Raw genomic sequence first — 65,788 nt, 5'->3', positions numbered from 1 at the left:
TGTGCAGATGGATAAAAAAAATATTTGAATGCTTTGATATCTATGCATTGCACAATCCAATGGCTGATACCACGAAAGAAGATGAGCTCATGGTATACATATACGTGAGAGGTTCGGTTGTATCTAAATAACTGCTTTAAATCTATGCAGATTGATAAAAAAAATATTTGAATGCTTTGATATCTGTGCATTGTGCAATCCAATGGCTAATATCACGAATGGAAGTGAATCCTTTTTTTTTTCATGCAAAAGATACAATTCAAATCTATATGTGAGTGGCCATGAAGTATGAAGCGGTTGAGTCGTGGCCCTCTCCAAGGAGAACATACTTTTGGCCTCTAGCTCCTAAAAAAATTATACCATATACCTGATGCACCATAGTAATCAGATTTCTCGTTTCTACGGTCTTTCATTTATCGTGTAGCTCATCTCAGACTGTTGCCTCTCTATTTTATCTTGAATTATTTCTATAGTACGCTGCCGACATGGTGCATCTGATGTGCAAAGACATGGTTCACACAAGTAAGAAATGAATCTTGAGGTGCTTCCGTGACACTTACATATATGTTGCGTTGATCTCGCTTACACGGTCTCAACGATAAAAGGTGCTTTGTTCCTTCATAATCTCAGTCGGTTATGCTGCGTCGATTTCTATTTTGCTTTTGTCTTAAGTGTGGAGCTTCTTCGAAAAGTGGCAAGTTCACACTATTTTGGCAGGCAAATAACGGCAACCCAGCCAACAAAAGATTTCGTTGCATATGGAAAATGAGTGATACTGGATTCTCGCGGCTATGGGGCCAGGTGGAGAGCGTCTTATGCTAGGTCTAGTAGAGCTCATGGCATACGTATGTGTGAGGGGTTCGGTTGTATCTGAATAGCTGCTTTAAAATCTGTACATATAGATTAAAAAAAAAGATTGGAATGCTTCGATATTTGTGCATTGTACAATGGCTGATATCAAGAAAGAAGGTGAGCTCATCGTATACGTATGCGTGAGGAGCTCGGTTGTATATGAATAGCTGCTTTAAAATATGTGCAGATAGGTTAAAAAAATATTAGAATGCTTTGATATCTGTGCATTGTACAATCCAATGGCTAGTATCACGAAACAAAGAAGGTGAGCTCATGTTATACGTATGCATGAGGGGTTCGGTTGTATCTGAATAGCTGCTTTAAAATATGTGCAGATAGATTAAAAAAATAGTGGAATGCTTTGATATCTATCCGATGTACAATTCAATGGCTGATATCGCGAAAGACAATGTATCTTTTTTTTTTCATGCAAAAGATACAATCTGAACCTATATGTGAGTAGGCCATGAAGTATGAAGCGGTTGAGTCGTAGCCCTCTTCAAGGAGCACATACTTTTTACCTGTAACTCCTAGAAAAATTATACCATACACCTAATGCACCATAGTAATCAGATTTCTCGTTTCTACAGTCTTTCATTTATCGTGTAGCTCATCTCAGATTGTCGCCTCTCTATTTTATCTTGTATTATTTCTGCGGTAGACATGGCGCACCTGATGCAGAGAAACATGGTTCACACATGAAAGAAATGAATCTTGACGTGTTCTCATGTCACTTACTTATGTTAAGCTGATCTCGCTTACACGGTCTCAAAACATATGTTAACGATTTCTATTTTACTTTCTCAAGTGGCAAGTTCACTGAATTTTGGCAGGCAATATCAGCAACCCAGTTAACAAAAGATTTCGTTCATATGGAAAATGAGTGATACTGGATTATAAAGGCTATGGAGCTAGGTGGAGAGCGTCTTTTGGTGGGGTGTTGACATCTGAGGACTAAGGCCCCATTTATGCTCTTTATCTTGTCTCCTTGTTGTTTAATTAAGTACGAAAGGCTGCCACCTAAATGGTTGAAGCAGCTTGACTTGGATGGTTAACGGCGCTCATTAATTGAGTCCAATTCCACCGGTTTGGTTGGGAAGTCCTGGAACCAGATTAGCTTGTTTTATTAGACCACATTTATGCTAAAAGAGGTGGTTGTAATTTGATTTGACCCAGATACTTAGACATGGATCCAAAACACTGTTAATCCGGTTTAGTCTTTACTCCATAGTCTAGCTCCAGCAAGTATCACTGATTTGTTATTTGGAGTCCAAGTGAGTTGGCTCATGATATATATGGCTCAACTCTTTTGTCCATGACTATTCACACAGTAGATATATGTGAAAAAGGAAAAAGGATGTACATATGTACATATAAATTTGACCTCCATTCTCGATCATGAAATTTTCCTCGAATCGTCATTTATTAGAATAGATATATTTAACCACCAAGCGCTTAATGATATAAACATGCGGCAGAGAAAGATTCACAAGGCTGAACCTAAAAAGAGTTATGTGATGTATGAGGCTTGATAGTTATGGTTATAATTGAGGCTCAGCTTATTAACAATGAGATAGTTGTCTCACTTACCTGGAAAAAGACTTGAAACTAATATAATTAAACAAACATATACTGTGCCTTATATCTTTAATCAAAGTTTAAACCATCTTTTAAAACTAAAGCAGACGGCCGGGGGAAAGGGAAGAGCAGGTTAAACTAAGTAGATGATGCAAAAATATAAAGCTATGCTTATAACTAAAATGGCACATCATGTTTCTATATCATTTTTTTTGATGAAAGGATGGATCACAAGTAGAGAAAAGAGTACAAAAGACTGGGTAGGACACATACTTCCATCCAAGAAAGGATGCTGAGATTCAAAACGTAAAATTCAAAAACACCTCCCATGCAAATGATAAATCTCATTTAAATTTTAAAAATAAAAATTTAAATTCTAGACTGCAATATGCGCCGCTGCTAGAAGTTTCACTAGAAGCAGTGCATGGATAAGCATGCAGATTAAGTCGTGGAAAAATATAGAGAAAGCATGCACGTAAAAGGCCATTGCGCTCGCCATTTGTTCGTTCATAAATGCGTCCAACACTCGACGATATACGTTACAATCAATCAATGGCTTTACATATTATAAACGATGCGTGGCTGCTGATAGCTGTCCATCTTATAATAAAGTTCTGGGGGTCTCTTTTTGGTTACCTGTCCATTAGTGATTGCCAACGAGCGATAAAGACCACAGGCTAACATCTCATGATACAATGTGGCCCTTCTTGAGCCATATATTGATGGAAATCTAATTCTGGAAAGGCTCTCGAAGGATGCAAGCCACGATCCCAAGAATTTTTAAAATAGAATAGATCCTAAACTTTTTCTTTGAAAGAAAATGGAAAAATTCCTGGTTAGCTGGAGTAGAAGTTCAGTTAAAAGTCCAACATCAGGACTCCAGAAGTTACACGAGTCGTCTCTTGTAGAACACTCCATGGTAGGGTTCGTATGATCATGTTCTTCCAGTATTCCTTATTCTATCAGTTTAAAATTAGTTTATATGCTCCTCTTTTTTCTTACTATTTTGTCTCATTTAATCCCAAATATTTTCTTACTATTCTTTTCTCTCTCTTGTATTTATCTTCTTTAAGAGAAACTTTATCGTGTATCAGCTTGGGTTCGACCTTTTAGTTGTTAAGCGAGGCGGATATATCAAACTCAGGTAACTCAGCTGGTGTGAGGTCTTTTTCAGTGTCAATAAGCAGGCAGACTATATTGACATGAGGAGATCACTCTAGCTAGTACGTTTAGCCATTTGATCTCAATATAGAACTGCTCCAAAAATATGAGATCCTATATTTCTTTTGGAAGGTGATTTATATTATAACATCCCGGCAAACCTGTCTCCATCCGGAGTAGTCCTAAGCCTTCCATGTGGAATTGATTTAATATGCCTTTTTTCTGTCCATTTAACATCACATAGCTATTTGCAGCTTTCATAAAGAGTAGTTGTGAATGTAGGTGAGGGCTGTTAAAGGCAAGAGAAAGAGATGAGAAGTTGTCCTCTACATTGCATGCATTACGTGGCCATGGGCGTAGCCAATTACAGCTGAGCCGCTCATTTTATAAGCATCATTCATCAAGTGCTCATCTCAATAAGCTGTTACAAGAATGAGCGGCTGTGATTGTCTGAATATACGGATATATAGTGCATGCAGTGTACGGAATAATTTCTTCTTTCTTTCTCTCTCCAAAAAGAGAGGGGGCAAGATAGTGCCCCCATAAATATAAGCCAACTTTGCTCATCTCCTTTTTCTCAAAAAAAAAAAACTTTGCCAATCTCCTTCCTGAGGCACAATGAATATGTGGTGCTGATTCGGGATACATGTCCATGTTTCCGAGCTGGACGAGCTCACATATTGCACTTCTGGTGGTAAACCCTATCGTCCATAGCAAATAACAATGACGAAACTCGTTTGTGAAGTCCATCTTCCTGAAATGTGACATGAAATTAGACCAAAGAGTCAATGCTCTGTAGAAATGCGAGACCAACAGCCAAGTAGAGTTAGAAGCTTGTGAAGTGAGGTCTGCCTTTAGAAATTGGGTTTTTTTTCCTTTTAATTCAAAAATAATGCAAAGCAAGCTGTGCCAAAAATGCTTCGATCCAAAAAAAAAAAAAATTAAACAACCAAGTTTCAGAATGATAGATATTCTTTCGCGATGTCAACGACCATTGGAATGTCTTCTATACAGATTTCAAAGCACTCCAAGCTTCTTTATTTATTCATCTGCGCAAATTTCAAAGCAGCTATTGTACGATCCAAAGTGGATTCATGCCAAAAAAGTGAATTCTTCTTTCACATGAAAGATACAAACCCTTTTTGGGACTACTAAGGTATTTTCTTTCAAATGTGAATTTATTCGATTCGGAATAAAATAGCTTCTATCAGTATCTCATGCTTACATTTTAGGACTCGTTTGGTGTAGTTTGTCACGATATGTAAGGCTGCAAGCCACTTAGGGCTCGTTTGGTTCGCGGGAAAAGAAGGGGAGAAAGTGTGGTCAACGGGAAAGTAATAAGATGCCTCTTGTTTGGTTGGAGTTTTCAAAGGAGAGAGAAGGAAAAGTTGAATTTCCATAGGAATATGATTCCCACATTTCATGGGAAAGTCTTTCCCATGAGAAACATGGGAAAGTTACTTTCCCATGAGGCAGGAATTACTCCATTTTTACTTTTTTCCAAAAAGTCCCTTCAGCATTAAAGAAGCATTAAAGAGACATTAAATACCTAATTTTTATTAAGGACATAATAGGAATTATACATAACTTTCCTAGGAAAGTGGATGACCAACCAAACATAGCACTTTGGAAATTTGCCATTTTTCCATGGTCAACCAAATATTCCAAAAGTACTTTCCTAGGCATCCTTTTCCTAGGAATTTGTTTCCCAGAAATCATATTTCTAGGAGGAAAAATGCTTCCCGCGAACCAAACGAGCCCTTAAGAAACAATTGAACCGTCGTGGAGCGGCCCAGACCCAGCCACGAGGACCCATCAAGTCGTAGCTTGTCAGTTGGCAGTCTACTGCGGACCTTACTCGGAGTGTGAATAGGCCGGGTTGGGTCCAGGACTGATCACGGCCCAGGATTTAAACCTCGCTTGGGCCAGGCCTTAAGGGTCTTGCCAGAAACAAATTGACGTTCCCTACGTCGCAGGTCCTTGGGCCTTAGAACTCCGGATCCAAACCGGGGACAGACCTTTCTGGAATCGGGTACTGTGGCTGGCTGCGCTCTTTTATAACCTTGTAGTCACAATGAATCCTGCGATATCTGGGCAACAGTACCTTTTGGCTCATTTCTAGCGCTTCTCGGCCCAACGATGCTTGCTGTGGCCTTTTTTTTTTTTTTTTTTTTTTCGGTACAATGGGACTCACACACTGCAGATGTAGGCCATAGGATCAGAAAAAAGAAAAAAATACAGAATGTAAAAAAAAAAAAAAAAAAGGGGGCAGAGGTGTGGTTCTTCCAAATATAACTTTCGACGTGATGGGCCGCATAAGACGCCCCCAGTCCACAGCACTATTCGTCTTCCTGTAAACGTGTGTAGTCTGATAGGAGGCGCACTCGTGCAGAATACGGCAGATGTCGTGGAGCAGCCGTGCCCTGAATCCATCCAATCATCATGGCCGAGTCTCCCTCAAGAAGAATGCATTTCACACCTAACACCTATCTCACATAGGTGAGGCCCTCGCATATCGCTCTGAGCTCTGTACCCAATACAGACTAATCAAATATCTGTCGACCTCCGATCGCCACAAATCTGACCTCCTGGTCTTGGATGACAAATCCTGCACCTCCACTGCTCTCTCCCCTGCCAACGCTGCCATTGAAGTTCACCTTAAGAAAATTAGGGAGTGGAGGCTCCTAGTAGTTGGTGTGCCCCTTGGTGGTAAGGAATGTAGGCAACCAAAATTTTACAATTAAACTTAGACTCTTTCTCTGTTCTCTTTTCCTGACTCTTGGCTTTAGGTTCCCTTTGAGAAGGCAATTTTGGGTGATTTTCTTCCCTAGATCTATTTTTAGTTTATATTCAAAGCGAAAGTTAGAGAGAATCCAAGCTATGGAGATTGATGCTTCTTATCGAGATACATGGTATGCCCTACCGGTTGAAATCGGGTGGTACAGAGTATACCGTATCATACCAATTCAGTACTAGTACTCGATACGGATAGCGTACAGACATTCGGTATACCAAAAAATTACATACTGTACCGTACCAATACTATGCTAGTATGGCACCGATACGAGATCCCGTACCGATATGGCAAATCTTATCAGGATGTGTTTAAAATTGAAAAATGCCTTGTGGCAACAATTCTGCATGCACAAGGAGTTTCATCTTACCTTGCTATTTAAATTTTGTAATCAAATAATCATCGTTTATAACAACAAATTTTGCAAACTGCACCCTTTTTTTTTTGGAAAGATAATTATTATTGTGCATATAACAGGTGCCGTATAGCATCTTTGTTTTTTTTTATATTTTTTTTAGACTGGATGAATAAATTTTAGGAAGTTTTGAGAAAAAACAATATGACTCCACCCAACTTCGAATGCCTGCAAATCATAGAAAGCTTGTTCAATCCAACATTTCATATTGAAGGAAGGATGGAATGATAGTGCAATGAATATAACTATATCTATATAGCAAAGAGGATTTTCTTTGGATATATTTGTCGGGTGCTGCATCTTAGTTTAAGAAATCACATGTCAATTATTTTAGTCATAACAATAAAACTAACTACATAACTCATTAACATTAGAGACTCGTTTGGTTCGCGGAAAGCATTGGTCTTCGGACCAAGTCGAAGAGGAAGCATTTTTCCTTCTAAAAATATGATTTTTGAGAAGCAAATTTATAGAAAGAGAATACCTGAAAAAATACTTTTGGTGTATTTGGTTGACAATGAGAAAGTGACAGATTTTTAAAGTGCTTATATTTGGTTGACCATCTACTTTTCTGAAAAAGTTATGTGTAATTCTTATTATACCTTTAATAAAAATTAGGTCTTTAATGCATCTTTAATGTTAAAGACTTTTTTGAAAAAAATTTAAAAATGAAGTGATTTTCGATCACGGAAAAGTAAGTTTTCTAAGAAACATGAGAATTATATTTTCATGAAAATATAATTTTTTTCATCTTTTTTCTTTGAAAATTCCAACCAAATAAAAAATATTTTATTATTTTTTTGTTGACCGTACATATTTTTTTTTTTTTTTTTGCGGAGCAAACGAGCCCTAGGTGTATATCAGTTATTTTGACGGACTCTGTGGCTCACTGCCTTTCAATCACTTTTGGAGTAAGAAATCATTAGGCGGATCAGATCTCTAAGAAGAAATTAATCTATCTTATATGAAATAAATCCACATAATAATTCCGCCTCGAGGACTCACAGATCAGACGATACGGAAAACGGCAGAATTCCCGATATGATATGACGCGATACAAAAAACCGCTACATGTATATTCTCTATTTATAAAGTCCCGAAACGGGCCTTGGAAGCAACGGAGACGTCGAAAGCGGGTGCCAGAAATATTCCGACGGGAAGAGAAGCTCGGGCGGAAAAAAGGGAGCCGAGGGGAAGCGAAAGGCAAATTCCAACGGATTCTCTCCCCCAGTTTCAATAGAGGGCCAACAGGTGGCGAGATTTGGTGCGTTCTCCTCCGATTTCTCCCACCCTCTCGTCCCTTTAATCGCAAGAAACCCTCCTCCTGCTCCTCCTCTAATCTCAGGGTTTTGCCCCTGTTCGTGTCCGGATTCGATTCCCCGACCGAATCCGGCCGAAGTGGGTTGGAATACGCTTGGAATTCTTATTTTCTTGAAGATTTGTTTGCAGGAGATGTTGATATCCCTTCCTTTCTTTGTAATTCAGGTCGGAAATTTCATCTTGATATGATTCTTTTTAATGCATTATTCTGAGTTTTTAATGACCTGCAAAGTTGTACATTAGGGTTTGGCTTCCAAGAATTTTTCTTTTTAATTTATTAATTTTATTTTTTTTCGCAATCTTTATACGGCATTGGTTGACGGATTTTGGGTTTCTGGGATTTTAAAGGTACCTTTCTGTCTTTTTCTTTCATAAGATCACGATAACTCTTGTTTGATTTGGTGGGATTTGAATTTTTGATGGAGTTCTCTGATCTGGAGCTGAGAGATTGTTTGATGTCCTTCGTTGTTGGGTTGATATGGCTTTATTGATGAACGCAACGGCATTGGATTTTGATCGTTCCTCCTTTCTTACCTAATCTTTTGGCATGCTCTTGTGAATGATTTGACCTTGCTCCACAGGTGCTTGTCCCGGAAGTGGAAATGTTATCATATAATGCGGTGGTGGGTAATGATGCGATAGACTTTCCATATTTGAAGGTTTCACGCCTGAATACTTAAGGTAGGCTGGCGTGTTTCATTCATTAAAGGTTTTCATTTTACACGTTGCAAGTCGTATTATTTTGTGTTTAGACATTTGAGCAATATCATGAGAAAGGCTCTTATTTCTGTGCTATCTTGTTAATAAAGCTGTGCCCTCGAAGTATTATGATCGTGCTTACCTAATTTCTTTGAACGAATATTTAGTAAGCTGAAGTTCATCAAGAAAATGGCATGTTGTTTTTCTTAACAAAACTGCAGGTCCATCACGTTTAAGAAGTTGTGGCATAAATTAGAAATTTGGTTCTAAGCACACTAGCCTCACTATTGTAGGGTAGTAGACTACCATCCCCTCTTCAGGTAAATAGGGACTCAGCAAAGTTTATATATAATAGTATTGTCTGACAGCAGTTTGAATGTTTCATTGAGCAGCAGTTTGAATTGTCTGAAGCTTCATGTTTCATACAGTAATAACTTGATATATCTATATATATATATATATATATATATATATCTATATATATATAGATAAACTGCAGTATAAACAATTAAAAGAACTGTAACTTTTTTGCCATGTAATAAGAATATAATTAAATTTGCAGGTTGGATTAACTCCACTTGAATTGCTATTCATAGAAGAAGACCTTGATATATATATATATATATATATATATATATATATATATATATATATAAACTGCAGTATAAACAATTAAAAGAACTGTAGCTTTTTCGCCATGTAATAAGAACATAATTAAATTTGCAGGTTGGATTGACTCCACTTGAATTTGCTATTCATAGAAGAAGATCCCCCCCCCCCCCCCCCCCACCCAAAAAAAAAAGAAAAAAAAAGCATAGTTTGCTTGATGGAGTTCTTTAGAGGTGGTTCTTTCAAACTTCAAAGCATCTCTGTCTATTGTTAAGGTGAAGTGGAAGATTTATTTATTGTGGCCAGTGCTGTTATCGAGCTTTATACAGGACAAATTTGAGCTTCTCAGAAAAAGGCAGCGGAAGCATAAGGAAAGTGGCATATTGCTACTTTTCTATGCCATCTTTCATGTCATATTGCTTGGTGGATGTTGATGGCTGTTCCTCCTTTGGAGCTATTCAGTGAAGGTCAAACTGACAGACATCCTTTGCTGATGGAGCAACCAGCTAATATTAATGAACATGAGCACATAATTGATATATCAAGGGGTGGTTCCGCTTCCACATCACAATCTCATGAATATGACCAAAATGACTTGGATGAAGTGCATTTTGAAGATTGGCCTTCAACAAGCACACCAGCTCCGGTCTCCCAAACATCTGGAGTGTCACCTACAGTACCTAGTTCAAGAAATGCATCTTCGACTAGGAGAAGTGATAATTATGGTCGCCGTCATAGAAGCCCTCTGAATTCTGGTTTGTGGATTTCGATTGAGCTTGTTGTTAATGTGAGCCAAATTATAGCAGCTATTATAGTTCTCTCCTTGTCAAGACATGAGCATCCAAAAGCTCCATTGTTTGCATGGATCGTAGGTTATACAGCAGGCTGTGTTGCTACTCTTCCTCATCTTTATTGGCGCTACATTCATCGCAACAGTCAGGGCTCTGAGCAAGTTTCTGCTCATTCACTTCAGAGTTCTTCTCGGGACATCCGTCCTGAATCTAATCCTTATACATCCATTTCTGTTACTCAACCCTCAGAAGGTGAAAACAACCATAGCAATGCTCCTGTCTCACACCTAGGGCAAAGTATTCTAACTGCGAGCCCAAGGTACTTTCTTATTCTTTCTATGCAAATGTGCTCGATGATGGATTCTTATTGCAATCTTAAATTTTGTTGGAATGTTGCACCTTGTGCCTTCTAATTTTGTCTTTTTATCTCCTTCCTGTTTGGAATTTCTATTTCTCGGCGTTAAGCACTATGCATGAACCGATAAGCACTGTGTATGAAAGATAGTTGTTGTTAATTTTTTTGATTGCTGGGTCAAGTTTCTATCAATCCTTGAACACATGATATATGATATCAAATTCCTTTTCTGCCATCTACATTCTAAATTGATCAAACACTTTGTTTTCTATTGAAACCTATACTACTGAGTACGTGGTTGTTGCCTATGGATTGGGTGTCAGCAGGGGGCATTCCATGACAAGGTGGCTGGTTGCATTTGGATGTTGGCTTCAACATGTAGATTTTACCTTAAAAATGAAGTGGTTTAATTAAAGTAAATTGTGTATTTCAAACATACAGATCTCATCTCACCTTCAGTTTGCTTATGCTAGGAATGTAATGAGACAAGCTAATAAGGGCCTAGGGTGTGCTTGCCTCAATTCAGGCTTTAGTGATCTACGTAGTATGTATATGTTACATATACACCTGTTACAACAAATTGATTTGCTTATCAAGAAATAGATATTAAAGTGTAAAATGCATTGTAGTGGTAATATAGTGTTCCTGGGAGCATGTTTAAAATTCACAGAGATGTTTTTCAGGCATAATAGACAGTTGTGCCTACAGTTTAATAGCCTGTGCAGTGGGCATTAATATGAACTTTTAGTGTCTATCAGTTCCCTCTTTCCTTGATCTGGAATTTGCACTAACATGTTTCACATCATCAATCCTCTTTTTTCCAATCCTCACTAGTGCATCTATTAGATAAAATATTCCAGATTTTTTGGCATGAGAGACTTCACATGATGCAAAACTTTTAGGGCACCTATTAGATGATTCAGACCAGCAAGGCGGCAAGGGGCGTTGTTATCAGACAAGTAGGTGTGATGAACATGTAGAAATCATGAAAATGCCCTTGTAACTGCATATCTTCTGGGATTTTCATATGCCATGTAAACTAGCATAACTTATCAAAAACTTTCTTTATGGTTGAAGTAAATATCCAAAATTTTGTCTGATTCTAAAAGTTGACCAGATTTTGATCACCAAAGCAATCTCTCACCTGCCTTAGATGCCGGCCTTCTAATTTGCTATATCCTTTGAATACCCTCTCTCTCTCTCTCTCTCTCTCTCTCGGGCCATTGCATATCCTATCTAATTGTCTCAGTAGGGCTGTTCAATGAACAAACTGTTAGCAACTTGTGTTCAGCTCCTAATTTGGCTCACCTCGAAGAGTTAACAAGTTAAGCTAGTCTTGGCTCACTTGAGATCAGGTTGGCTGAGCTCAAAATAGGAGTAAAAAGCAATATATAATTACAATATCTATTATATTACTTGTGATTCACAAAAAGAATTCTTATATTAAAATTGCTGAATATTGATATAGTTCACATACAAATGAATGCATTTCAGCAGTAATATCGAGATAAAACAATGGAAATTAGTTGAAAGTATATGTGTTTGCCTCAAGAGGCCTTATACTCTCGAAAGATTTCTTAGACAAGTTGTTATCGAGCAGCTTAAGTTCGACTAAAATTTTAATGAGTTGGCTCAAATTTGGCTTGATTATAAAATAAGCTGAGCTTCATCGTAGCCTATCTCGCTTAACCTTGGCTCATTTGCACCTTTATGCATTAGTTCCTTTTGTCTGACAAGAAAGCAACCTTGATTTCTTCTTTTTGCATCATGTAGAAATGTAGTGTATAGGAATAATATATGGACTGGTGGAACCAAAATTTCTCCTTGTGGGCCAACACCATACATTCTCTGGTCATGTGGGTTGAAAAGTTAAGATATATTATCGATGTCATATATTATAATCTTCATTATGACATATTTAACCAAATTCAGTAATTTTAAATTGAGATAATCTACTACTATTAGTTTATATTTCGAAAATTTTCTTTAATATAAAGTCTGTATTTTTCATTATCCATAAACTTCTCAGTTCAGAAAAATATTAGATATTGTTATTTAATAATTAAAATTCATGTATTGTTATTGTTAATTACGAAAAAATAAACAAAACTTCAAGTTTCTTTATATTTTTTGTTAATTCAAATAAATAAGGAATTGTATTGCTAACAATCGAATATAAGAGGAAGAGAATGGCTTAAGCGTGTGAGCTAGACCAATCACCTATCTTTAAATGCTAATTTTCTTAGTTTTGCATATCACAGGGCAAATCTGGATGTTAATATATTTTTTTTCAATAAGATGAGAACAACCATGTTTTGAACTAGTTTTTCCACCAAAATGGAAGTGAAAGAAGCATCTAATGCTATGCTCCCTTCTACTTGGGGTTTCTTGAATCTTATGCAATTTGATATATGCACTTGACTGATCGCTAGTGCATTTGGCTTGTTTTTCTCTTCTGTAAAATGAAAGAATTTAAACGAAGTGGTGTATTTATTAAAGGTAGGTGATCTATAAGTGAGAGGAGATACATGGAGTCATCTATGGAGGAAGGGATTAAACCTAATAATTATTTCCTGATTATGTTTATTTAGTAGGAATTATAGAGAGGATTTAAGGAAGACATTATTGGATTGTTTAGAGAGAATGGTGCCACATGCCTTTTATTTCCCTTAATGAGAAATTATAAAGACGTATTCAGGATGGGGGTGCCTTTTTGGAGGTCCGTTTATTTCGTTCTTTTCTCCTCTTTTTCTATACCTTTTCTATGCAAGTTTGTTTCAAGATCCCTGATTTTTGGGAAGAGCTCTACACTGTCACACTAGGCCAGAATATTAGGAGGGGCTAGTTCCTTATATACCATAATTTTAGGGAGTGAAGAATCAGTACTGTACCCATTCTGTCACCTTAGTTATATGGCACAAATCGATAAGATCTGTATCATATTGGCGCATGGTACACCTTTTGGTGCCGGCACAGCAAATTAGAGGTGAAATACCATGTGTTGGTATTGCATCAGTACAGAGGGCATGATAATATTTTGTTAGTTTGATCTGTCATGGCTTGTACAAACTAGTTATTTGAGTGTTTGTATATTATGTTCCATAATCTGAAAACTTGTTTTTAAGGCATCTAAAATATACAATGTCCATTTAATTCCAAGAAAAAGGAATAGAATCAAAGTCTGCTTCTCGACTTGCGACTTTCTCTGAACTTTCGTTCTTTTGACTAATTGCCTTCCACCTTGAAATCAGAATTTTTATCCAATTGAGTGGGCAGAAAGGGGTCGTTGCTACTACGGCAATTTGTGGAAATCCTTTCTAGAGCCACATTCATGTGGTATACCAAGCTCTCTCCAAGGAATTCCATTCTTGACACTATCTAAAATACTTGTATTGAGATGTTGGTTCATGTTTTTTTTCCTTTTTTTAATCAGTGGTGGACCCAATCACTTTTGGTGTCACATTTGCTGTTGCTTTTTTCTCTTCTCTGGAATACATCTAGTCCGTGTGAACCATGTTGTAGACTGTGTTGTGGTTTGAATGAGATAGAACTCTAAACAATGGGGAGTGGTATTTGATAGGTTTTTCACCGAAGGCTATAAATCGTGAATTATGAAAAAAGCAAGGTTCGCAATCTCGGTATTGAGTATCGTATTGGTATTTTATCAATTTGGTACAATATGGTATAATATGGTATGGTCCAATACACTTCTATACTTGTCCGGACCGGTACGTATCTCGGTACGCCTCGGTACGGGCGCTACGGGGCTTGTACTGACTTGAAGGTATGTTTCATACCAGTTTTCTTCCGGTACGATGCACCTCATACCGGGCGGTATGAGGTGGTATGGCAAACCATGGGGAAGACTATGAATGGCATTTCTTTATAGGCATGCCACTGCAACTATGGAGCTCAATAAACTAATTAGAGAACTATCATTTTTCTGGGGTACCTTGCTCACCAAGGTTGTATTTAGTTGCAGACTATGTTAGCCTTAACCCAAAGTAAATGGGTCAGCTTTCTGCTAACCCACTTTACTCTGGAGTGAACTACACACTATTGAGTGGAATAGTTTATTTTGGATTATTACTACCCCCCCCCCCCCCCCCCCCCCCAACACACACACATAAAAAAAAAAAACATGTCTACTTCTCGAAACGCCTCTTTTGTCCTTAGGATAAAATGACCTTCAAGAGTGTAGTAGTTTAAGTGGAGTAAGTACAATATATTTTATTGAATTTTCAAAATTTTTATTTAGATAATTTTTAGTATGATTTAGGGTTCTATGTCAAGTGGCATTAATGTGCAAGAATCCACTTTAGGTAATGTTGGGTTGGATAAGTCATAAAGTCATCATGATTTGATTCTTAACTATTTTGTCTTTCTATGTAGGGTTATGTGGGATTCCAAAATTTTCCTTGAGGAAAGAATTTGGAAATCGACTGCTTGTTTGATAAAAGTCCTAGTTTACTTGAAAGTGATATAAAATCTATAAAAAGGCCTTATGGCTGGCCACTAGTGGCATTGCACATGACTTATTTGAAATGAATTAAAGATTTGAGACCAGTTTCGGCCCTCTGTTCCTCTCTTTCATCTCCCTTCACCCCCCATCCTATAGTTTTTTTTTCTATTATTTTATCTCTACTGATACATCTCTCTACTCAGCATGCATTGTTTTATGAATTTCTATGATACATAAACAGCAGATTCTCTCATTTAGCCTAGGATGCTTTAAATCCTTATTCCTCCTTTCTTTCTCCATCACAAAAACTGTGGGTTGGATTTATTTGACCTTTTACTTGTGTTTAATCATTATCATTGCTGTCCCGTATGCATGTTTAGGGAAGCAAGCAACCAAATTAGACCTATCCCTAATTTACCCTTTTCACTAAGTCCTTCCATTCATTGTAGGCCATCCTTGATTGGTCCTATATCAAATTTGGTATTAGAGCTGAAGGGTCCCACACTTTTCTTTATTTTCCCTCAACCGTCCTATTCTTTTCTTCTCATTTCATTCCCCTCATAGCTTGCTATTATGAATAGTTAGGTTTCAAGATTGATGCTTTTCATCAGCATGCCGAATATAAGGTGTTTGGGTAGATGTGTGATGACTTGACATGTATAAAAAATGATTTAGCATCAATTATAGCTTTCTTCAAGCATATGTACAGCCCAAGGTGTTCCACCATGCATTGTTGTAGATGAAGATCAATTTTATGATGATGAGGATGTTGCAATTGAAGATTTATTTATGGAAAACCCTACAAGCAGTGAATCTTCAAATTAAGAGACTGCAGTTGAAGATTAACCATATCTGCAGCATCCAGTTGAGAGGACTGAAAGCCCCAAAGTTGCAGTTTCTGAATGATTTCTAATTCACCAAGGCATGGATTGCTATCAATCAGCGTCTATAACTGTATCGATGCACTTTGAAGATCCATTGCTTGCTGATCTTGCAGATTCATTTATTGATGCCACAATTGGATGATAAAAACTTTTATGGTCATTGAATAAAGGGTACCAGAAGATCCAACTAATAGAGTGATTGCAAAAAAAAAATCAGGTTAGCTTCCATCGTCAAATCTTGAAGATTAAGAAGTGGAGCCTAAGGATATCAAACATTGAGATGATCTCAGGGACGAGATCCCATGCAGTGGAAGCGAATGATGGTGAATAAAAATTAGTTTGTCATATATTTTATTGTATTTTTTGTGTTTTAGCTTAAATATTTTTTTTTAAACTGTGTTTTATAGTCCTATTTCAATTGGAATCTATGTGCAAGAGTCCTACTTTAGGTATTTGTTGGGTTGGATAAATCATAAAGTTGTTAGGATTAGATTTTTAGCTATTGTTGGTGTGTTCATAAATAAGGTTACATGGGATTTTGAATTTTTCCTTTTAGCCAACATTTTGGAAATCGGCTACGTAGTTGTTAAGTGTCCTAGATTACTTGCAAATCAAGTTTATATAAAATATAAAAAAAAAAGTCATGGCAGGCCACTAGTAGCATTGTACATGAATTATCTGAAAGGAATTGAAGATTTAAGGCCAAGTTCCATTCTCTTGTTGTCTCTTTTGCTTTCTTTTTCATCTCTTTCCTGCACCCCACTTCCTATAGATATTTCTTCTATTATCTTTATGTCTGCTGATATACCGCTTGACTGAATTATTTTTTTCTGAATTTCTATTATAAAGCAACCACGGTCTTTCACTTGGCTTGGAATGCTTTAAGACCTTATTCCTCCTTTCTTTCTCCCCACAAAAGTCCTAAGGAAGATGTATCTGACCATTTTTGTCCTTAATCTCAATATTTCATCACTACTATCCCACAAGATATTGTATACTGGTACCGGGACTCGTATCGGTTGTCCGATGGTATGGCACGATACGATACTTCTACCGTGCCATTCTGGTCCATTTTGGATTTTTTTTTTATTTCCAAATTTTGATCTGAAGTCGGCATATGGTTTGCCAACTTCAATTCATAATTCAAAAATAAAAAAAATCAAAATGACAATTCGAAATAGAAAATAAATAACATTCTCCCCTGGTCCACTCTCCACTGATCCGAAGCGATGATGGCGGGAGAGAGGGGGAGAGGGAGGGGTAAAGGGAGAAAAAGAGTGAGAGAGAGAGAGAGAGAGGGGGGGGGGGCGGGAGGGAGAGGGAGAGGGAGGGTTGCCTCCGCAAATCCTAACCCTAAGCCGAAAGCGCATGCAAGAGAGAGAGAGAGGGAGAGAGAGGGAGGGAGGGAGGAAGCTACTTACTAGACCATCGTGAGTGGCCGCCGGGATCAAGGTGTGTTCGCGAGCAGGCATCTCTCAAAATCGCAAGCGGATGGGGCAGGCATTCATCGCAAGCGGGCGAGCAAGGGGGAGTGGAGTTTAATATGTGAACCGGGGCCATCTCGAAATTAATAGCTGAATCGTGTTAGTTCTTGACCGGTCTGGGTCGGTATGCCCCAAACCGGCCGGTTCGGCACTCTTTGGTCCCATAAATATTGTTTAGAGTAGCAAGCAACCAAATTAAACCTGCCCTTGATTTATTAAATTGCCTAGGCCCTTCCATGTATATCATAAGCCATCCCTAATTGGTCCTAAATTAGTATGTTAATGTGGTTTTATTATACTTTAACCCTAAACCAAATGCAGCCGAAGAATTGCATTAGCATGAATCAACTTATTAGATTGAGTAGTACATTTGTAGCCCATTTGTTTTGAACTCCTTTCCTAAATTTGTTTTTTGAAACATGCAATGCAAGCAATACCAATCCTGGTGTAGCTTTTAAGAAAACCTAGTTATCTCTGGAGCCGGTGGATGGTTTATGGTGAGATTAGAATGCCTATCATTTTCGTTGCCTTGTGGTTGCTATGTGATGAATGATGGAGAGGATTCCATTCTTAATAAGTGTTGAAGCTAGTTGGACTCTTTTAAAGTATGTATGGTTTGTTGCGAATAGAGGGCGAGCCTTGGTAAGGTTGTTTCATTATGCCCTAGAACGAATTCGAAACACGGAAATAATCTATATGCATATAAGGTAAGGCTGTATACATCTGACCCTCTTCTGGCCTTGCAATGGCGGGAGCCTTATTCATTGGGCTGTCCTTTTTATGGTTTGTTGCGAATCTAAGAATGTTATAGCTTGAGCAACGCAAGGTTGAAACCCATAGAGAAACTTGCCTTCTTTTTTTTTTTTTTTGCTGATGAGGATTGGGATATCGTCAATGGTATGTTGAGAGGGATGACATTTCTTAGTGAATTCCCTTAGTACATTAGTGTGGACTGATTTTTTTTTTCTTTTTGTGTGAAGAGATGTGTTTAGTGAATGCCTCTCCTTGGGCATTCATGAAGACCAAGTTCTTTTAATAGTATTATAAGCGGAATAAGACTTACATTGATTATGCAGGACAATTAAATATGTACTGATGGCACATGAAATTTGGTCTAATCTTTCCAGGGCCTTTGTTTGTTTTGTTACTGTCACAGAACCATGCAGGAACCTGGTGTAATTTTCTAGGCATAACTTCTTCCTTGTTATGAATTTTCCATTTAAGTTGTATGCGGTAATTTGCAGGATAAATGCTTTAGTTGACCGTTTCAAAATGGGCTTAGATTGCTTCTTTGCTGTGTGGTTTGTTGTTGGAAATGTGTGGATATTTGGTGGGCGCTCATCTTCTCATGATGCTCCTAACCTATACGGGTATGGTTGTGGTTTACATTTTTTTTCATCTCATTCATATCCTGATCTGCCACTAAAATTTATCTATTTCCTCAGGTTATGTATTGTTTTCCTTACATTCAGCTGTATTGGGTATGCTATGCCATTCATTCTTTGCGCAATGATATGCTGCTGCTTGCCTTGCATTATATCTATCATGGGCTTTAGAGAGGACATGAGCTACGGCAGAGGTGCTACCTCAGAATTAATTAATGCATTACCAACCTACAAGTTCAAATTAAAGCGACCTCAAAATGGAGACGAGAACGAAATTAACTCAGAAAATCAAGTCAATGGCGGGATCCTGGCTGCTGGTACTGACAAGGAGCGCACAATTTCTGCGGAGGATGCTGTGAGTTTTTATAAGTTTGTTTTGCATTTTGATCATCCATTTGCATTTATAGTAGTCAAGCAGTGGTAATTCAGAGTCGTGTGTCTCGTGGTTATCAAAAAATAGTGCTTGCTTTACATCATGAAGGGCCACTTTTTCACTGAATTGAGGTCCTGTCCTTTCTGGTAATTTACAATGTATTTTGGTGCTATGGCTTCTGCAGGTTTGTTGCATCTGCCTGGCAAATTATGTAAATAATGATGAGCTCCGTGAGCTTCCATGTACCCACTATTTCCACATGGAATGTGTGGATAAATGGCTAAAGATAAACGCACTGTGCCCCCTATGCAAGTCTGAAGTAGGGAGCTCCACAGGCTCTTCAGGCATGGACACTGGATATCATCACGGTGACCAGAGGGTGGGGAATAGTGCAGAGCCACAACAGGAAATGCAGTAGATGATTCTGTTTTGTGATTTCCAACTGACTGTATTGAAGTGAAAATTCTTCTCTGCAAGCCTGCATGAAATACCGATGTATGTGGGTATATGGTGAATGGATCCTGGTGATAGCCACAACATTTATCAACCATTGCTTTGAGAGTACTGGTTGTAGCTTTTACATCTATAGATGTCAGCCAATGTTTTCCACGGATCGTGAGATAGAATGAATGTTGAATCTCGTCTCCATTCATACAAGGTTGTTTTATGACCTACATTCCAAAGACCCCTTTGGTAAGGTTGACTGACATTTTCATTTTGAAATCACTAGGTATGGTTGGTTGTCGGGTTAATCCATTTGAAGACAGCTATTGTTTCCTAAGCATCAAGAAAGGGTTCAGAAATAATGATGGTGAACCAGAAATGCACGACAAATTGGTTGATTGTAAATCAGTATCACTAAGTGTCTATATAGGGCAACATGTGATGCTTCTATTGTAATTCAAAGAGCAGATGTCAGCAAGACATAGGACAATCAGCATAATTTATTCCCTAGCTTGTTACTGGAGATGCTGGTGACATTGTGCTTCAACATTTCCATCATGGAATCAGAGAGATGGTACGGGTGTGATTTGTGTGCAGCACTTTCGATTATATGGCCATTATGTTTGCTGAAGCTGTTAGAGATTTGCATTACTTGAAGAATATGTTATTGGAGCAACGGGAAGCCTTCCTCCAATTCTCAGATTGCTTTATTATTTACTGGAAACAAAGTGCACCTCAGTTTTCTTTTCTTTTCTGTTTTCGAGTTTGGAATGGACAATGACTTCCCGTTAAGGGCAATGATGTTGTTGTACGTGTTAAAAGCTTGACAATCAAAATGACAGGAAAAACTATAAGATATAATGAACAATGTGAAATTTGATTGCATCGAGTGTTTGATATTTATCAGCTCTCGGATTTCGGATGTATGCAAAAGGGTGCTGCTAAAGTTGCTAGGCTTGACCGCTGCATCCTCCAAGCAAAAGTTTCCCGCGTCATGATGGATTCCTGTCATCAGATCAGCGGCACGGGACGATGCTGGTTAAAATAGATGATATATTTTCTGAATCCCGAGAAGCTGTTGGCACCATAATTTCAGTTTCATTATCCGCCGGCCTGCTTAATTTCCTATGCATCCGATCTCTGATCATACCGGTGCAATTTGCCTTTGCTGTTTATTTCTGTTTGTTCATCCAAATGATGGATACCATGCTGATTTGTCCGTAAGGTGCAAGCAAAACTCATACTGGAACTGTTTCAGGATCAGAGTGTCTTCCCACCGTCTACCATCAGAAGTCCCAGATGGGAGCAAGAGACCCTCGATCGACAAGGCTAATCTAACTATGTACCCTTCGGTTGAGTTTAAGGGGTTCCTGATGGAGATAGATAGCAGTGGGATAAAAAGCTAGAAAGGAGACAGATTTATTACAAATTAGAAGTTCAAGTTTATTACACGACACTCAGGTGGCTCTCGCACCGTCCATGCGAAACTTCGGTGGCATCACTTCATCAACTTGTTCTCCATGCACGGACGGACGGCATAAAAGCCTCCTTCTTCCACCCCATGCATGAGACGTTACATAAAAAGAACTGCACTGCAGACCACTAGGCTAGCAACAGCAACACCACCACCCACAAAGCTCTCCAGTCTCCCTCCCCTGTTGTTAGGTGCCGTTTTAGCCCCCGACCCCCCGCCAGAAGCCGAACCCGAAGCAGAGTCAGTAGGAGTAGATGAGGAAGCACTCGTCGAGGCCGTCGCATCCCCACTCGCATCCTTAAATATCGTGGCTTCAGGTGAGCTCGGATTCAGCTTCAAAATGCCTGCCAAACCCCCATACAATGCATTAAGCGCTGGAAACAAAAGAGATGAGTTCACGCTCTTCTTAACTGTTTAGTGAAACAACGAACACACAAAAAGGAGGTTGGTATCAAGTACTGGGGCAGTTGGAGACTTTGGCGTCGCTGTTGCAGGCGGCGGGCATGTGGAGGGCTAAGGTGTGTTGATGGGGAGGGCGAGGGAGGGATCGGTGCTCTCCACGATGAGCACGCACAGGCACTTGGGCTGGCTGGCCCGCACCTTCTCCGCGTCCGCGCAGCACTCCGGCGTCGGCTTCGGCGCGCTCCCGCTCACGTACGGCACGCACGGCGCCAGGTTCTGCAGCTGGTCCGCGCACTCCTTCTCGTCCTCCTCCAGCGTCGCTTGGCATGGAGCTGGCACCGTCGCCAGGAGCGGCAACAAAAGCATCATGGAGTACTTGGCCATGGCCATCTCTCCTAGCTATATTGCTTCTTCACCTTCTTCCCTCGTTTCTTATGGATGGTGGTTCTCTCCCTGCTTCGGACCCGCTCCCGAGAGTATTTATTAACAAAGTTTGGGAGTACGTGAGGGAGCACATCATTGATTGTCCCCTTTCACTATTGTAAATTCCTTTTAAAGATTGCCTCATCCGGCAGCACTAGATTATATAAGGAGCAACAATTAAGCAACCACATATACGACGATAGTTGCTTACAACTCGGAACCGAAGAAAAGTTGATCAAAACTAACAGAATATTTGCTTTTGATGCACCTTGTTGTACTTATGCGCCTATACCTACATCGATCTCATTTTTTCCCCCCTTTGTTTTAAGTCGTTCCGTGCTTCAAATTTGGTAGATTAAACAGATCCATATCAAGTATGAAAAATGTTTTTGTGGCTTTAAGCTTGCTCCGCTTGTGTTTCTTGTATCGAGAGCAGGTTCATGTCTCCAACTTTGACAAGCGCAAACCCACGGGTGGACGGTGATCCTGGGCCTTGCGAGTGCGATGAGTATCCTCCATGTCGATGCATGGATGAGTACGATACTTGCACAGCCCCATGATCACCACGTATATTATATGGCTGTGCACCATGCCAATCGTGCTCGTTCTCTTTTTATGAGCTCTATTTCACATGCGCTTATTTCGGTGATTGACCTATGGCAGAAAGATGGGATGATTGATATGGTGTGCAGCCATGTTAGTGCATGCAGTGTCGGATCTAATTTTTTCATGATTGTTGTATCCATCTAGCGGCGCACTCGCCACAAGTGATGAGGTAAACAATTACTTGCTACTGTTACGCAAGTTCCTTACTTGCTACTGTTACTTACTGCCCTTGGTGTTTTCTCCCATTTCCACTCCTTTAGCTTCCCAAGATCTCCCTTAGAGATAAGAGAGGAAAGGACGCGCACTGGCCAAAACAGAGAGGTGCCCTTTTGGAATATCAAGTAGCTCCATGGTCAGAGATTAGTTTGCATCCGTGGACATGTCGTGGGTGATCAAATTCCATGGAAAACATGACAATTTCATGTATAGTCCTTGCATAGTTAATCATTTTATGCTTATCCTTCACATACGGCAAAATATTAGCCCTGTTTAATTTAAGCTGTTCAATTTTAACCTATCCAGGACTGGAACAGGACCCGAGAGTAAAATGGCCATCGAAATTACTATCTGAAGATGAAAACATCTATCAGCCAGAACCTAATATAAATTGACAAACAATCTATGAGTGGATCTTTGTTCATTTGAATCCCATTTGCCAGCGTGCCATTGCCTTGAGAAATGGAAAGTTCTCTTCCCAAGGCAGGATGGGCGTTAACGTCTTCCCTCGACTATCAAGGCGTAGCAAATGCTTGGGTCATGCCTTGGTATTCGACGGCCTGCTCCTTGCCTCTTGATTAATGGCCGTGGAACGCAATAAATAGGAGCATAATGTGGGTGCAGGCGCAGCCCCGAGGCCTTTTTCTGTTTTTGGTCCTTTAGACAGGACATTAATTAGCTCGGGTCCAACATCTTCTTCCTCATCCACCAAAATTTAATCAATCCGGTCCAGGTCAGAGTTGGGCATACTTACGTAATTCTTCAGCAAAAACTCGACCAGAGTATATTAACTGAATGACACTGACCATGGATTGGTCCAATTCCCTGTTCACAAGTCACAAGTTTGCGATGATGTCATGATTATGGTAATGGGCGTAGTAAGATCTAAGTATTCTTTTTTTTTTATTAGTAATAGGAAGGGCATGTAGACATTATAGAAGGTAGCTTTTCTCTTCCAAGTACTTGTAGCTCTAAGGACTCCGAAAATATTCTCTCTCGCTGGATTATTTTTTCTAGAAAAACGATGCATGGATAAACGTATGTTTGGTCGAGCAACTATTTTTAGAAAAAAATGTATAAAATATCTATTATACTCTTAATAAAAAAAAAAGATCTTACTTCATTCTATCTAAAAGTTTAAAAATATTTCTAGAAGAAAAATCACACCAATTCTCAACCGGTGGAAATTAGACTTTTTCATATTCTATATTAGTTTTTCGTTCCCATAAAATGCAGAAATCTTATTCCTATGTGAAATTCCATTTTTCTGCTTTTAAAAACCCCAAATAAATATATGGCATTTTTTTTCATTTTTTCGTCGACCATATTTTCCTTCCTCCTCTTTCCACAAACCAAACAGGTCCTAGAAAATTCTAGTAAAGATGGGATTTGATCCTGTCATTTGGTAAAACCAGTGAAGCCCTCACCAGCTTAAGGAGCCTTCTTTCAATTCCGATCATTTTCAAAGCCTTGCATCCACATGCAAGGTCGGACGTCATGGAAGCCACTGGATTGGATGGTCCATCCCCATTGACTCGGGGCATTCAAGAGAGCCTAAGAAACAGATGCACTTCGTAGATTCATAACGTTCGTCCAAGTTTGTTTGAAGTGCACGCAACTTCGTTCCACATTTGAGCTACGTGGTCAGGGTTCTTATTGACCCATTAATGTCTCTCGTAGTAAAAGATGAACAAAGAAAAATTCTACCAGAAGAGTTGGAAAGGCAAAGTATCATTCGCATTTGAAATACATAGTGAAGATCTGCTGGTGCCAAAATAAGTTAAGAGGAAAGGTAATTTTGGTACGTGGAATTAGACCATCTACATGAATATTTGTAGAAGACGTGCACAAGAGTGCAATGCACCAAAGCTTCGGCATGTAATGCTTCTTAGGAGCTTGTTAATTAGATATCAATATGGCTAGAGATGGATGGGCTTGACTCGACAACATATAAATTTTTGAATTGGTCCAACCTCAAATTTTGATTCAGATTTTGTATGCGAGGACTCATGCGGGCGTGTGTTTAGTCCTACATCGATTATTCGCTGAATAAAACTTGAATACTTATACAGAATAAAAAATTTAAATAATATTTTTTGGCTAATTTTTTTAGTCCTGAATTGTTATACAAATAAATGTGGACGAAAAGAAACGATGCTCAACAACAATTATGTGATGTGAAAAACACCTCGCCACGATTATTTTGTCGGCTAGTGTTTGGAGATGCGGGTTAGCCGGTTAGGTGGTTGGACCGGTCTACGTGCGGTGCTTGCTCAGCCACATACTGAGAGATGGCCTGGCCCATTTCTAGCCCATGATGCTCGGCCCAATTACAACTCAATGTATAAGAGTATATCACAAGCGAACCCTGGCTGCAATTGATATAGGCAAGGTCAGGAGCTTAAAAGCTTTAGAATTTGGAAACCAGAGGGGAATCGTCCCACCCATAGTATTTAATACCAGTCCTCACATTTATACGAGTCACATAAGTTTCCCAAATGTAAACCAGGTCCTTTTCAAATTTGGGCCAGACTTACATGGCTCATGAATCTCCAGTCAGGGCCTCTCTGTATACTAATTCCGGCCTCAGACCAAAATACGCACCCCAGAACGGGTCGAGTTAGTGGGCCGTGGTCTGGCCCAAGCACCGAACAGCTTATTCTACTAGAAAGCCGGCCCTCCAAGGCTCGCATATAATTCTTTCCAGAAAAGAAATCGGGACATTATCTTGAGCCCCCGCTCTCTCTTGGAGACTAGTTCCGAAAGCCTGACGACGGAGGCGCGGCCTTTTCACTCTCGCCGCCTCTCTTTCTCTTTCTTCTAGGGCTCTCTCTCTTCCCCCGGCTCCGCGACGGTTGTGAATCCGCGTCTCTTCCTTCCGACCTCGACCATTCCTTCTTGAAGGTAACACACGGTCGCAATCTCCTCTGTCTTCGATTTCATGTCTTTGCCCTAGCTTTTCTGCGATACAATTGTTCTTTTGCTTTCTTTTTTTTCTTTTTGGCTGGACGTAACCTAGGGTTTTCTGGTCTTTTCTTGTGCTCAAAAATTGTAGTTTTTCGAGACGATTTTGGAGTTATGAGGGGTTTGAATCATGCTGCGGCGAGAGAGAGAGGGAGGATCAGATATGGGGGAAGCGGAGATTGCGGATATATATATATAGATTAGTCCAAGAACTGCTTTATGATTTATTTAGGGCTTTTCGTGGTTCTGCAAGACAAATAGGGTTTTGACTGAATGGGGTTTTACGGTTCTTTCCTTATTTCTTCTTTTTGCCCCCTACCAAGATTGATTCGTTGCTGTGAAAAAAATGTTTTTTTTTTTGAGGTTGAGCCTTTCTTTTACATGTTGTACATGCTTTTTAGATGCTCCCTCTCTGCATATTCCAGGGTATTGTGTTTCTAGAGTGAGTATTTTCTTGTGTTCAAAGCAGTTGTTTTTTAGAGAAGATTGGGATGCATGATGGTTTGGTTCCATGCTATGGTGAAAAAGAGGCGAAGGATGATGGAGAAAAAGGAATTGGTGGATATAGATCTGAGAGTAGACTGGTTCAACGTCAAATAAGGTTTTGATCGTATGATTATTTATTTATTTTTCTATTTAACTGAGATTGATCAATTGCTGGAAAAGGTAATAATGTTTGGAGGTTCAGCTTTCGTATGCTTGCACGTTTTCACGTTCTCTCTCTTTATTTTATTGTACTTTTTCTTTCCATTCTTTCTGTGAGTTGGCTTTTAGTATTGTGGGATGCAAGACTGTGCTTTTGTTTTGTCAGTTGAAAGTCACCTGTGATTAAATATTGATGTAGTTTTGCGTCCCTTTTTTTTTGTTGGGTTTGAGTGTGCTTAGTGTTTGAAATTCTGGGATTTTTCTTTCCTTCCCCCTTTTTCTTCCAAGGTATTCTTGTTTGTCGTATGTTATTGGTCTGCATAGACATGTTTTGATCGAAAAGGTTGTCTCAGGTGCAATTTTGCTTATGCATAGCATTCACTTTGTTCTATGTTCATTTGCAATTGCAGGGGAACAGCAGTCTATTTGTAGGCGTTAGTTCTGTGGGGATTTATTGATTATTGTTGAGGTGGATTTTTGCATTAATCTTGTTTATTAGGAATCCATTTAAAACAAGAATTCTGACCTTACAGAATTGTTCCATGGACCATAAAATTATTTTGATGGACTAGAAAGCTTGGTCATTATTTTGCAATTTGTTTTGTTGATTTGGGTGCATGTACTGTGAGTTTCTACTTGTGTTGGTGTTTAGCATGAGTGACTAGGTGATTGAACTTGGATATCAATCAGTGGTCATGTACCATCAAAATGAGGATGAAGCCTTGAAGTTTAAAGCTATTAGTATGTCTAAATGGTTAACATTTTATTATTTGGAAGATTACTTCTAGCATATTGTCCCTATAATGGTTTGCTGATTTGTGGATCTGAAAGTTACCTTTTGTTAATGCCCAACAAAACAATATTTTGACGCCTTACTCTTCTGTTGTAAAGCAAGCTGAACAAAAGCTATTTATCCGTCTCTTTAAAAAAAAGAGAAAATAAGGAAAAAAAAAGAAAGCCTTTTGTCCCTCCCCAAAGGAGCTTCTTGTCTGTATTTTAAAGAGACAATTATGAATTGGATAATTAAACTGGTGTTGTAAATAGCACCTGATTTGGACTCTTTTGGCATGTACATGTTTTGTTCAAATCCTCTTTCTTGGTAGTGGTGGCTGTTATTTTTGCAATAAGTGTGTTTATATTCTTTGTATTTTTCAGTAGGTAGTCTGTAGTAGTGTATGAATTGGATGCGGATAAAAGATCGCAGATTCTTTGATGAACTCATAAAGAATGAAAAGGTTTCATATTTTTGATTCCGTCATCTTGAATAGGGTGCAATCGAGCCGAACCGACTTGAGTAGCTAGAGGCTCGAGCTTAACTCGATTCCAAACACTCAAGCTCGAAACTTTACTCGAGATCGATCGAGCCTTAATATCTAAGCTTGAGCACGACTTGATTAAAAAAAAGCACTTCTCGAGATCAACTCAGCTCGACTCGAATATTAGTCGAGCCATACTCGAGCTTGAGTTCAAGTCTCGTTCATAATTAAGAAAGTATGGTTAAAACAAAATATAATATCATATTATATTTTAAAATATTTAATTTATGATATATATTATAAATAAATATAATATTATTAAAAATATATATACTTGATTAGGCACATGAGCCTTCGAGTCGAGTATTTTGCTACTTGAGCTCGACTAGAAAAATTGTCCAAGCTATTTGAGCTCGGTAATAGTCAAGTTGAGTCGAGCTTGAGTAGGTCGTGAGCTTCTCGTCTCATTTACACCACTAATCTTGAACATACATCATTGCAAGAGGACCCTAAAAACCCTTCTTTATGATGTTGATCTTCCATTTTATAACATGCGAACTCAGCTATATGATTTGTTGGTTATCATCATGAGATTGTTGGCTGGATGTTTGGTTTGACATTTTCTGAATCAATTGGTTGATCAGTTACTTAATACTGATTGACATGACTGCTGGCTAACTTGTCTTCTTCTCTAGATATGAATATTGAACTTAACTATTAATATGCTCTTCGCAAATCTTTGATATATGCTGCAAAGTGGATTTCATCCTTGAACACATACATGCATGACCATATTCATATACAAGCTCTAGTTTGTTTAGACATATATGCTAGTCAAATGAGAAAAGTTTTTATTCTGGTGAGTTTTGATTATAGATAGCAAACACCAGGATAGATTATCAAATTCATCTCAAAAGAAAGAAAGAGACTCTATGAGATATTTTATTTTTCGTTGATATTAATAATTGACACAAAATCCTGGATGAAGCTATAAAACATTATCAAGGGATCCAAAACAAAATTTCGACATAAAATACTTTTGTGGTATTATTGCTAATGGAAAAATGGTTCTAGTCACATTTGATGACCAACAATTGCCAATAAGTTGATTATTTTGTTTCATCTTGGTCCTACTTGCCTAGAGTTAAATGTTGTAATTGGATATGCAATAGAATCAGAATTGGTGGGTGGTGTCAAGATGCTCTTTTAGAGTGTTGGATTCAAAACAAAATTTTGACATATAATACTTTTCTAACATGATTGCTACTGAAAATGTAGTTCTGATCACATTTGATTACCAACAAATGCATATAAGCTGACATTTTATTTCATCATCTACTTGCATAAGGATAAATGCTGTAATTGGATGTTGGAATCAGAATGGTTGGGTGGTGTCAAGATGTGCTTTTGAAGTGATGTATGGTTGTAACATGCCACTGAAACTAGAAGGTTGATTCTCTATGTGATAGTTGAGGCTAGAGATGATGTATTTGTTGAAATGTTAGGTAATAACAGAACCTGCACATGCATATGAGGTTGGATAGTTGGTAATTCTGTAGGAATAGAGTTTGAGATGAGTGCATTAATAAAACTTATTAACTTTAGCAGTAGAGGACAAATGGTTGGTTATGGGTTGTGATGGTATGGTCATGTAAAACAAAGAATACAGGAGGCTGTTGATTATTCTACGTTAGTTATAAAAGAGAAGAAAAAGTGCTTAGGAACTTGGATGGTGTTAGGTTTGAGGTAGGATGTGAAAGTCAAGATTATGGGGCTGGCTGGAAGGTTGTGGATAAACAATTTTCCTGGGGTGGTAGGTTGCCTATCAACAGAGTATCAGCATATGCCATGGCAGCTTGGGTGTTGTCAAGGACTGCTGCTTTCTTTAGGGGAGTGTGTTGGATTGGCTTAGGGTGGTAGTTATAAAATGGCTTCTGGGTTATGCTTTGTATCATACTCTGTTTGCAGCTAATTGCTTTCAGCTCTTACTGATCAACTCTATACGCTATAGGCATCACTTACCCTCTATGTTGGAAGGGGCCGGGGTTGGATCAGTTCTATCCATATACCTTAAGGTGGTATTCTCAATGCCTATTATATTAAGGGTATAAAATGGAAGTTCCTTTCAAATTGCCTGCGTACTGTTCCTTTTATTAGTTTTTTTGTTACAAACTTATAATTATCAAAAAAGAAGGTTAGGGAGAAGACTTAGTCATGTCTATGGATATGGTGGAAAGAATAAACAGAAAGGGGAAAAATTATTGTGCATTGGAAATACAAAGTATTTAATCATGCATAGATTTTTCAGCATGTGCTCTTTTGAGAAAGATGTTCAGCACGTTTTATACTTATTTTTCCCCTGCAAAACTTACACATGGTGGGAGGCTTTTGCTTTTTTACAAATCTCTGTTTAAGAATAACCCACAAAAGCCTTTATTTTCTGGTAGATTTTCTTTTTTTGCTTCGGAATGACAGGCAACTGCTGCCAGCCTCACATAAAAGTAGCTTTATTTTTGCCTTCTTGTTTTGATATTTACAAATTGATGATGGTATCTTGTCATCTCTATAAACTGGGGTGTTGAAGATGGTTGTCACCAAATTATGTTGATCTCAATACAGGGATCTTTTGTGTCATAACAGTGGCCAATTCAGCTATCTAGTAGAAATTTCTGAAGGTTTGTGAAAGCTAATGGGCACTTGACTTGACAACCATGTGTGTCGCTACCATTTCCTATCAGTTATAATAAACTCAGGCAAGTCACTCAAATGGAGCCATCAAGCAAGGGCCAGACAACCATGTCGGCTGATCTGGGATCACAACAGTTGTCCTTGACAAACGGACCCGGGTTTCAAACTGCCTTGCCTGTTAGCTGGGGGTTACAACCGCTGTCATCAGTGGACGAACAACTAACACATGCTATGGTGCAAACTTCTCTGCCTGTTAATCTTGGACCAGATCAATTATTTTCCATGAGTAAACAATCAACTCATATGGAATCATCTCAAAGATCCCAAACTCCCGTGCCTGTTTTCTTGGGGTTGGAGCAGTTGTCATCATCAAACAGGGGACTGTCAGGGACAGATCCATTGCTCAACAACCAAACGTCAATGGCCATTAATCTTGGTTCGCATTCATTATCATCAACAAATAAACGACCTAAACAGATGGCAGCATCGTCCAAGATTCAAAATGCTAGGCCTGCGAATCAGGGCTCACAGCAGTTGTCATCAAAAAACAAACGCCCAGCTCAGATGGAGCTGCCACAGAAGGTCCGATCCGAGTCATTTGAATCTGTGAGGTTGAAACTGAGGGAGTCATTGGCTGCTTCATTGTCTATGGTCTCTGGCCAGCAGAACAAAGAAGTTGCAGAAAAGAATAGTACTCTTATTGAGGTTGCAAGCACAACAAGGAAGGGAGAAGTTGCCACATCGCTAAGTGCATCGAGTTCCATAATCTCAAATGCGTCATCATATGGAACCTTGTCAGAAACATTGACTTCCAAGGAATCTGTCCAGAAGCATGATGAAGCTAGCTTAACTAATGATACCGGATCCAATGAACATACAAGCGACAGCACAAAAATAGGGAAATGCGATGTGCAAGAATTTCAATTGAAGCATGTTATTTCAGATGAAGTGCCAATTGATAATTCTGTTGTCAAAGATGAACTTTTGCAAGGTCATGGGCTCTGTTGGGCATCTGATCTTGACACTGGGAGTACTGAAGCTGTGCCAAACCATGATTCAAAAAGACTGAAAACAGCACATGACGAAGTAGCTGGAAATAAGAAAGACACAACACTTCAAAATGCAGAAAGTCTGGCATTTAGAATTGAAGCAGAGCTTTTTAGATTATTTGGTGGTGTTAATAAGAAATATAAAGAAAAGGCTAGGTCTCTCTTGTTTAATTTAAAAGATCGTAGCAACCCAGAGTTGAGAGAGCGAGTTTTGTCTGGTGACATTGCCCCTGAACGTCTATGTTCCATGACTGCTGAGGAACTTGCTTCGAAGGAACTTTCACAGTGGCGGTTAGCCAAAGCAGAAGAGTTTGCACAGATGGTTGTTTTGCCTGATTCAGAAGTTGATATCAGACGCTTGGTGAAGAAAACTCATAAAGGAGAGTTTCAGGTTGAAGTTGAACAAGCGGATGGTGTTTCGGTGGAGGTTGAACTCGGGGCTAGCATGCTCTCTAAAATTCCAGCAAAAACTCATGAAGAGTTGCAAATTCGTTCAAGAGCCAATGATAAAATAGGTCAGAATTTGTCCAAACCTAAGGAATCTAGGGCATCTGAACGTGTGCAATCTGCTGAAAAGGTTGATTCAGCTGACAAAAACCCTTCAGGCAATTTAGACACGCTTTCGCATGAGAAGACTGATCTTATGCAAGAACTCATGGTGGATGAAATAAAAGATACAGAGTTGCTTCCTCCAATAGTTTCTCTGGATGAGTTCATGATGGCTCTAGATTCTGAACCACCGTTTGAGAATTTATCAATGGAAACATTGCAAGAAAGCCCTAGTTCTGGTGAAAAGAACCTAGATAGCTTGGAGTCTGAGACAGTTCCTGCACCAGAGCGTTTGAGACCTAAGCAAAATGCTGCATCAGATAGCTTGCGGTCGAAGTCAGATTCTTCAAAAGATGGCTTGGGTTCTAAGTTGGGTCTCGCAGGCACCTCTTTAAAGGATCCCATGGAAAACTCTAACAACAGTCGTCAAGATGTGGATATTAAGCATACAAAGACTGATAATAACTCGAAATATGATTCTGTTGATGTTCAATCAGACACCTGCTCTGCTGAAATTGCATTGACAAGTGAGAATATATGGGAAGGCGTAATTCAATTGAATATTTCTTCCTTGGCGACGGTCGTTGGCTCCTTCAGAAGGTTTGTTATATTTTACTGTGTTTCCTTTCCATGGCAAATTCTTCCAGCTTTATAAATTATTATTCTACCTAAGATTTCTTTACTATGTTTATACAATTTTGTGGTCAGTAAAATCGCTATTGTAAATTTAGTATAACCTAAAATATGAGCCAGGCCTATGGTCATGATAATTTTTAAGTAAGCTCCCTATATGATTTTACTGTATGATTTAACTTTATATTCAACTTTTAAAGTTTTTGCATTCATCTGTGTTACTTGCATATTATCAATGGTTACCCTGGTATGACTGTTTGGAGTAATTCAATCCTGAAACATATGCTTTTGCGGAACATGAGACATATCTAAAATTGTATCACACTTGTACATGCATGGTTTGAGTTTAACCATGAATTTCCACAATAAATGTTTTACTTGTTACAGTATTTAGTTATAGAGACCAACAGAGGAATCACATTAATCTTTGGTTGTTTTCTCTTTTGAACCAAAACCTGACATATCTATCTGTACAAGAAAGAAGCATGGTTCTAAATGCAGTTGTTCCGACATGTAAAGATTAAGATGCATCTCTAGTTAACATCTCCTATGCATGTGTGATGCCCGGTACCTAAACTAGGTAGAAGAATCTGGGTAATATAAGCAGTCATCATTTTTCTTGTAATTTGTTACTTCGTATCTATACTTGGGGAATAAGTAAAGTAGTATTATTTGCAAGTTGATTTCTGTTTTAAAATTGTTGCGGCATGATTTGACACCAGCATTCATATCTTCTGATTCCAATATTTCATGAATGGTTGCAGAGATATTTAACTTTTGATTTTTCTAATATCAGTGCTATAAAGGCAGAGGGGTTTGTTTGTGCATAGAATGACCAGAGAAGAAGAGGCACTGACATGAGAAATTCTGGATGTTAGTTGCTAAAATAATGAAAGTTCTCATGCTAATATTAGATCTAGCCGAAGTAGAACAAATAACTGTGGACATGATGGAAAGATCTTGTGCTAAGAATGGATCTAGCTTTGTTAGAATAGATGGCTAGTCGTGTTTATTGAGCCAACCAGAATTAATGGATACAGTTTGATTTATATTTATAAATAGTCAAGAATTATGTATGTTAATGATCTTTTTAAGGTATCCTTCTGGCTTGGTCATTTTATCTTGCGTATGTTATGAACTTGATTGTTCTTGGAGTAATATGCTTATTAGTTGGGTTGCAGTATGTCGAGTTTGGCAGTTTTAATTTATTTTCTTATGAGTGTTGTTAAATTCATGTCAAAAGCTTGCTATTGCTGAATTGATTTCAATGGGATTCTACTCTTTATTTGGAATGTATTCTGGCCTTAAATAATTAATTTGGGCTGTTTAATCAGTTGTTACAAGTAAAAGTGGCCCATCTTTTAAACCTTACCCGCATTTGTGTTTTGCATACATGGTAATATGTATATGAATATTTAATAATGCTAACAGGGATGCATCAGCCATATATTCAGTTCCTCTCTCTCTTTCTCTGTATCTCTCTTATCTCCATTCTTTTCTCCACTCTTTTCTTTCTTTGATGCATTCATGTGTTCGTATAATTAATTACCTTTTTCATTTCTTTAATAATTTTCCTTTAAGGGATTGTATGCTGATTTTTACAGGACTAAGTCCCTATGAATTATGAAATGTGTTTTTGTCTTCAAGTCTGTACTGAAAAGTAGCCCTGATGGTGCCCTACTTATGGCCTTGGTGGCTTCCTTATGTGGTTAAGGCATGTCATAGTTTCCAGTTTGCTGACTAAGCCTAGGCATCCAGTAGGGTCTTGCGCCTTGCACAAAGCGTACTTCAGCAGATTTGGCGTATGCCAGTGGGTTGTTCAGGGCACTAAATGAAAACATTGGTTCTTATTTCTGTCCCTAACCATCTCGTGCTTGATTGATAAGAGAGGAGATGAGAGGTGGAGAAGTCAGAAAAGTGGGTGGTTTTCAAGTCTTTCCTTTTGATGGTGTCATAATTCTTCCTTTGGTGCGTTGGCTCACTTCCTTGTATTGCTGCTCTTTTTTGCTACTGCTGCCACTGTTCTCAGCTGCTAGTGCATGCTGCAGTACCTCTGCTTTCTTCTTGTTGCCTCCCATAGTTTTCCTCTTAAGTCTTTTTTCTTCTTTGCATCTTGCTGCCTTTTCCACCTTTTCTCTACCATTCTCTCACACTTAATCTTTTTGAATGTATAAGAATTATTTCTAATTTTCTACTTAATTTTATCTTTTTTTCCAATTAATATGTTTAAACATTTTTTAGATAACTACAGCCTAGGCGCTCCTCTCATAAATAGGCTCTGAAGGTCACATATGAGGGCCACCTTTTGGATCATTAGCTTGCATTTTTATCTCTTACCCCTTTTTCTTTCATTTGTATATTGGTGTTGGTTTGATTACATTGTGTTGTGCTTTCTCATCTGGTGTTTGTGTGAATCTGGATGGATATTATGCAAGCTCTCTGTGTTGATGATGCTCAAGTAGTTCATGGAGGCAGTCTGTTGGTTTTGACACATAAAGTTGGTCATGCCCATTTGTATGATGAAGACTTGATCACATAATGTTACTGTGCATGCATTTCTTGGTGATATATGTCTGTTCCACCAGAAAAGGCACTTTTAGTATGAAGCTTCTTCTGAAGCTTATAACTTGAAACATCAAAATATCATGTTTCCCTTGATATTTTACATCCATGTTCTTGGATCAAGAGTTGTCTACTTGACATTGAAATGAATTTAATTTGTGGGAATTGAATGGTCATCATCATTTGCAATGATGCAACACTGTGATTTGGGAATGAAAGGGAATCAGAAACTAGTGTTTTTAAATTCGGTGCATATGACTGCCTGTGTGGTCCCTTGAGCACACCACATTGCCTATATGCAGTTACTAAATGTGTTCATAGTGCATATAGACTGAAAAAGTGGTCCACTTAGTATTATGTGGCTACATATACAGTCTGCTTGGTATTATATGGCTGCATGTGGGCCACTATGGAGCCACATATACGGTCCACTCTTATTTGGGCTTCATGCAGATGAAGCAGGTTCAAACTGATGGTTAGCGTTGATGTAAGTTTTAGGTGGGCCTAATGTGTGCGATAATATTAAAATGTTGTTTTTATAATTATTGCTCGTAGCTCTTTGGTACTACATGATCAGCACGAATGATTAATTATTATTTCTTTTAAATAGTTAAAAAATGGTAACTGTATATGCACCCGCTTATGCGGCTCACAGCTGTGGTCCCTTGACTGCATACCACGGCAGTCTTTTTAGAACACTGGCAGAAACATTTGTCTTATGAACATCCTGTAAATGAGTAGCTTTGAATTTCCAACATCATCCTTCCCTTCTCTTCAATTAATCCGAAGTTTTCTTTCTCTGTATTTCCAGTAGATAAACTCACTAAATCCTTTTTTTTTCCAATTTGTTAGTTATATTATAATCTAGGAATATAGACTAAAAGGTGTGATTTATTAAGGACTGGGCTATTATATCGTTATTGTTTTATTCGAGATATACTTAGTGTACATCTGTCTGTCTGTATTAGTGACATTGTCAGCTTGGTCATTGATCTCTATCAATTTTATAATATTTTATACCAACAGTCTTCTCTAAGCTATTGTGTGATGAAGAATTTCTGCTTTTACTTACAGATCCTCTCATATATGAGTTTGTATATGAATTCCTAAATCATGGTGGATTTGATAATTATTTCATTACTTTTTGCTGAAAATTTAAACATAACTCGGCTCTTTCTCATGTTAAATTTATAGTGTTCATCATCATGGCATCATTAAACCTTGTTATGTTGAATTGAAAAAAAAATCTGTTTTCTGCCTTTTGGAAACTTATTAGGTCTGATAAAGTTATTGAGTTCTTTGCTTTAGAGTTTGAAGAGTGTGCATTGGATGTAGTTACTTATCAATTGCCATATTCTTGTACCTAACAATAGAATGGACTTGCAAATTGTAAAGCATCATCATTTTGAACTTTTCGTCAGCATGAAAAAGATAAGCTACCAGATGATATGCATGTTTGATGTACTGAGATTTGCCTATTTAAAATCCCCATTTTCTCTCAATACATCCTTCTAATGAAATTTGGAAATGTTTTGAATTACCAGACAAGTTTTGAGCCATCCAAGCAAGTGAAGTTCCTGATATCACAAACAAGTTTTGGTTGTTGAAATTAAAGCTCCTAAGTATGTGCAGTACATCATCTGAAGAAGCTTAACTTATATATGTATGTTATCTTAGACTAGAGTCACTAAACAACATAATTGCTAATTACTTAACAATTGCCATATTCCAGTACCCAACAATAGAGTGGATTTGCAAATTGTAAGCATCATCATTCTGAACTTTTCGTCAGCATGAAAAAAGATAAGTTGCCAGAGGATACACATGTTTGATGTACTGAGATGTGCCAAATTAAAACCCTCATTCTCTCAATACATCCTTCTAGTGAAGTTTGGAAATGTCTTGAATTACCAGACAAGTTTTAACTGATCCAAGCAAATGAAGTTCCTGATATCACAAACATGTTTTGCTTGTTGGCAATAAAGCTCCAAGTATGTGCAGTACATTATCTGAAGAAAGCTTAACTTCTATATGGATGTTATCGTAGATCAGAGTCACAAAACAATATAATAGTTAACTCAATTTTCAACATGAAAAATTAAAGATGTATTTAATTGAATATGTAAAGATACAAGCCAAGACAGTAATCTAAGTGCATTAAACAATACGCTTAACTGCTTGGATGTTGGAAGCTCTTGTCAGTGTGATAAGATCTTTGTGCTATAAGCTTTAGGTTTAAAATTATAGTGGAAAAGTGACATTTTGAAGAATTGGGGCATCTCCAATGACAATTAATTCTAATTTTAAGAGAGAACTAATTCATTTATGGAGGTGATTTATCTTATCCTTAGTGTTTTAAAAGGTGGCCGAGATTTGCAGGCGGTCAAGGGACAGCATGGTGTTTGCATGTATGGGTGCATATGCAGTTACTATTTTTTAACTATTTAAAAAATAAGTATGACGTGTTAAATACAATAATGAGTCAATGACAATATCGGTGGTATTATTTTTTTTATGAATAGCAATGTCAATAGCAATACCTACAGACATTTAGTGCTAATTACTTAGTGCCAAATATCTAATAGTGATAGTTGTAACATAATCAACATTTAACATTGTTAGTACCTGTATCAGCTCTATCTGAAACCCACATTAAACCTAACCATTAGCTTGAATCTTCTCATTCGCATGGGGCCACCTAAGATGGGTTGTATATGTGCCTTCAAATACAAGCAAGCTTGCTATATAGCCGTACAATATTTCGTGGGCTACATATGCGGCCACAGTTCTAAGTGGACTATCTTGCAGTCCTACACAGTATGACTGCATGAGGTAACTGCATATAGGCAATGCTGTGTGTTCAAGGGACCACATGCGCATATGCAAGCATATATGTGGCTGCATGCACTGCATTTTAAGACATTGCTTATACCTATTTTATTGGGATTATAGCTGTTGTCGTGGTTTGATCTCAACTGCTGGCTTTCAGCTTGACTTTGTGAGGTTCTGCTGATAAAATTGCAGAGATCTCATTGCACCAGTTTGATCTCTCAGCATTCAAACAGGCTTATAATGAGTAGATAATATAGAAAAATCAAGCACAAGTTATCTGCTTCTATACCAGTGTGTCACGTACATGTTATGTGGGTTCCCTATGCAATATGAGCTGATACTGTGGATAATATGGTTCGCAACACCATGTACTATGCTCTGTGTTCACCGCTGTGGCACTTCAGTGCTGGATGCTCATGTACTATTCTATTTGTTTTTTTCCAAAATGTGAATGGAATTCTAGGACAAAGCATATTATACAGACAAAATTATCATATGCAAACTGGTGGACAGGTTTAACACTAGAAGTTGCACTTCTGTTGGTAAATTTGTGAGATAGTGTGGTAGCTTTAACATTGAGGCCGAGCTTGAAGTTTTGTTGTTGAAACCTGTACTTGCATAAATGAAATTCGTAGTTAGAGGGGTTCTCAGTGCTACACTAGGATGATCATTGATTAGTGCTCATTGTCAGCAACTTTTTTCTTAATGAGAACCAAACATATTGCAGTATCATTTTCTTCATGAAAGTTTGAAGATAGAGAACTCCTTCGGCCCCTCAGATTGTAAGATTCAAGGATGAACTAGCGGATATGTTCACCAAAGCATTGGAAAGGAAACGAGAAGTTAATTGCTGTTCCAAGCTTGGCAACTATAATATCTATGCTCTGTACTGAGAGCAATCTTTATGATCCACAAAGATACTAGGTGTCTAGTTGACTGCAGATTTATAGAAGATTTTGTGTCTATAGTTGTTGCTCTTGATTAGTTATATCTCTAATTGGGGTTTAATTAATGTATTTTGTGCCCATTTTACAGGAGATATCAAGTAATAATTGTTAGCCCCTTTAGGACTCGTTTGGTTCCCGGAAAGAATTTTCCTTCATCGGAATATTTTTTTTGAAAATCTGATTCTTGGGAGTATGATGCTTGGGAAAATGATTTTGGCATGTTTGGTTGACCATGGAAAAGTCGCAATTCCAGAATGGCTTATGTTTGATCAATTATCTACTATCTTGGAAAAGTTGTGTGAAATATCTATTATACTCTTAATAAAGGGAAAGATCTTTTCTATTGATTTTGATGGCTTAAGGGTAGTTTTGAAAAAAAAAGCATCTTCATTCCCAACCGGTGGAAAATAGCTTTCCTATATCCCTCATGGGTTTTTCTTTCTCATAAAACATGGAAATGTTAATCCCATGGAAATGCTACGTTCTGATCTCTCTCATTTGAAAACTCCAACCAAACAAGAGGCCTTTCTTCGTTTTTCCGTTGATCACACTTTTTTTCTTCTTTTCCTGCGAACCAAATGAGTCCTTATTGGTTGCACTTTGAGTGCATTTCTTTTTCCCCATGTTCCATCCATTTGTTAGGGCCACCGTAGAAATGCTAGGAGTCCAAGGTAGTTGGCCCTACGAGTTCAAATCTATGTACCCCCGTCCTTGAATATGAATGAAAGTTTTTTTTTTAGCTTAGCTAGGGGGGCTGACAGCCATAAAGCCCATATGCCAAGATTCTGGGCTATATGTTAAAACACGGAACAAGGTTTGCTGTATCGGTCGGTACCGATGCGTAGATTGTAACGGTACATTGTGGGGGGGGGGGTTGTACTGACACTTGGTACGCCAAACCACATTGTACCAGGCACACCGACATTATAATAGAATGATACCAGTATGCGGTTCAGTACCGAGATGGCAAATCTTGCACAGAAAGGTCTCAAATCTTATGGTACAAAGGTGTACTGGCCACATATTGATACAGTATGCCGAACAATATGCCCTCATGGTTGGTAGACAGTTGTACCAATGCGGATCTAAACAGGATGAGATCGTGTGTGGTATAGCATAGTGTGGTTGGCATTTCAAATCTTAAGGCACAGAGAAAATATTTTGAGAAATGCTCAATACATTCAGATTTGACAATACCAAAATTTCACCTTCTTACTCAAATGTGGGCCCTCCACAAGTGTCGTGAGATTCGAGTGTATTCTAATCATGATATTATTGCTTTTTTAAGCTAAATTTTATTTTGATTTTGTTATTGTCAATTTTGCTGTTACTATCTTATACTAAATTGCAAATGAGTGGTTTAATATCATTGCAATTAATGGAAATAAAGGGATTCCCATTCCTAATTGACATGTAGGAAATTGTTCTCTAAGAGGGCCTGGAGATGTTGCATTGATGTTTGAGTTGGGCAAGTTTTTGTAGACCAGTTTGGTTACCTATGTTGACATGAAGATTCTGGAATGCATGTTTGTGGAGATAATAAATGCAACACTTGAAATGGAGGTGGAAGAAGAAAGGGTTTTAGATCTTAGATTCTTTTGCTTCTCCATTAGTAATTTATATTTTTTAATCTTTTTTTAATTCCTTAGGGCTTTTGGGCGCTTACTGCTAGTTGTCTGGGTGCTTCTATAGTGCTAGTCATCTCTAAGAAATGTGGTGTAAGAAATATAAGAACTATGCATGTTAATATAATATTTGAAGTATATAATAATCATCATTTGGTGTTGGTATGGAAATGAAAGAAAAGAAAATGGTGGATGTCATTCTGGGTAAGCAAAGCCCTGTTATATAAGTCAGTTGTTTAATGAACAGGTTCTTGAGTGTGTATAAGTATATTGATGCTTACCACAAAAGTAGCAGTTTCTTCATTCTTAATAATTGTCTTGAGGAAGTTTACCATGATGTGGGTGTAAATATCTGTTTGAATTGCTTCTAAAATGCCTCTGGTAGATGTATTTGATGGAAGGGGGACTGCATGACATCTGTGCAAATGGCTATTCCTTTTGCTTGTTTATAGATGAACCTTCTTTGGTGTAGGGAGAGTCTAAGTTGGAACATCCATATAACCTCATTCTTCATAATTTATTGTTGGGGGTTTAAGTGGGGGTGTAATAAGCTGCTATTACTGGTTTTTTGTTGATGCCATATATGGAAGGGTCTTAAAATCAATTATCGATATGCCATGATGTTACCAAACATTATTTGACCTGATGTTCTGGTCAACATACTCTATCAAGATAAGTACTGTTTTTCTTCTGGTAGATTGTTTTTGGCTTGGGTTTATCGCAGAATGGCACAGGGAATAGAATTTACTTTCAGATGATGTTTGGTGCATGAATTTTGAGCATCTACCTGATTCCAATAACAAAACATTAAAGGATTTTTGTACTGGAGGCATATGGTCTGGATTATTCACATCTCCCAAGCTGACCAATTATCGAAGACTATGCAGCCAGGTCCAATCCTTTGAAGCTTATTCCTAGCCTTTTCTTGAGCAAGTCCTTTTCTGAATTTCAGCAGGTAATGTAGGGTATGCAGAGCAGTTTTGGATTTAAAATTCCCATTTAGCCGGTGCTCTGTTGTCTGATTGTTATTCTTAATGAATATATCAACGTATGGTGCCATATCACGATGAACTTGACCTTGTACAGAGTGCAGTCTCTTTCTATTTCTCAGGGGTATGGTTGCAGTGACCAGTTGAAAAGAAACAAATTTAGGTTTTAAAATAATTCTAAATGCGGTTTTGCGGAAATAAGATTGGGAGAATATTCGAAGGGGGCTTTCTGGGCTTATCTTCTTTTGTTGTTAAGGGTGGGGGCAAATGCATTCTGTTTAGGCTGTGAATTGCCTTTCTCTGAGCCCACAGCACGGTTGTTGCTTTTTTTTTTTAATGCCATTGTATGCTAAAATTGATTGTGTATCTATCAATTTCTTTTAAAAAAATTGACAACAAGTCTTCATTGAAAACCCATATCTATTTGAGGCCTGTTCGGCATTGTTGCTGTTTTTGTGTTTTTGTTTCTGAACAAAATAGTGAAATGTCATGTGGAGGTTGACGTTGGAGATGGCATTTGCACAAAACTTCTGTTATCCCTTGCTGTTATTTTCACTCTTTTCAGAAGCAATAAGTCTTAGCTTCCAACAGCATTAAAGACTTTACAAACAATTTGAAAAAAAACAGGAGGGTCTCATCATACATGTTATCCAGTCTAGTTCATTTTTCTTCTTGGATTTATGAAAACAAAAACAGAAAACAAGAGGAATACCAAACTGGCCCTTACTTTTTTATAAGATGAGATGATGTGTTTATCTTTTGCCATGAAAAGTATAAGCAGACTAGGGGGAAAATGAGGTTGAGAGCAGAAATGCTTTGCAAGTAGGATTTATTGTTGTTTGATCTAATATTTATGAAAGAGATTGTTATTTGATAAATGACTTGTAAAAAGTTCGTGCCCTTATTCTAGTATCTGTGGAAGTTTTGTTATCTTTATTATAGAGGGTTTATAAAAGCATTTGGATCAGTTAGTCATATTTCTTTGTGGTTAAGGTTACCTATTTCTGCTTGGCTGCTGAGATTTTTTATAATTGAGATAAACAATGGATATAGATAATGTTTCCCTTAGTTTGCTCTCGTTGTCCTGCCCGTTTGGTTTCTTAATGTAGGATAACCATGCTTGGCATCTATAGCCCAATAACTGAGATAACTAGTTTGCCTGTAGAAAAAAAAATTCAGGTTTACTAAGTTGCCAGTGTCATTGCATGTAGGAATGTTGTGATCATTGGTGTCAAATTTGAAGGTCTGTTCTGTTAGCTTGAGTTATTTTGTGATTTTCTGATAGTTGATAATATTTTGTTGTTCTTGTATCATCTGATTCATCATGTGTGTGTTTGAAGGGGAAAAACTGAAGTGTACTGCTATTAAGTTTGTGGCTGCATGTCTAATCAGTTGAAGGATGGAGTTTATCCACATTTTCTAGGTTCAGTAAAATGGTTCTCTGTGTCTGAATGATATCACTAAAATGTTTTTATTGCTCTGCCCCTTTACAGTGGTGAGAAAACATCTACACGGGAGTGGCCTAGCCTTCTTGAGATTAAGGGAAGAGTTAGACTGGATGCTTTTGAAAAGTTCCTCCAAGAGCTTCCTCTATCTCGAAGCCGTGCAGTTATGGTAATTTCAGCCCCATTTATTGTAAATTTTCTAATTAGTTTTTGTTTAATAGCTTAGCTTGAGTGCATGCTTGGAGTCTTTGGGTCCTGTTAATTAACTGCATCCTTTCTGTATATTTAAACTACTAAACATGCCTATGACGTGAAAACTGTAGAAGATGAACTAGCTGATGCACAGTTGTAATTTTTTCTTTTAGCTTCATCTAACTTGCGCTCAAAAATTGTGCTCGCAATCTTCATGATTGCTGTCATCATCACCTCAAACTTCCAGTACTTGAAGGCTAATCAAATTGAGTATCATCCAAGCTTATTGTCTTGCATTTGTTTTCGATTGACCTAATTTAGATGAGCTGTTATGGATGCCACAACATCAAATTTCTCTGAAACTATTGTGAGACATGCTGGCTCAGTTTTTGTCAGACTTTTTCTTCGTTAACCTAAAATGCTAACTTTTTTAATGTGATGGATTCGTTGTTATTATTTTCTCGTGTTGATGTGATATAATTCCATTTACATGTTATGTCCAAGAGATTTTCTTTTGAATTATGATACTTATAGGACTCTTTGATTTTTTTTCTCGTATATTTTATTGAAAATCATTATCAAGCTTCCAATGGTATATTTTGTTTTGCTCACCTACCAATGGTATATGCAAGAGATTTCTCTTGAATCATGATACTTATAGGACTCCTTGATTTTTTTTGTATATTTTATTGAAATCATGTTTTCAATTGGATGTTAGTTTTTATTATTTGACAAGTTGCTCAACCTACCAATGGTACATATTCTCCTAGACTTTTCCTTGGAATATAGCCTTTTGCCTGTCAGTATATGGTGTAGTCTTCATACATCAAAATTTACCGATAAATGTATTTATGCATGAAGAGTTTAAAAAGGCAGTAAAATGATATTCACTACACTGGGAAACATGATGGCAAAAAAGATGACAATATTAATATCTTGGACCACAGCACTTAAAAAATGCATCTTGTTGTTGTCTTAGTTGGCCAGCCATGATGGTGATTGCATCTCCTTTGCACATTTGAGAACGTCTCATACCATTAGCCTTTAGGGTCCCGTGTAAATATTCATGGAAATCCATGAGTCAATGTAAATATTCAAATGAATTGTCAGTCCGTTGACACGGTTGAATAAACTGTCATGGTAACTTGATTCATCGTGATAGTGAAGAGTTGCACAAATGTCTTCTGTTTTGAATTGCAAATGAAAATCGGATCAGAGAACATAAATGAGGAATTATGGTTGATGCTTCTTGATGTCATATGGACCCATAATCATGAAACTATTTTAAAACTGAGTTTAAAAATCTTGAGGTGGACTTCATCAATGTCCATTGATACTGAAAGGGAAACTTGGGTTCGGATTTGTAATGGTGTTTTAACTAACAGTAAAAGCAGTCACAAATTTGTGTTTTCTGCCTTTCCTTTTCCAAATTTCTTTGGCATGACTCTCAACTGTCTGATTTTGAAATGTAGGATTGAGAAAACAGTCTTGGTCATTATATTGTTCGATTTATATGTTTGAATTATCAGGCTCAAAATTTAGGTTTAGATTTGAAAGAAAATAATGGAAGGCAGAGGGAAGGTATTAAGTTAAAAGAAATGAAGGTATCACTTTAAAAAAGCAACTAGGGGATTTACCAAGGAAACAACTGGAGGTCGGGAATTCTGAATGGATGTAGTTCATGGTGCGGACTAAATAAAATACATATTCTAGACTTGATCAGGTATCAGGTTTTGGGTCCTCGTATCAGTTTTTAGAGATTTCACCTTCATTTTTAATACAGAATGACAAGGAGGATAGAATGAGGACGAATATGAAAATGACATGAAATTATAAAAAATACAGCAACAGAGAAAAATAAAGAGATTTCAATGAGGAAAAGAAACTTTGGGGAAGGAGGAAAGAAAAGAGACCAGGCGAGGGGGACGATGCAAAGCCGGTGCACCCATGAGTTTCTCCAAAAAATCTTGGGTGTCTTTATTAGCATCTTTCATTGCATGACCAAAGTAAGAGGGATATTGTGATGAGTCGTAATGACTGGCTTGAGGTCACTGAGATGTGTTCTGAAACCAGCTTTATGCTTTTCTATTTACTTGTTGATCTTAGTCAAAATGCAACTGCTGTTCCTATTCATACCATCTGTTCATGATTTGCAGATTGTCCAGTTCTGTTGGAAGGATGGTTCTCCTGAGAGTGGTCGCTCGAGCCTCTCTGAGGTTGTACTTCTCTACATCTAACTCCAGCTTGTAGCTCTCATTTTCTCTGATCTTTTTTTTCCTATTATTGATTGCAGACCACCGAGTCGTACATTGCAGATGAGAGAGTAGGATTTGCTGAGCCTGCCCCGGGGGTGGAATTATACTGCTGCCCTCCCCACTCCAGAATTATTGAAATGCTTGGGAGGTGCCTTCCAAAAGAGCACGCAGAGACCCTTCAGTCAACTGTCAATGGTCTCATTGGCGTGGTTGTATGGAGAAGGCCTTATGTGACTGCATCACCTAGGATGTCCTCACACCACAAGCGCAGTAGCACAAAGAAACAGTCTAGTTCAAGAAAACCGCAAAATGTTGATTCTAGCTCTACCCCTAGATCGTCGATCCCATCCCTCCCTTCAGGCACACCTACCAATCCTGCCCCACCACCTGATGATGACTCGTTCGATGATGTACCGCCTGGCTTTGGTCCGGGGAATGCTAAGGATGAAGATGACCTTCCTGAATTTGATTTTGTTCATGGTAGCTTAAAAGATTCGGAACCTATTCCTTCTCAACCTGCAGGGGTGGCTGCGAGCCGTCGGCATCACATGCCGCATGCTCGTCCGGTGGATCAAATGAGAGAACTGGTGTACAAATATGGGCAGGGTGAGATTGTAAAGAAACCATCGATTGAAATCCAGCCATGGAATGATGATGATGATGATGATGATGATGAGGATGATATTCCAGAGTGGCGGCCCCAACCGAGATAACCATCCACAAGTGCAGGCACCCCTACCTCCCCCTCCGCAATTGAATGTCTATCCACAGCAAACTGGGCAGTCTTTCCAGATGAATCAGCATCTAGCCTCGGTTCCACAGCAGCAGCTGCCACCCCAACCTTACACCCCACCACAACAACAGCTTGTATCGTTAGCTGCACCGCTGCCCATGCCTCCACAGCCTTCACTGCAGCCCCAGATGGGAATGGTGCCGGGCGTATTAAATGCCCATTCTCCCTGGCAGCAACCCAACCCTTGGTTTTCGTCAGCCAGAGGGCCAGCTGACGTGAATCTGCCTGTAAATGGCCTGATGCAGCCGCCCCTTTATGGTGCCCCTCCCAGCGATGCCCAATTTTATGGCGTGCCAAACTTAGGAGCCGTGCAGAATGGGATGGGATGGAGGCCAGATAACCCTAGGAGTAGGAGAGGCGTTTAGCATCCTCTGGTGTGGTTGTCCACAGTGGTCTAATGATGCTCCCCTCCCTTTTTGTAATCAAGCTTTTTGTATGATCTGTATTCTCCTTTTTAGTCAGTGGCTATAAGGGTAACAAATAAGGTTATGCTAGAGGTTTTCCGCCTTTTTTCTCTTTTCCGGTTCTCTGTTCTTGAAATTTGGTTGATTTAAGAGTAGTCTGGGTGAGGTTGTAAGTTGATTCTCTTTCATGCACAGCTAACTCCTAAAAGTAGGATGATGAAATATGTATGTACGACTTGACTGCAGATGCAACGATGAACCCTTGCCTGTTTTATATATTTTTTTCTGCGTTTGTTTCCTTTAGAGCGCTTGATGTAATAGTTTTGAAGCACTTCATCTACCCTTTCTCCCCTTTTGATGGTTGACGAGCTTTTTTACCTCTCGCTTGTCTCGAGGATAAAAAATGGGCCGGGTCAGAGATGTGATCAAAAGATCGTTATTACCCTGGGAGGGAGGGAGGGAGAACGGCACCAGGAGGTTACGAGCTCGCTCCATTTTATCCCGCGTTTATGACTTGACTCCGTGCAAATTCCGACGACTTGGGTTGAAGCGGAATGGGAGCGTTCAGGTTTAGCTATCTTTGGTCAGACATAATTCCAATACTTGTCATCATCACGCTTTCGATTTAATGTTACCAACTCTGAATGACCATCTTCTTCAGAATGAGCCATGTGTTATCAAATCGTGTCACTGAATCGTGGTACCTAACTGGTGCTCATAGACCAGGGTTCTTCATTTCTAGTCAAATTTAGTTCAACAGCTTATCCCGATGCTTAAAACCAATGTGGTGTAATAACATTTCCATCGGCAGCTTTCATTGCTTCAGCTGATATTTCATTCCCGTCGCATCCATCCCACAGACGGTACCAGTTCCCATCGGGGTTATCACGACTTCTAACAGATACAAAGTTTATTATTGCCTTTTTATTCTTTAAAGTCTAAGTTAATGGCTGCTATATCAACAGTTATCAACCATTGTAACAGAAAATAAAAGTTGACAACACCAAGTACTGTTCGACAAAATCACTGCTCGCAGTTACAATTTTTTATACTAATATAGCTGCATATTTATAAATTATCAGTTTATTGTGCCCGAGGTAGAAAGGAAGAAATACTTCATGCAGTAGCTAGCTTCGATTTTTTCAAAACTACTATAACCAACTATCGTAATCATGTAACAACTTCTCCTTCTTGCGTGGACATTATATTACTTAAGGCTAGTTTGATCATTTTATAAATTTTTTCTTATGTAGCATTTAGGGTCTATTTAAATTAATGATTTGGCTAACATTTTGTTAAATTATAGGTTAAAGTGTTAGCTAAAAATAAACCTTATGGGATAAGTATAGGTTTTTCTGACGGGGCCTAAATAGCCGCAAACGGGTACTAAATCTGACGATAATTTGGGCAGGGTTTGCTGGAACCATGTGAGCTGATATTGGGCCGAGCCATGGTTAACCAAGACCTCCTTGTTTTTTTTGAGATCCCAGCCCACATAAAAGATCCAAGATCCCGATTTACGAACCCAGGCTTTAACTTTAACACCGTAAAATTAAGATCTAATAATCCAAACTGTTGTGAACTTGTATTAAAGAGCTTTCTCCAGGTTTTCCAGCATTATCTAGTGGATTGGGTAGCCTTGTATGTGGCGGATCACTCTGGGGATACCCTATAGGTCGTAAAAAGAGAGTTGCTTAGCGCACTCCGTGATGTCTTGTCTTTTGAATTTTTTGAATATATTCATACTAGAAGTATATGAGCTATCTGCTGTATGAATTGTTAAGGTTTAAAAAAAAAAAAAGAGTTTTCTAGTGTTGCCAAGCCGCAATATCCCAATACGAGCAATTTGTTAATACCGTATGATGATTGAAGTTGAAGATAGCATTCGCGTGAAATTTTCTTATATATATATTTAATCTTGAAATCAGCAAAGGCGGAGAAAACAATATGCGTCTAGTCTATTATAGAGATTCCTTAAAGAGAAAAATTAGAACCAAATTTCCTAAAAACTATCAGCCCATTATGAAATTGTAGACATATGGCTAAAAGCAAGAGAAATGAATGAAGAAACCTCGAACCAAGTAACTAATCCCCAAAAATTATTTAAGAAAAAAAACTTTATTGTGATTGTTGATAATTGCCACACACGGTTATGGATAGGGTCAAGTCCAAATGCATGTCCACTAGAAGTTACAACCAACAGGAGCCTTCAATTTCTCTCAATCAATAAAACCCAACAAGAAGAAGCCAGAGGAACATCAAACCCAATCCCCAAAACAATCTTAGGGAGGAGGAGAGGAGAACTTTTGGATCAATGACGAGAGAATTGAACTATCTTGAAATTATTTCTTCCACTCGGAGTTATCTAGGGATGAGAAATCGTTGGCACACGCAGCGGGTATTCTAAACAGAAGGAAGAGAAGGAAGATTTTTTTTTTTTTGTGGAGAAGCTGAGAATGAAGTACAATGAATCAAATGGCAAAAATCAATAAAACAAGTACAATGATAGAAAAATGCAGGGACCAATGCCGAGCAAGGGAGGTTGCGAAGTTAAAAAATCTATACACCCACCTTCTCCACAAAATATGTAAGAAGAATGATGAGCTTATAAGGTCCAACAAAGCTTACCACTATCTTTGAGCAAAAAGATGGTGGCAGGACAATGGATCGTCAATCCACAGCATCATTGTAGTGGAATCACCCTCTAGCCAAACTCATGCGGCGAAGTATAGAAATTGCAGCCAAAAGACGATGCCATGCAAAAAGTATAAAAACATTTCATCCACAAAATTACACTTGTGGATGAGATGTTTCTCACCGTTCGCCTCTTCTTATTACTTCGTTTGTATTTTGCATGTTACACGTGGGACAGAATTATATTTTTCGTGCAAAAAAAATTCACCTTTCTTCGTACGAATTTACTGTTGAATCGCATATTGGTTCTTTTGGATTTGCGCAGACAAATTTAGGATGCTTTGAGAGGCGTGTGGAGCGTGATCTGATGGGCAATGTTGCAAAAGTTCGTTCACGCCAAAGATGCAATAGGTGGGCTCGCAAAGAATAAAATTACATCTAGATCCTTCTATAAACCTTTAATTACATACAGGCTCCTAAACCACAAGCTTTGTATAAAGTCGGTGGGGCTCACCGACTTACTTCTAAAAGGAATATGTGTTAAGAGGAATAATTGTTTACGCCCCCTGCGGACTCTTATAAGGGCGGCGTGCGAGACCACGGGAGAATCGGGAGATACCGTCCCCGCGGCAGCTTGGTCCGCCAGGCGACGTAGTGAGGTGAGGCCCTTCTCGTCGGAGCGGCGTCTTTCCCGGGGCCGGCGAGGGATACCTTACCAGCTGCCGGCCGTTTTCCCCACGGTCCGAACGGTCAAAATATTGTATTCGGAGCTCAAGATGAGTCAACATTCGATCAAGAAGATAGCCTCAATGGGGTTTCGATCATCCTCTCTCTCTTGTTATGATGATTTCGTGGATGTCGTGACGTTCCTATCTTGATGGGCCTCGATGGGATCAGGACAAGAAGAGGGATTTGTCTGCAAAGATCGAAGAAGGGTTCGGCCCCAATGTGCTTGGCATCATCTCGGTCTTGCGCTAGCTTGAAGCAAATTATTTGAATACGGGATCTTTAACGATTCTCAGTTTTTTTTTTCTTTTTTTGATGTTTCGATGAATGTGGGTTGTTTTCAAGATCCGCATTCTCTCTTTCTCTCTCAAATCCCTTTCTTTCTTTCTTTCTTTCTTTCTTTCTTCAACCGATTAAAACATTATCTGATTTATTGGAACAAGTATTTCCATCTCAGTTTTGAAGTGTTATTCAGCATCTTGTTTTCTGGAAATTATGGACTATGGAAGAATTCACAAAGAACTTCAAAAGATCCGGTGTTACCGCAAGGAGATGATAAATTTTCCTTTTTGGACTTCAGGTTTAGGGTTTAAATTATGCTTCTTCAATTTACTAGGAGATTTCATATACATTAGAGAGTCGAATCGGACTCTTGATGTTGGCTTTTTGAGTTCTTGGTAATGTAAGACTCTATCGCTTTATAATTCTTCAGCATTGGAATGGCAGATTAAAGATAATCCATTATGTTCACCCTGCTCTTTACCATTACCGCTACTGACCCTACTTTTATTTCCTCTCTTGCCCAGAAGTAAGCAAGTTAAAGTTTAGTCATTATTATACCGTTCAAGATTCTATTATGACTTTTTTTTTCTAAAGAGAACAAAGATTCTATTTCAACTCCAGTTATGTAAGTTTAAAGGAAATTGTCCTTTCAAGTCTACGCTGTTAATTTTGGATGTTGTTTAGTATCACAGGAGAACTTATTTGGGACTACCTTTTGCAATCTGCAGTCATTGCTTTTTTTTTTTCATCTTACCAAACATTTTTAATTCGTGGTCTAATCATATTGGGTTGTCTTTACTATTCTATCTCCTATCTTTCATTGCAGGTTCCTGGATATGCTTTGTTACGTCAAACTCTTCTATATCTTTCATCCCGCCAGGATACTTAAAATGCTTGACTAATTGCCATTTTGTTTATTTCATTAGGGTTTTTATATATTGTAGAGGTCTAAGCTGCTGATTTTAGTGATAAGATGTTCTTTATACTAGATTAGCAAGCCTAGCTGAAGATGTAAAGAAATCACTGGAAGACCAGATAGCAGTATTTAACTAAATGTGCTGTCATTTGACTTTAATGTAATTGTAAGATTAAATAAGTTGAATTGTAAGAGGATTACTTCGGACCTGTAGTATGTTCATACTAAACAATTTGGCATCCTTGAAAAATGTTTGCTAGACCTCTCAGTCTCTTAATGTGAATGCTGAAAGCCTGAAATTAGTCTCCTGCTGAAGATTGTCAAGAAAAGATATGTAAGATTGTGAAGAAAAGATATGTACAAAAAATCATTATGCATTTTTAATATTAAATGCGGTAATGCTTGTGTCTCTTCCCTTTAAACCTTGTGTATAAACATGATTCCCACGCAGATGACATGCATAAATTTTGAAGGGAAACTAGAGTTATACACAATCTAGAAAGTTGTCAGGTCTGTCTTAGTTGAACAAAGCTTATTACTAGGGTAAAATTCCTATTTGAATGACAAGCATTTCAACAATGTATTTATCCTTATTTTAGTTGAATGATAATTTGTAAGGTAGTCATCCTCTGGAGCATTAGGATATAACATTTCTTGAATCACCCCAACAAACATGATATTATTAAGTAATACATGTGCACTATTCAAAATCCATCGGCATTCATCACCTCTACCTTATTAGATGTTTTCTAACCTATCAACTTGGATATCACTAGCACTAGGAGGACAGGGTGAATTGAATGATAATATTTCACAAGTTTGCTGATATAAGATGGTTATGGACTCCCCAACAAGCTGCAGTCATGTCAAGTTACGGAATTTGCCCTTCTTGAGGAAGTTTTGGACCAAAAGGTAATGTTTCTGGTTCCATCTTGCCACCAGTAATAGTTTACTTTTAACAATTTAGAATATCCTCTCATAAGTTTAAAAAAAACAAATTTATAGCAATGAGTTAATTTGATCCATGACTCCCTTGTGTTAAACATTTTTTCTTATAGGGCTCCATTGTTTATATGGTGTTTTCATGTCTATTATTGTTTCATTGTCTGCAGTACCCAGTTTTTTTTTTACCTACTTATATGTTATGTACAGACAGTGCTTTGTCCTTGTGCCTAGGTGCATCAATTGTATGCCTCTTTTATTTCTTCATAAACTTTTAAAATTCGTGCAATGCAGGATGACTTGACTTCTATTTTTGATGCTGTGGTACCGATGTTTTGGTCATTTCTAATGGTCTTGTGCCTCTTAATCTTTAGATAAAATTTAGGATGGAGTTTTGGCAAAGAGAACCTGAAAACAGGCAAGCTTGGTAAGCCCTATATCTCTTCAAATCTTTTTAAGATCAGTAAACTTCTCGAATTACATTATCATCAAGAAACGTGCATTATTTTAGACAGCCTCATGACTTGTTGGAAATGAACATTTCTATGTAATATATCTTCAAAGCATTCATTTTATGTAGCCTAAACTTCTTGCCTATAATATAAGAAAAGGCATGCACATACATATGATGCATGCACATGACACACACACCAGTAATTTCCTATTCTGGATAAAACATCTACCCATATGAGGTAGAAGTTGACATGGTACTGTATCTTGAAAATGGCGACGGACATGTTAAGGACTTATATTATCACTCTTTGATTATAAATAATGCATCGTTGCCTAATCATGTAGATAAATATGGACTCTTCTTTTTATGGAGTAAAGCAGATCTTGAACTGGCCATATCTGATCTTTGTTTATAGTGAATATTATTAATTTTTTTCTCGTGTAGATACCTCTTTCTATGCTGATTCTGTTGTAGACATACTCAACTTATTCTTTCCTCATGAAACAGTATCATGTTATTAACTGGATTTTCAGTTTAGTTTGTTAAGTGCTGTCTACAGTTCTTTCACACAAACTTCTTGTATCCTTATTCTTGGTCTAAAAATTTTAGCAATGCAAACCATTTATTCTTGTAAAGATGTTATAATGAATGAAAGCTACAAAAATTAATTAGAAGAGAAGATGTTGGCGATTTTTTTCTCAGAAACTTTAGAAGATGATAGGATAGATAGATGAGAGAGGTACACAGAGGGAACTTCTTAGAGTTGGCAACCAAAAGCAGCGGAGTGCTTAATTTTTGCTTTGACAGACTCATTTTTCTGTGGAGTATGATGAGATCCACAAACTCAAGAATTCAATTTTTGAGTCATGAAACACTAGGTTATCACTAGCATAAGATCTCCTATTAAATGTAGAAGGACAATCAAAGATGGGGACAGAGGAAATCCTTGACATTTCATTGATTAAGTTACCAACATACAAGTTTTGAAAACAAACTTGATGCCCCCATTTTTTAAAACATGATGACAAGGTGCTTCTTCCACTACTACAAACTTGCATGCATTGGTCTTCAATTCTGATTATGGAGGTGTCATAAATAGTCTGGAATTAGGTAGAAGATGCCTTGTCATGGAGAATGGTGGAAGGTTCGTGAAGTGGAGTCATTAGTAAGGCAGGTTGGTGGTGGTTAATACTTATCTAGGAATGAGATACATAGTTGGAGTGGTACTTGATGAATAACTCAAAATCCAAATTTAGTTGTAAAGTGGTGGAGAATGGAGCACGACTCACATACGTGCAAACCACAAAAATAAAAAATATTGCTCTACATGCAAAACTAACTCCTACTACATGACACATATTAATGAAAATAAAATAACCTAGTAACATGCAAAATAATTATGACTTCCAAAGATATGTTTTAGCAAGTATAACCTCGGGGTGGAAAATCACCATTCAGCAATGGCATCCAAACCTAAAGCCAAGGCTTCATCTCCACTAACTGAATTTACATGCTGCTGTGGAAGCAGATGACACTTAAGAATACTTTGTTTTTACCATGGAATGTTACATGATTTGTTAACTCATGCTTCACAAAACAGGAAGTGATTTTCGTCTTGTTCATAATTTACATTTTGACTAAATTACGACTCCACTTGGTAGATTGTTGTCTTACTTCTAAAGCCTGAGTCTACAAAGAGATAGAAAAGACGGAAACTTGAAAAGTCACTTTACCTCATAACTTAATTATTTGAGTTGAACACCTTGAATAGGTGCCTAAGATATTTTTATTGTTTTTTCTAATTGTCGTGAATGGACAATGTATTTTCCCAAATATTCTAAATGATATTTAATATAATCCTGTCATCAATGGTTAATAAATATTAATTCCTGTATTTATGTGGTTCCCGATATCAGAATCTCTAAATGATTGTGTTATGTAAGGACCCATCATATGGTCAATCAACATCTAAATGACCATATTATGTGAATGATAATTTAGATGTTGGTTGCAAAACTAGTCAGAAAGATATCTATCATTTGAAATGTACTTCCTCCTGAGCATGCTGTTCTCATCCTTGTTGGGCATGTTTATAACTTAAATTGATGTTTTTGTATAGAACAACTCGTTGATTATTAGAGAAAGAGGAATTTGACAACTGCCTTGCAATTAGATGAAGAATTAGATGTGGAAATTTGTTTTTAATTTTTTCTAACAAAAACCAATAAGGTTATGAACTTTTGCAGTAACAGATTCCAGTTTTCTTCTTAAGGACAATTTCATATCCATCATATATTGATTTCCTAAAGCTTTTTGTTTTTTTTTAATATCTATGTGAACTTATATTTTCCTGCGAAAGTTCTGCATCAGTGAATTTCTAGAGTGCTTTAGAGTTCAGAAGAACCGATGCTTTGGCACTAGAAAACTTTGAGTGCCTTCTATATATGTTTCTTCCCTGTAATTTCAACCAAAGATATCAACTGTGTAGAAAAGCGGCATTTCTGTGATTTGTATTGTGAAGGTGACTGAAGTAAAGCTGTGAGATACATAGTGGCGCGAGGTTTGATTTTTTGTGTTTTGGAGGTTGTGGTGTTCATCATTCAGCCTGTTAATTTTTCTCCTTAACATAGCACAAGAGGATAAGAAAACAAGTCTAACTCTACAAGAACCAAAATTCTTTTCTGTTTCTCATTAACAGAGCTCTTCAAGACACTACCCAAAATTTTCCGAACCTTTGATGATCTGGTCTTAACTTTGTGCATTGCATGTGTTTTTGTTCCTCAATATACAGGCAACCTATGACTGAATCCATCTTGATCCTATATTGCTAACCATATTCCCATTGATATTAGTGCCACTCTTTTGTATACTATCTTGTAGGAATGGTGTCTGGTACTTGCATGAAGTGGAATACTGCAACATTAAACATTCAAATGCCTGGATTAGAAGCTTCAAAATTGACATGCTTTTTTATATACGTTCCAATAGGACCCTTGAATAAGTGATTCACTTCAATTTTTTTCCCTTAAAGAGCCCGTTGTCATATTTGATAATATTAAAAGATCAGAGAAAGGACAGATGAACTGAATTTGTTCTTAGTTATACTTTGCATGGCAGTCAGTTTGCTACGCTAAAATTAACTTCTTTTTGACATTTAAGCAAGTACCAGGTGGTTTAACCAGATTCCTGGTATAGGAATATTTCAGTGAACATAACTTTTTGGGGCATCTCGAGTTATTTGTGTGCCTTGCAAATCATTACAGATTGATGTTATCTTTTTATTGTTGCTACAATATCATGATGGTGTGTTCTGAGAATTTACCAAATTATTGATGAAGTAATCTAGTTGTTTAAATTGTCAAATTATTTCTCCTACTATTTGTTTGCAATCTCTGCATAAATAGATTGTTGTGGTATCATTTTGACAGTTGGACTGCTGACAATTTGTAGCATTCAAGTCTCTCAGAAAATTTGATACTGGATGTCGCGCTTTTATTGGCATATCATTGTAGTCACTATGGTATTTTTCATGTTTGCAATTCACAACTCTGTCATTAGTGAGAGCACGTGCTTTATTATTATGTTGTTTCTGATTTTCACTTCTTGGGAATCATCAGTATTGCTGACATGCTCACCAAAAACTTAGACATGTTTGATCATTAAAAGTCTGCCTCTTTAACACTCATTAAAAATATGTAGCAAGGATTTAAATACTGGTGCATGCTGTTGGATATTAGCTGTATCGGCAACGTGCTGATATCAGTAAACCCCTTGGTACCACACTGTGCCTTACCAAGACACAGTACATCACCTCATTTTTGCTGTCCCAACACCAAGAGTAGTAGAATGTGCTAGTATAGTACCATATGAAATCCGTACCATATGGGTAAGGTACTGTTATAGGAAACCCTTCTGATACTCTAACCCTGGTATGATGTAGTTAATACAGTCAAGGCTTGACATAATAGGAATTGTAAAGGTGTAAAGAAGAAGAAAATGCCCACAGTAGTATCAAATGTCATAACAGATGTCATGAAAATTTGTATCCACAATTCTTCTTATGGCAGTTTAGGTGGATACCCAACAAACCAAAACTTTAAAAAGAGAGTTAATCTAGAGGGTATGTGGTGTGTGTGTAAAGAGATACAAGAGGATTAGCTGGGCTCTGGTTGACCTAATTTGGGGCTGGACTTTCTGCTTTTATTACACACGTAGTTGCAAGCCTAAACCAAACGAACTTGGCCTTAAGAATGACCTTTCCCACAAGTATAAAATCATAGAAATCTGATCTCTAGATGCTGACTTTATGAAGCCCTCATGCTCTAAATCTAAGGTTTTTATTGCCACACTTGCTTTAAAGAGTACTCAGAAACATACTCAGAAGTCCTGTTAGCTGATAATTGTCAGGTGAAAAGGATAACTTTTGGCTTTCTTTGTTCCTTGTTCCCAAATTTCTCCTGGAAACATCAAACATTCTTTAAGTGTCTGACCAACCTAACAGTTGCTTGCAGAAGTTTCAAAGTTCACAGCAATCTCGAAAAATTAGAGAGAGAGAGAGAGAGAGAGAGCATGGTTAAGAAATTATCTTGACAAGAAAGATCAAGCAAAGATCTATTTTGACTGCCTTTGCCTTAAACCAAAAATTCCCAGTTGTGCTCTTAATTATACTAATGACATTGTTTCATAAGACCATAACCACTATTATGCTCTTCAAGACTCAGTTTGGCATTTAGATTGGATTTGTGCTTGAACTGTAATTAGACTTAACAAGTGAAGTGATGGTAAAAGGCAAATGACATCATAGTACAGGGAAGGAATGGTGAGGATACAAACTATTATGTATGAGTAGGTCTTGGGTTACCAAAGTTTGGCTACATCATTGTGTTTAGTTAAGGTATAACATGAGCAGGGCCGGCCTGAGCATTAGGCGACCGAGGCGGTCGCCTAAGGCCTCGGGCCAATGACCAAGGAAGCAAAGGCCCCGGGCCAATGACCAAAAGGAAGCAAAGGCCCCATATAAAACAGGAACAGGAGCTGGCTACGAGTCTTCCCTCTTGATGGAAGGGACGTGGAGAGAGTTTTCTGGCCTGCATAGGGGCAATTTGGGAAGTTGGGGACAGTAGTTTTGTTTTGGGTGGAGAGAAAGAGAGAGGAGGGATTTGGTTGGCTTGATACACGTCTGAAGCCACTCATATCTTTCATCCCTTCTCTTTTTTGGTTTTGGTCTTGGTTTTCCTTCCCTCACATTACTCCTGATCCAGCTGGGCCATCAGGAAGAAAGATAGGGGGATTGGAGATGGACTTCTTGGAGGGTGGAAATTCTTTTAATTTTCTCCTCTCGGTTTCTTCCCCCCTCTTGGTTGGTAGAGAGAGAAAAGGAGGGAGGTTGGAGATTGAATGGCTGCTGTGCTGTGAGGTTGCAGTTGCTGCATGGGTACTCACTTGAATGGGAGATGGTGGGATGGGACTTTTATTAATTAGATGGAGTGAATTTGCCATAATGCCCCTACTTTCTCTTATAGAGAGGTCCCTTTCTGGACAAATTCTTTCCTTTACCTTGACCATGAAGTGCCATAGGATAACCTTTTCCTATTCTGCTCTTGCTTGACATGGTAAACATTACTGCCAAGCATTATCTCAGTTATTTAATCAGTTTTATGGGCTTTTCCTTAGCGTAATTACTTTTCCATACCTCCATTCAAAAATTATATTAAACTGAAAAGACTTTTTATCGGTCTTTGTTGCATTCATGTATCTTCCTTGAAATAGTGTGCTTGATAGCTATCTATTTTCATATTTTTTTAAAAATATTTTATATTTATTAAGAAAATAAAAAAAGGCCTCATTCACTGAATCCGCCTTAGGCCTCCAATTGTATTGGGCTGCCCCCGAACACGAGGGCAATAGGCTGTCACACAGTCCCACTAGAAATTCACTTTATGCAGATGATGAGGAATATAGAAGTTGGTATTTGTTTGGACGACCAAATGCAGCTGCAGCACGAAAACTTTCTTGTTGTTTTGAGTTCTAAGGAAGAATGAGGTATTAATACAATTGGATGGAATCATGCCAATGATTAAGCATGTGATGGGTTATAAAAGCCTTAGGTTGTTAGCAATGCAAGGAAGACTCAAGAGGAACTTTTGGAAGTTATAAAACACTTGAGAAGTTATGCAGCTCTACAAAGTGAAATTTCTCTTTCCTTCTTTGTTTATGTTGCTGTTCCCTTTATTCACCTTATATCTTGTGGGTATTGCTTCCTCCTACTTTTGACTTATTTTGTTTTCTCCCTTTTCTTTTCATCTTATTTTTTGTCCCCCCCACTCTCTCTCTCTGCTAGTGATTAGGTAAACCTAAGCGGTACTGCAGTTACATGGATAAAACAGAGAATGGCACCTTGCAATCTCTAGAATTATTCTTGAGCCATATAGTGCAATGCATGCATGAGTGTAGTCAGGGCATTCATGTTTGCAGGCAAGATTTTTGATGGGGACATCAGAGCCCTTCATCCAGATGATCCCGAGCCCCCGGATTGAGTCAGACCCTTTTATTTGCATATTTAGTTTATTTTATTTCTGGGTTTATTTGCATTTAGGGATTTATTTGTGGTTTATTTTATTTCTGGGTTTATTTGCATTTTAGGGCTTATTTGTGGTTTACTTGTGTTATTTGTGGGCTTATTAGGATTTATTGTTGTGTAAGAGGGTTTATGCAAATTGTGTATTTGGGCCCTATATAAAAGGGACTATTCTCATGATTAGGGTTAATGAAGAATTAAGAAATTTTCTCCCCACGTATTCTCCTCTTCTCTTCTTCTCTTCTCCTTCTTCTCCTCCTCCTTTTTCTCTTCTCCCTCTTCTTCTGTTTCTGATTTAAAATCCCACTGAAGTCTTCCTCCAGAATTGGTTCGGCATCAACTTGGTATCAGAGCAAGAGGCTTTGCCCCTGCTGCCAAAGTCCGATCCGGATCACCCGAGCCTTCTTGTGAAATAGAGAAGACATCTCCCGGCTACGTCTTCCAAACCGAGAGCAAAAAAAAAAAAAAAAAAGAGAAGGATATCTCACTCTCTTGGTTCTCACAAAAAGGGGACAGAGGGAACAACCCTGGTTCACCGAGCTTCTCTCGGTTCCTCTCCTTCTCTCTGTCAGCTTCACAAAAAAAAAAAAGAACAAAAAAAAAAGAAGACGCACGTGACCGCACGTGCCGCCTAAAAAAAAAAAGAAAAAATCTTTGCACGTGACTGCACGTGCGTGCAACAAAAAAAAAAAAAAAACATTACCTGTTCATCTTCCCCGATCGGCTACCCCTCATCGCGTCTCCGCCGAGCTGCGCCACCACGTCCACCGCCGTGCGACACCTCCTTCGGGCGCCTCCTTCCCGCGGTCGACCGCAGACGATCGACGCCGACCGCCACCGAGCCCCGGCGACGCCCTCCCCGCCGATCCGCACCGCCTGCACACGCCTCCGCCGTGCCGCCGAGCTTCCCCCCCCCCCCCCATCGCATTGTCTCCGCTTCGCCGCCGCCACCGCCGCCGGGCGCCGATCTCTTTCCGTGGCCTCCCCGCCGTGCGCCACCTCCTTCGACCGTTCCCTTCCCGCGGCCGACCGCAGACAACCGAAGCCGACAGCCGCCGAGCCCCAACGAGCTCCACCGTCGAGCCGCACCGCCTTCTCCATCCTCCGTCTGCGCCACCGCCAGACCTCACCCGAGCTCCGGACTTCACCCGAGCCCCATCGTTCCCATCTACCCGTTCCCCTTCCCCCACTCCCGCGCCAGTCCATGGGCTGCGCCCACATCCGCGCACCGCAGGGCCCAACTAGTCCACCACAGCAACCCACTTGCGGCCCAGCGCCCTTCAAGCCGCCCACTACTTCGAAGTCCCACCCACGGACCGCCAAATTATTATGATCAGAACTAAGTTGAAGCCAATTGAAGGGTCCATCAGCTGCAGCCGCGCACCGATCGTCATCCCAGCCCACGAGCACACAATTTTGGTCGACTACTTCACGACAGGTGATAGGTTACCACTTTTCTTGGGCTTGTTCATTTAATTATGTTCTAGTTCTCTTGCATGATAGCCACATTTTGAAAACTTATATTGCTGTTATAATTCAGAACATTGAACCTTTCACTTCCGAACCCGTCCTATTACCCTTTAAATCTTGACATTAAATTAGCACACCCTAGTAACAGGACGTTTCTCAACATTATTCGATCAGATTGATTTAGGATCAGAACAACTATACTACTTGATTGCAATCTAATTTCTTAAATTGAATAATCTTAATCCTTAATTCTGAATAACCGAAGTAAAAATCAGCAACATTTAAATTTTAAGTTATTATTGTGAAGACTTGCTGATTTCTGAAATCATAATAGATTGCATTAGTAGGTTGTCCTGCATCAAATTTGGTCCTACATCATAGTTATTAGGGTTTCATTAGTGACACTGCATTTCACATCATCACCTAGTGTCATCATTGCATGTCAACCTGTAGTGATATGGAGTACTATTTCAGTCAACCTAAAACCCCTGTAACTACCATGAATTCCGACATTTTGAGGTCTATCAAGGAACAGATCGTTGCCATGCGGGCTGGATACAAGGAATTCACACAAGAGATCCGTGAGCTCATGCAAAATTCTAGGACCCCTACACCGCCAATCCCTGTTGCAGCCCAACCTAAAATCGGTTTGGTTGCACCACCTGTAATCCTTCCCCGTGTTCTTGGGCACCAAACCCAATGCTCAAGATGTCAACAATTCGACCACATAGCATCCCAATATTCCATTAGGATCTACCTGAGTACTGAACCAGAAGCTAGGAGCCAAGAGGTCGAATATGTCGAAGAAGTCTATGAACCAAATATAGAAGACTATGAAGAAGACTTTGAAGAAGACTTTGAAGACGAACCTATAGAATTAGTTTTTGTCCAAAATGATTTCCAAAGGGAGACTATTGATCTAAGTACAACCAAGTCATTTCACATCACTACTGTGGAAGAGATAGTGACAGATATTGAGAGTCAGTCACCTGAATTGGCACTTGTAGCTAAAGATACCCATGTGGAGTCCAATCTTGAACATTTCCCTATAGTAGTTTCCCTTCTAGAGGAGCTTAATGATGTAGTCCCTGATGATCTTCCGGATGCACTTTCTCCGATGCGTGATATCCAACACGCAATTGATCTAGTTCCCGGAGTATTTCTGCCCAACCTTCCACATCATAGGCTCAACCCAAATGCATATGCTAGGACTTGGGATTTAATTTTACCGACAGTTGAGTTTGCATATAATAGTTCGGTTCATAAGTCCATAGGCATAAATCCATTCGAAGTGGTGCATGATTATAAACCTAGGCAACCCATAGACCTGTTTTTCATGTCTCATCAGTATAGAGTATTTGAGTCTGCACAATCAATTGCTTCACATCCACATTCATTGCATCAAGAAATCAGCAATTGTAGTCATTTTAATAACTTAAAATATAAATTTCTTGCTGATTTACACAGACGTTATAAAGAGTTAAGTGAAAAAGATTACGTCATGATAAGAATTAGGCTTGAACGATTTTCTTCAGATACGTTTAAGAAATTGCAAACTTGTAGTGTAGAACCGTTCAAAATCTTAAAGAAAATCAGTTCGAATGCATATGTTGTGGATCTTTCTGATGACTATGGGATTAGTGCGACATTTAATATTGAAGATTTGGTCCCATACAAAAAGATAATATTCATGCCTTCTAACCCCTTTATTGATATACCTACCCATGTTGGACACCCTGACCAATTACCTGCTGTTGAGCCACCACTTCCCAAAGTTCATGCACGCAGAGAACAAATAGAACATATATTGGATGAGCAGGTTATTTCAACCAGAAATGGTGGTTACCAACGTTACCTTGTTCGGTGGAAAGGTCGACCAAAGTTTGATGTGACGTGGATTTCCAGAGCACAGTTGCAGTGCCTCGATCCCGATCTTCTGGAGCAGTACGACAGCCGACCAGACCTGTACTCGACGGGGTCGAGTTTTTCTCACCCGGGAGGAGTTGATGGGGACATCAGAGCCCTTCATCCAGATGATCCTGAGCCCCCGGATTGAGTCAGACCCTTTTATTTGCATATTTAGTTTATTTTATTTCTGGGTTTATTTGCATTTAGGGATTTATTTGTGGTTTATTTTATTTCTGGGTTTATTTGCATTTTAGGGCTTATTTGTGGTTTACTTGTGTTATTTGTGGGCTTATTAGGATTTATTGTTGTGTAAGGGGGTTTATGCAAATTGTGTATTTGGGCCCTATATAAAAGGGACTATTCTCATGATTAGGGTTAATGAAGAATTAAGAAATTTTCTCCCCACGTATTCTCCTCTTCTCTTCTCCTTCTTCTCCTCCTCCTCTTTCTCTTCTCCCTCTTCTTCTGTTTCTGATTTAAAATCCCACTAAAGTCTTCCTCCAGAATTGGTTCGGCATCAATTTTATGTAATGGTAGAATGGTTTGGATATCACCGGTACCGTACTGTTCCAACAAGGAACTAGTACTCAAGATGGGTGCAGGATACCAGTCCATTTGTGGGCTAGGATGTCTTGCCCACATCTATCAAAACTGGGCAGGAGCTGCTAGTACCAACCTTGACCTGGCTTGGTTGCTTTCTTTTTGTGAGAGAGAGAGAGAGTAGTGGGGGGGGCACATCCTCTCTTTTCTCATGGGTTTAATCACAGGGTTGTGTGATCGGAGATAGATAGATAGGTAGAGAGAGAGAGAGAGAGAGAGAGAGAGAGAGAGAGGAGAATGGACAAAAGGAGTGCAAAACTGTCCTCATTGTATTGTCTTAAGCTCGTGATTCTATTAACATAATATGACTGAGAAGTAATACATGATGTTTCACCTATATTTATCAGTGATGTTTAATTTTATTCAAACCATTCCTGTTGGTACCAATATTGACACAATACACCCCATCAGACTCAAAAACATATCAATGTTCACTAAAATTTTATTTAAGACAAAAAAAATTAAAAATGGAAAAAAAACAAGGAGACAGGAAAATCAAAAAGAACATTCAAAGGGGACATCAGCATCCTAGTATTGTATTTGTCTCATTTTGGGATGAAACTAGCATAGAGCTGGTAAGGACATTTTAATCCTTATGTGCAGGTCCACACGTTTGTATGTGGCTTATTCCTTTTCTTCTTTATATGTGAGGGCACATGCACAAGTTCATTCTTAAATATTGTGATGATAAATTAAACTCAAAGTTTATCTCTTTTGATCATGGGACTCATGTATTAATCTTTTTCCATAAAATTTCCATAAAACCCCAAGTCAGTAATCTGTTCTTGCACATCATATTCCATGTAAACAGATTTCTCGCTTTTTCCTTATCTATCTGCATGTGTGCTATTTGCTTCCTATTAATTCTAATGATTTTACATGCCCAGTTTTGGTGGGTGATCGTGAGGAAAATAAATTATAGTCTAGGTGTTATCTGACCTTTCTATCTACAATGGCTAGTATCAAAAGGTACAGCAACGCATGGCAAATGAAAACCTTGAGCACACACTTCAACATTCAAGATGTTGCAAAGGTAGTTTGGTATATTACCTTCCAAAGCAACAGAGGTGATTTTCTTTTCATAGATATAGTATATTTGTATAATTTAGCAGCTCAAAGTTGCTACAATTATCAGTATGCCCCACACAGCATAACCAATTTTAAAGTTTTTTTCCAGACTACTACTTTTTCTACCGTTATGTTATAGTGCCTATATGATCATAACAAAAATAAGGGCATTTTGATGGTAGTTTCAATTGCTTTGCCTGTCGACATATAGAATGGTTATAGAGCAATATTAGTGGTAAGTACTCTTTTCGTATCTCTGGAAAACTTCATATGTTTGTGCAGTGAATACAAAGAAGATGCTTGCTCCGTGTCATCATGGTGTGACTAGCATACTGATTATGGTTCTCTTATTGGTAATATAATTCCTTTAGCATCATTGTTCCAGAGCATTCACGTACTTTTCTTCTTTATTTATATTTTAGAATGTGCAGGACTTTGCATAAAGTTAATGCTGTTACCTATCATGATAAGTCTATAACTAATGCAGAGAATAACACAGAAACATTATCTTCATATAGTTTTTGCAGAAGGGGTTTCAAAAATTTAGAAAACTTGTAAAACATGTAAACTAGCATTCCAATAAGATCTGTTTATTACTTTATTGGTAGCACCAGCTATTTTGAATCATTGCTCGGTAAAAGTTTTGTTAAGGGGAAAAAAGAACATTAATATTCAACATGGAGATAAATCTGTGCGAAGGTTTTTCATTTTCTTCATTTTTGTAACTATGATGAGACAAAACTTTAGCTTGTTCGTCATCTTGTTATGGCACTAAGTTGGTAGATTTTTTTTTTTTTGATGTAAATGTGAATAGACGTAAGGCATGTTTGGTTCTGCTTCTGCTTTATAAAAAGGGAAGGAGAAGCAGGAAGCTAGGTTTTTTAGCTCCTCCTTGAAGTGCTTTTTTGACTTTTTATTCTTGTAGCAGCATTTTTCAGATAATGTAGTCGAACACACTATTTTGGTAAGTACTTTTTTGCTTTAAAAATCACAAAAGCACTCTTTTAAGCAATAGCAGGCACTCTCTAGATTCCATAAAGCACAGTATGACTTGTTTCATCGACGCCACAATCTTTAGAGTTGAGCATTATGACACTTGGTGCTACTTAATGTTGAAGCTTTAATCCACTAAGTTCTCTTACTTCCTATGGTAGCATCATGCATTTGAAGCAAGAAATGTTGAACCGGTCTGTACCAAACTAGTACCGGCTCTGACCGGTCTGGTTCGGTATTAAAAATCGGTACTGGCCTGTGCTGGTCAGCACCAGCCCGTACCGGTTTTAATTTTTTTTTTGGAACTTTTGAATGCATGAACTAAGCCGAATCAGTGGTACCGATCCGGTACCGATCCGAACCGGTACCGAATCGATACCGGCGCCCACCGGTACGTCGATACGGTCGGTACAGCGGACGTTGGTTTGAAAGATGATTATAAGCTAGTCAAATGCGTGATGATAAACTAGTCAACTTGTTAGCCAACCAACCTTATCTCAGTCAATTGGCATCCCTCTCCCAAGTGGAGAGGATCAGAATTTGCACGCTGGTGGTCAGCACCCTCGCTAATTCTGAGAAGAAAGCTAGTCAACTTCTTCCAGGTAAGTTGCCACATGTTTTGATTTTGGAAGATGGATATAGCATTGGTGACTGCCTCTAAAT

At 38.4% G+C, this 65,788-nt stretch overlaps 2 protein-coding genes and 1 pseudogene across 6 annotated transcripts; 2 read left to right on the top strand and 1 right to left on the bottom strand.

The window, feature by feature from the left end:
• The first annotated feature begins 7,930 nt into the window (after positions 1 to 7,930).
• Positions 7,931 to 20,495, top strand: LOC120111518 (E3 ubiquitin-protein ligase At1g63170-like). Of its 3 annotated transcripts, none has more exons than XM_039128676.1 (6): positions 7,931 to 8,064; positions 8,702 to 8,801; positions 9,546 to 10,538; positions 18,649 to 18,774; positions 18,850 to 19,144; positions 19,347 to 20,495. In XM_039128676.1, exons 3-6 carry the CDS (start codon positions 9,856 to 9,858, stop codon positions 19,578 to 19,580), a joined length of 1,338 nt encoding a protein of 445 aa, XP_038984604.1. In that variant the 5' UTR covers positions 7,931 to 8,064; positions 8,702 to 8,801; positions 9,546 to 9,855; the 3' UTR covers positions 19,581 to 20,495. The 3 variants fall into 3 exon arrangements, with proteins under 3 accessions (XP_038984604.1, XP_038984605.1, XP_038984606.1); XM_039128677.1 differs by lacking the exon at positions 7,931 to 8,064 and adding an exon at positions 8,100 to 8,285; XM_039128678.1 differs by lacking the exons at positions 7,931 to 8,064; positions 8,702 to 8,801 and having other exon boundaries at positions 9,630 to 9,661; positions 9,758 to 10,538.
• Positions 20,496 to 21,026: 531 nt separating this feature from the next.
• LOC120111771 lies at positions 21,027 to 21,971 on the bottom strand (annotated as a pseudogene).
• A 3,468-nt stretch (positions 21,972 to 25,439) lies between these two features.
• On the top strand, positions 25,440 to 46,827 carry LOC120111517. 3 transcript variants are annotated; one of them, XM_039128673.1, is made up of 5 exons: positions 25,440 to 25,631; positions 30,212 to 32,478; positions 42,960 to 43,080; positions 45,260 to 45,319; positions 45,397 to 46,827. In XM_039128673.1, exons 2-5 carry the CDS (start codon positions 30,359 to 30,361, stop codon positions 46,069 to 46,071), a joined length of 2,976 nt encoding a protein of 991 aa, XP_038984601.1. In that variant the 5' UTR covers positions 25,440 to 25,631; positions 30,212 to 30,358; the 3' UTR covers positions 46,072 to 46,827. The 3 variants fall into 3 exon arrangements, with proteins under 3 accessions (XP_038984601.1, XP_038984603.1, XP_038984602.1); XM_039128675.1 differs by lacking the exon at positions 25,440 to 25,631 and adding an exon at positions 25,638 to 25,977; XM_039128674.1 differs by lacking the exon at positions 25,440 to 25,631 and having other exon boundaries at positions 30,122 to 32,478.
• The last annotated feature ends 18,961 nt before the right edge of the window (positions 46,828 to 65,788 follow it).

The sequence above is a fragment of the Phoenix dactylifera genome, chromosome 8 (genome assembly GCF_009389715.1).
Source record: "Phoenix dactylifera cultivar Barhee BC4 chromosome 8, palm_55x_up_171113_PBpolish2nd_filt_p, whole genome shotgun sequence".
NCBI lineage: Eukaryota > Viridiplantae > Streptophyta > Magnoliopsida > Arecales > Arecaceae > Phoenix > Phoenix dactylifera.
The sequence above is the reverse complement of the archived record's forward strand: the minus strand, read 5'-3'. Positions and strand labels throughout refer to the sequence as shown.

What these genes read in the sequence shown, in the direction of transcription:
- LOC120111518 (XM_039128676.1), top strand. Translation starts at nt 9,856, where the DNA reads ATGTTGATGGCTGTTCCTCCTTTGGAGCTATTCAGTGAAGGTCAAACT. An exon ending in ATTCTAACTGCGAGCCCAAG is followed by an intron (nt 10,539 to 18,648) that starts GTACTTTCTTAT and finishes GGTAATTTGCAG; the next exon opens with GATAAATGCTTTAGTTGACC. An exon ending in GATGCTCCTAACCTATACGG is followed by an intron (nt 18,775 to 18,849) that starts GTATGGTTGTGG and finishes CTATTTCCTCAG; the next exon opens with GTTATGTATTGTTTTCCTTA.
- LOC120111517 (XM_039128673.1), top strand. Translation starts at nt 30,359, where the DNA reads ATGGAGCCATCAAGCAAGGGCCAGACAACCATGTCGGCTGATCTGGGA. An exon ending in CTCGAAGCCGTGCAGTTATG is followed by an intron (nt 43,081 to 45,259) that starts GTAATTTCAGCC and finishes CATGATTTGCAG; the next exon opens with ATTGTCCAGTTCTGTTGGAA. An exon ending in GTCGCTCGAGCCTCTCTGAG is followed by an intron (nt 45,320 to 45,396) that starts GTTGTACTTCTC and finishes TATTGATTGCAG; the next exon opens with ACCACCGAGTCGTACATTGC.